At 39.1% G+C, this 60,948-nt stretch overlaps 3 protein-coding genes across 6 annotated transcripts; all 3 read right to left on the bottom strand.

Annotated features, from left to right (window-relative positions):
• Nucleotides 1-1,413: 1,413 nt before the first annotated feature.
• On the bottom strand, nucleotides 1,414-4,021 carry LOC110620624 (thioredoxin-like 1-1, chloroplastic). The gene is made up of 4 exons (XM_021764426.2): nucleotides 3,522-4,021; nucleotides 3,007-3,186; nucleotides 2,704-2,868; nucleotides 1,414-2,052 (listed from the first exon to the last, which is right to left on the bottom strand). The coding sequence occupies exons 1-4, from the start codon at nucleotides 3,768-3,770 to the stop codon at nucleotides 1,756-1,758; spliced, it is 891 nt and encodes a 296-aa protein (XP_021620118.1). The 5' UTR covers nucleotides 3,771-4,021; the 3' UTR covers nucleotides 1,414-1,755.
• Nucleotides 4,022-5,946: 1,925 nt separating this feature from the next.
• LOC110620623 (U11/U12 small nuclear ribonucleoprotein 65 kDa protein) lies at nucleotides 5,947-12,470 on the bottom strand. 4 transcript variants are annotated; one of them, XM_021764424.2, is made up of 12 exons: nucleotides 12,082-12,470; nucleotides 11,481-11,552; nucleotides 11,053-11,283; nucleotides 10,365-10,446; nucleotides 10,042-10,215; nucleotides 9,506-9,697; nucleotides 9,255-9,425; nucleotides 8,364-8,451; nucleotides 7,832-7,890; nucleotides 6,925-6,990; nucleotides 6,557-6,640; nucleotides 5,947-6,412 (listed from the first exon to the last, which is right to left on the bottom strand). In XM_021764424.2, the coding sequence occupies exons 1-11, from the start codon at nucleotides 12,225-12,227 to the stop codon at nucleotides 6,557-6,559; spliced, it is 1,365 nt and encodes a 454-aa protein (XP_021620116.1). In that variant the 5' UTR covers nucleotides 12,228-12,470; the 3' UTR covers nucleotides 5,947-6,412. The 4 variants fall into 4 exon arrangements, 3 of the variants coding, with proteins under 3 accessions (XP_021620116.1, XP_021620117.1, XP_043814972.1); XM_021764425.2 differs by lacking the exon at nucleotides 12,082-12,470 and adding an exon at nucleotides 11,766-12,052; XM_043959037.1 differs by lacking the exon at nucleotides 6,557-6,640.
• A 45,845-nt stretch (nucleotides 12,471-58,315) lies between these two features.
• LOC110621028 (NAC domain-containing protein 87) lies at nucleotides 58,316-60,181 on the bottom strand. Its single transcript, XM_021765037.2, has 3 exons — nucleotides 59,791-60,181; nucleotides 59,392-59,672; nucleotides 58,316-59,235 (listed from the first exon to the last, which is right to left on the bottom strand). The coding sequence occupies exons 1-3, from the start codon at nucleotides 59,975-59,977 to the stop codon at nucleotides 58,603-58,605; spliced, it is 1,101 nt and encodes a 366-aa protein (XP_021620729.1). The 5' UTR covers nucleotides 59,978-60,181; the 3' UTR covers nucleotides 58,316-58,602.
• Nucleotides 60,182-60,948: the final 767 nt, after the last annotated feature.

Below are 60,948 nucleotides of genomic sequence, written 5' to 3'. Positions count from 1 at the left end.
CATAATAAATGAATTTCTTAAAAAAAAAAAAAAATTTGGTGCTTTATGTTTTCAAAAGGTCATTCCAAGGAAAAAGAAAAAGGCTGGTCCAATATCGAGACAAAATGAGTTATGGTCCATAGGCTACCTTAATATTGGATTTTGGACTTGTGTGCCTGCAAGTTGATCATATTAAGCCCTATCTATCAACCTTCCATTAAATAATAGTATGGGCCCCATCTTGAGATTTTTTATTTTATTTTATTTTATTTTTATTTTACATAAAAAAAAAGAATTTATTTTTTCCCCTAACCATTATTTATTTATATCAAAAAGTAGAAAAAGGCATTGTTTAATTCTTTCTAAATTTCAATTAATTTATTATCAATGAATTAAAGAATCTAAAATATGTTATGGAAACTATTACTATTATTATTATTATTATTGAGTATAAAAATTTAGAATAAAAACTATTATTTAATTTCTTTATTATTTATATATTATAATTTAATAACAAATAGTAAAAAATAAAATGCTTCATGTAAATATTTTTATAATATAATAAATCAATATTTATTTGATATACTTGAAATAATCTCAACTTTCCAATCAAAACTTGTCAATAATTTTTTATCCGAAAAATAGTTTATACAATTTTTTTTCCATAATATATATATATATATATGAAGAAGATGACAGACAAGGACCTGTTTGGCAGCAGAAGAAGGAGAAGATGGATATTTCTTGGTGGAAAGGGACACGTGGGAAGATATGAGAGGGGATTTATGATTTTGAAATCCCAAAATGTGTGGTAATCTTGCCTCTAAAACATAAGCAAAGACACCTGGAAACACAAGAGAGGAGCCTTACAGGATTTTTGTATGCCTAAATCCAAACTGGTATCAATCATTGACACGGGAGTTTCAGGTTGCCCACCACAACAATCCTCCATTATTAGTTGCCTTAAACAGTGAAGAACAGATGTTGACATAAGAGAAAGAGCCAGGTTTTTGAAATCTTTCTCAGTTGTTGGATCAAATTGTGTCAATTTCGTTATAAGATTATACCCCACAAGTTTGAATTGTGTAAAGAAAGTAAGGCCATGTTCCTTCATCTTCAGACACACTCAACCTTATCCATGTTCTTTTCTCTTTAACAGATTCTTTCCTTCTAGTCTTAATTTTTTCAGGCATCTTCTTATTTGGTCCACCAGATTATGATTCCACTTTCAAATGCAAAATTTCTTTCCATCACTGGTTTTTGAATATTTGGTAATTTCTGTCTTCCAACACTGCTTTAGATAGCAATTTCCACATTTAACTGCATTGCATTTAGGCCAGATTTTTACTTGAATGAAGGCAAAACAATCAATAATCAGTATCCATCCATTGCACATTACTTTTTTTTTTCCCTAAAAGGATCAAGAGAGGAACATAATAATAATAGTAATAATATTATTATTATAAACAATATATTATTTCTACAGATCCGGTACAAAATACCCATGTTGTTTTACCAAATGGGGTAAAAAAAAAAAAAAAAAGTAGAAAGAGCAAGAATACAATAAAGATTTTAAGGTTTTTTACAGTATATACACACCCATCATACAAGCAGGTTAGGATCCCAAAAAAATACCCATGTGCCTGCAATTTAGTAACAACACACATATAGACTTTACCTCTACTAGTTTGATTACTTTGTAAACATGGATATTATATAACACAAACAAGAACTGTACAAGGAGGGTAGAGAGAAGAGTCGGTGAATGCTGACCGTTCATCTCCCTGATCCGACCAACGTTTTCTCCTCTGAGCCTTGTCCAGATTTTGGACTTGCTGTGGGAAGAGGAAGAGGTAGAGGTAGAGCTGGATTTGGATGAGATGGGGATACTACTGGCACTCTCTCTTCCTTGGCAGGAATTGGCGTTGGCAGATCTGGTTTCTGTGCATATTTGAAGTTGAGATCTTTGTTGGAAGCCAATGCAATAAGCTCTTTCTCCTCCAGCCCTTTTGTTGGCCCGAGACTGCACCGGTCTGGAGAGTGCTTGGCCAGTGCATCTCTGAATTTTTTTATCTGGAACTTATCCAACATTTAGTTAAAATGAACCATCTATTGTAAAAACTAACAAGACTAAGAAAATATGAGACATGTTGATTGAATTTTTACTCCCTCATACCAAAGAAATAAGCTTACTTTCCATTTTCATCCTTAGCAAATTATATGCCAATTTTTTTTAACTTCTAATACAGCAATATGAGCAGAGAATATATTAAGAAAGACAACAAAATTTATTACTCTCAACTAATATTGATTACACTTAAGCCATGTGAAAATAAAACTAGGTCTATTTTTATGGGACGAAGCGAGTATAACAGATCTATGAACAAAATTATTGCAGCAACTACGTTTAAGCAAACATCTTAGGTTCCAAGCAACAATTTGCCACTGAATAATAAGCTATACAACGGCATAAATGCAGTGATAGTTCTTGAATAATGAAAACAAACAAAAAGACCAAACACTCCAAGAGAAAACATTGTTAGATGAAGAGCCTAAAAGACTTGATAAAGAGGGAATTGAAAATCGATCAAGAAATTGATACAATCATACAAGGTGGTAATCAATGGAATTAAGCAACAAAACTAGGAGATTCAGTCAGCATATAGAAATAGCAACAGCAATAACTAAATCTGTGCAAGAACTAAAAGGAAAGGCAAAACTAACCGTAGCATTAGTGCAGCTAAAGCTGCATAACCGGCCTTGCGCCCCTCGATAAAACCTGAAGAAGGGAAGCACATGGATATTGAGGCTATAACACATGGATTTATGTTCCTCATAATTCACATGAAGGAACAGCACATCTGGGTTCATCTCTGCAAACTGACATATCTGCCAAAACACAACCACACGATCCACACTCAATCAGAAAAAAAAAAAAAAAAAAAAAAAAACTACACCATAACCATTTAAGTTTCATATATAATAAGCAATTAGCATATGTATGTTTCTATGTTTGCAAATTATTACCTTGGGATGGAGAGCCTTGCAGCCACCACAACCAGGGGAGAAGAAATCAACAATGACAAGTTTATCTCCAGCGTTCAAGAGGGAGTCCACAAAGTCTTGAGCAGAGGTCACCTCCCTCATGTTGGGTTGCAATCCTTTTTCCCACCATTTTGGAGCACTCTTGAGTCTAAGGCCAGTATGCTAATATCATAAAAAAGGGGAAAGCATCAGATAATTGGAATTACCCATATCAGAAAAATCACATAATTCTTTTCTTATGAACTAAAAGCCATAAATTTTACAGAAAAAGTAATACTGCAAATAAATAAAACTTGAAAAAGAAAACCCACAACAAAATTTTCTGTCAAAACCAAATCTTGAGATTGCTTAGCAATATCCCTAACAAATAGGGGAGAACTACAAATTCGGACTCCAAATAAAAATAAGAAAAAGTAATAAACGTCATTCAATTTTGGGGGAAAAAAAAGAACATTAATAAAAAGATACGAATAAATCCAAATCAGATCTTGACCAACCTGAGCCTTAATTGACATTTGAAGATAAATCCCTCTCTTGGGTTTGCCTTGATTGTCTTGAAGAACAACCCTCTTTCCATGAAAATCACTGCCAAGCGATGTCGCTTTCAATCTCAAAGTCTGACGATTCACTTTTCGGGGGAACCCTTTTAGCCTGCAAGAGCTATTTTTCTGCTCGTTTCGGTGACCAGTAAAAGATGAAGAGAAGGAAGAAGAAACCAGATTGGTATTGCTCAAAACATCAGCCATAATTACCCACAACAAAAAGAAACAGCAGAAGGAGAAAAAAAATTCCGGATACGAGAAAATGATAAGAGGTAGGGTTCAAAAGATAGAGGCTTTGATTTGCTTTTGCTTTTCCCTTTGAGAAAATTGAGTTTTCTTTCTCTCTAAGTTTCGCTGGTTCTGGACAATATTAAGAAAAAAATAACGCAGCTTTTCACAAAGGATATCTAAAAAAGCAAAAGCAAAAGCAAAGCCAAACGCTAAAAAACAAAACCAAGTCTCTTCTCTGGGTCGTTAACTGTTACTAATACGCAGCTCAATTGATCCTGAACCGTTGATATTATGACCGGATTTTGATCTAACGGTTAGCACTGTGTCTAGGACAATTACGTGGCCGGTAGAGGATAAGGTTTTTTGTCGTTTTAAGATTTTTTTTTCTCGTGGGCCGATTTTTTAGGGTTCATAGACAAGAGGCATGTGAGGTCAGAGATATAAGCCACGTGGCAACATACTGTTACCTTGATAGTTAGAAATGGATATGCTTCGGATAAAAAAAAAAAAGAAAAAAAAGGACATCTTTCTTTTTTTTTTAACTAAAAAGTATTTATAATTTTTGTGGCTATTTAATTCACCAACTCAACTCAAACGCATGGTTGGTAATTTTTAAAAAAAAATTCCGGTGGATGAGTTTTTTTTTTTTTTTTTCTGGTAATATATCTATTTCTTGATAACAATATAATCTTACTATAAAAAAAAACTAAAACTATAATTATGTAATCAATTATTTTTGTTTAAAGTTCAGAATTAGATTAGAGATTTTCTTAGTTGGATTTTAAATTCATTCGAATTCTAACTAAATTTAATGACAAAACTTATTTTTTATAAGTAAAATCTAAATTTTATCAAAATAAATAAGGTGGAAAATAAAAATAAAATTTTAATTGAAAAATAATTATAAAGCCTCTCTGAAAAAAAATTATAAAAATTTAATTAAATATTATTTTTTATTTAAAATTTTTTATTTTAAAATAAACAAAAATATTATATAATTTTACCAAAATTCATTTAAATTTTTTTAACATAAATCATGCCAAATAATGAGAAAAAAAAATAAATCTAGGGTTTACTATTGGGTTTTGGATTGCAAGATTTTTGAGGACCGGACCAAACCTTCAACTGAGATTATGGTATTGCTGAAGTTGGACGAGAAAGGCATTGTGTTGTTTGCCTTACCTCGTTGACAAAGTTATACCTCTTATCTGAAATCAAACATTTACAATAATTCAATTTATTTTATTTTATTTTTTATTAAATTTATATTTAAAGAGTAAAAATTCATTTTTTTTAACTTCAAAAATTTTTATTATTACAAAAAATAAAATCATACATAATTTAATTTGAATTTTTTTAAAATAAATATATCAAACCAGAAATATAGTGTTTTATTTTCATTTTTACCATTTGTTACTCACATTTGAAATTTGAAAAAAAAAAAAAAAACGCTAAAAACAAACCTGCAATTTATTAAGAAGAAAATCAAACTTTCTACTTAATTAAGTTATGATTTAAAATATAAGAGCAGTTGTCTAAATTCAGAGATACCAAATTTACTTGCCTGAAGAAGAACTTCAAAGTAGAACATCTCATTAAAGAAAAGAACAAAGTAGAATTTGAAGGTAAAGCCGTCGTCGTTTTCCCTTCTTCAATGCCTGCCATGAAACAAAATAGTACTTGTCAAGCAATAACAGCAAGATAAATTAATAAATATGATATTAATAATAAAAACCCAGAATCAGACTTTACGTAGAAAGAGCATGTTCGTTGTTAAAACAGGAAAAAAAAACAAAAAAGTAAAATCGTAGCCAAAATTCCAGTTCTTCCTTGCGAAGTTTAAAGATTTGAGGTTAATGAATTTTTATTTATTTATTTATTTTTGGTATAGAATAAAATTAAAGAAAGGGAGTTGTGCTAATATAAGCATCTCTAAAATCCGCCAATAGAGTTGCTCTTTTTAAGAGATTTCTAAATGTTATTAATTGCAAAGAATCTATTATTAAATCATTATTGAAACTAAAAATAAATATAATAATAAATTATGAATTACCAAATAAGAATGATAAAACCTAAATTATTTGCAAAATTACAAGTTCACAAAAAAAGAAAAAACAATTGAAACTCGAGAAACCCAACAACAAGGACCTCAAGAGAACTTCTGGGGTGCTGTTAGTTTTGATTATTGAAATTGCATTAACACATCTCTGTTTTTAAATTACAAGCTGAGAACTTCAACCAAAATCTTGCCAAAATGTACAAGAACATCCATAATACAATCTCTCAATAATCGAAATAGATTTCGCATCTAATGTATTTGTGTATCAGAGGAAAAATTTTTAAAAAGAAAAGGTTAGAGAAAGAAAAAGGTAAATGAGAGTATTGAACTGAGCATTGGACGATCCTTTTCTGGAACATAACATTATAACTTTCTATCATTCAATGGCGATGGGTTTGCCAATGAAATGTTATGCGTTACGCTCTCGGGCAGCATGCCTCGTCAGGCGAACACGAGTAATGCTCATGTCTTCCCCAGCCGATTAACGTTGTGTGCATTTTACTTGAGAGCAGGTTACAAGCCCCTTCACGTTCCCATGTTGCTGATGGTTGAGTATCTACAGAAAATAAGAAAAAGAAAGAGGTCAAGCTTTGGTTTTGTCAATTTGTTTTCAGCTTCCTTAAGAATGTAACACAGAACAAATCATTAAGGAAAAAATCATGAGATGAGGTGCCATCCCTCCATTCAAGGCAAATCTTACCTAATTCGCCTTGCCAGCTGAAGGATTCCGACCAAACTGTATGATCATTGGCTTACCTTTGAACACGTATCCATTCACTAGATTCTGCGACAATGAACCATAATTCCATTATGAAATACCAGTGCATCATTAACACATATAATTAGATGCAGAAATGGAGAGATGCCTCGCATCTAATTGTGATATAAATCATGGAAATCCAGATTCGAAATAGGACAATTGTAATTAATCCAGTCGTTTTATAACTGCACTACTTGTTTAAGAAAGCATTCAAGGAAAAACACATCAAAAGGGTTCAATCATTACAAATACCACTATATGCCAAAGTTTGCACGTGTAGGAAACATAGGATTCTATAAGATGCGTACCAAAGCTTGGTGGGCCAGTTCAACTGATGGAAATGTCACAAAAGCTTGGCCCCTCATTCTTCCCTCCTGAAAATTAAACACTTTGTTAGCCCCACGATAAAAGTTGGGAACTATAGAACTTTAATTTTGATGCAAATATGGAATGTTCAGGCTTAGGAGATCAAATTTCTTGCATAACGTGCCAAGCATGATATAAGAGATTCCTCAACAACAATTTTCCATTTCATCAATTGGATATGCTTGAAGAATGTAGGATAATTTCATTTTTAACATTACTTTTCTGTATAATGGACTACTAAGATTAAGCATACAAATCTGCAATTATGCCTAAATCCTTATCATTATCCCTCATGGACACTCGCACAACCAATCTAAATGGATGAATTCATTAGTTTGAATCATTGCATATTGATTCGTCTAAGTTCATGTAATTTCTTATTTAAAATTTTTTTTTGGTCAATCACTGAATTGAATAAAACCGACTGAAATGGAAATCGCTCTATAGACCCTCTTTTTTTAATCCCTAGAAAATTAAAGCATCCCTTGCAACTGTTTTCCAGAACCTCAAATCTAGTTTTCGGTTTTCCATAACAGGACAGCAATCCAAGCATCCACTCTGACACTACTGCTTTATATATCCTCAATTAAAGCCCAAATCCTCTCTCTTCTCCTCACACTCATTTGCCACATCCTTCCCATCAGTTGGAATGGACGAGAAGAATTTTATTTTCTGTGAATTTTATTGCTCATCTTCCATTGACAAGACCTCTTACTCATCACGAACATTAATGTGATCTTCTATTTTATCCATTTTTAGAGAACAAATCATCTCTATCCAAACACAAATATATACTAATGTCCAGTAGGAGTTTTAACCAAAAGTCAATAGTCTAAGAAATAACATTACCTGCATTAACTTCACACTAAGGCCAGTTTTAGCTGCATCAATGCCTCCAAACAATGATCCTACAGTATGTTTGAAGCAGGATGTAATAAACAAAAACTTTCTTTGTAATAACAAGAGATAGGTGTCTGTCTCAGTAATCTTGGATATGCAAAGAGCAAAAGAGACAAACTTCAGCATAAAGGATTTAGCACAATAATGAGCTTGAGGACTAACCATTTCTGGAAATATGAACACCTAACAACTTGTCAAAGTTGCAAGAAACATGATATTAATCATGGAAATGGTCCAGTTCAAAACTGGACCAAAGCTGGTCAAACCCAGATTGCCTAAAAACAAGAAAACTGACCAGAACTTGTCAGTCCAGCTCCAGGCCAAACCTTTTTATTTTCAATTAAAAAAAGGAAAGCCTTTAATGATTTCAACTGTTTCATTTAATCAAAACCAGACCAAACTGAAACAGGACCAAAGCAGACTGCTGGCCATGTCTACATGATATGAGAGTGAGATCAACTAAGTTTATGATTGGGCTCACCAAATATGAAGAAGAAATCATCAGGAACCATATCCTTGCTCAAGTTCTTTATGTACAACACAGATGTGGGATTCCCAACTGTATAATTCTGCATGATACATGTAAACTTAAAGTCTTAACGATTCATACGGACAACTCTGCATCAATGTTACTAATTGCACAATCAATAGGAACAACTGTTTTAATTTTCTTTTTTCTGAAAAAAGAATCATCCATGGAAAATAAAGAAAATAAAAATAAATTGCCAAAAAGCAATGCAATTGCATCCACAGTGAGTCAAAATTACAGATTTCAGTCCAGTACCATAAATTTCCTTTTTTTTTCTTCTTTTCATTATCATTGTACCCACATTTTCCCATTTAGTAATTATGTTTTCCAACTGCCAATAATCTGATTCAGACATAACCAAAGTCAACATTTAAACCCTTTCAAAAGCATGCACACTGTAATTCATTAGATTGTAAACTAGCAGGCATCTGCAAGAAAAGTATCATATTTTGTCCGATACTTCCATCAATTATGAAAATGAATTAAGATTATTGCCGCTTGGTACCTCTATGTTATTCTCATCTCAATCGGAAATATTATAAAAAGGTGAAAAGAATTCACATAAAAACAGTAAGCGGAGCATTTATAGCTCAATATTAATAACAAAATGAAATATATATAAAAAAAATCAAATAAATGCTACATTAAATAAATTGAAACTATATCAAATGTAAGGGTCATCAAACACATCAGCACAACTGTTTAATAGTCATGTTCTTTCAAGCCTTTTGTGTAAACATAAAACTTTTTTAGAACTAAGTCAACATCATTTTGATCACCAATAGATTAGTAAATTACATGCAATCCTTTGACCATAGATATTAAACTTTCTAATTTTGGTACCTTAAACTTTGGAAGTGAGAGAATTTCCTCTGGAGCCAGCTTGTTACTCTCTATTTCTTCTGGAGTTGCATAAGGTTTATGATCTAAACCTTCATCGAGCGGCTCTTCAAATTCTTTCATAATGCCGTCATCCTTTTGCTCGTTCGGAGTTACTTTGGGGGCAATTTTGATCTGTGACGAAACAGCAGGAGTACATGAATAATTCCAAAATTCATCAGAAAATCTAAGTTCTACTAGAAAGAATATGAAACCTGTAACACAGGGTTCTTCTTTTTTATAACAGGAATTTCTTTTGGGACCAGGGAGGAAGGTTTCAGTCCAACAGCCTCATGAGCTACATCTTTATCCACTGCAGGGCCTACAATTGATTCTCGTCTAGCACGCTTTCGTCTAGATTTAACTGCTCCTGAAGTTTCAACATGAGAGGCTTTGTCATCAACCTCCTGAAAGCATTTAGCAGCAAACTAATCACATTCTTTTGGAATCAGTAAAGGGGAACAGACAAAAACCTTGAGGACTTTCCTTCAAGGGGAATGTAATTTTGTAAATAATATGAAGCTACAAACTTCCGCGTCCAAAAAAGAAGCCTACATTCTGAGACACAAAGCGAAAACAGGGGTTCCTTATAGTTTTCAAACACTGAATAACAACGATCTAAAATGCTTCCAGTTAAGTGGCCCAAATTTTTTCATCCATTAAGCATGTATGGTTTTGTACATATATTAAAAATGCACATATATGTGTCTGTAACTTAGCATACGAAGAGATTTTAGCAGCACAAACATACCTCATCTGAGGACTCCATTTCTGACTCACTACTGGAATCTGCTAAATGAGGTTTTGCAGTTGCAATGGGGGGAGGTGGGGGTTCAGGTGGGGCCACTGAAGGTGGTAATGGTGGAGTGGGGAGCGCCATCCGAAATGGAGCTGGAATGTTCATTTTGTTCATCAAATGCAACACCTACAACAGAAAGGTCAAATCTTGAAGAGTATGACTCCAAGATACTCGCAGCTGAATACACTAAAACAAATTTAAAAAATTAACTACGAAGCTAAAAGATGAAATACGTGCAAACTTGTTCCAGGGTTTTATAAGAAATTGGATTTAACCTGTGTATAAAAGCGAGGAACAGCAATAAGAGCATTTACAATGTTGGTCAGGATATTTCCATCTGGAGGAGGATAAGCATACCTGTTGCAGAATAAAACTATGTTTAATCCAATCTAGATGGTTCTAGTGGCAGAATAAAACTATGTTTAATCCAATCTAGATGGTTCTAGCGGCAGACTAAAAGGTAAAGAGGACAAATTTGTTGCTCCAAGTATTCAACATTCAATTGATGATGTTGCAAAAACGTAAGTAAACTGCACTGGAGAGAAATTGCCAACCAATGGATGACTCCTCCACAGGTTTCCAACAAGAAATTCTGTGTGCTAGGAGCAAGAATCTGGACATTGTAATTAAGCAGGTAGACCCTGCATGATTTATTAAATCTGCCAACATTTCCCCCTGTGATAGGCAAAGCATTGTAGAACATTTACGATCCCTGACAAATTCCAACCACTTTCCCATCTAGTTCTATTCATTCGTATGAACAAAATGATTTTGGAAAATGGATCTGGAGTTTGCTATTTAGCATGTAGGCTCCTATAAACTACGATTCATACTTAAGCTAATGAGATATCAATGAACATCATCATAAAAAGGTTTTTCCATCAGTTTTGGAGGTATTTATTAGTGACTTTGCAATATGTGCAAAGAAAGAAACTTTAAAAAGAACAGACAGGAGAAACACACTCCAGGTGAGGAGGAAATGGATAATCTACACCAAGCCTTGGAGCAATAGCCTCACTAGCTGGAATTGACTTAGAATCATTGCCGATATCTCTTATTATAGAAGCCTTCTTTTCCACAGAAGTTGGTGCTGCATAATCCTTCCCCAATTGAGCTTCACTTTGCTTATGTTTATTATCCTCATTTGGCTTATTAGCTCTCTCCACTGCTAAGACCTTGCCAAGAAACCTCAACCTAATGAACCATAAAAGATAAAGTTCAGAGCTTATTTTCCTAAAATAAGCTTGCATGCATGTATGCTGGGAGCATATAAAGAAAGAGTGATTAAAAAGAGTAACAAAATGCTAGATGAAACAGAACTAAGCTCAAGGATATTTGATCAAGCAATTTATCAAGTAAACCAATGTCTGCAGGATAAGAGCGGAACATACCCATTCAACTGTCGCTGAGCTTGATGAGCCAATGCTTCATTCTTGAAATCCACAAATGCACAGTTTCTCAGTCTGCATTAACAAGCAACGAATGAAACGTAAAAATCATTGAACCACTATGTGTAAAAAAAATCCCATTGCACCCACAAGGAACACTCAATCAAGAGAAACAAACATTTCTCTTCCAGCAAATCACCTCAAAGGAACAAAAGTAGGCAATGTGAGAAGGAAATAACTTCATGAAACAATATACAGGACAAGATTGCTAGATTAGAAGCAGTATACCTTAGAGCATCTCCAGCACATTCGAAATATATCTGGGTTAAGGAGCATGTATAGCTCATATTCAACTACTAAATGGGTAAGCTTAAGCTCAAAAATTCATTGCAGCCTACCAGAAATTTTCCCCTTCCCAGTTGTAGAGTCAACATAATTTTCAAAAAACAAAAATGGAATAAAAGAAGTCTTATTACTACCCTAAATTCATGAACTAAAAACTTGAAATGGCCCAAAATAACAAATAGAAACCAACAAGAATAACAATAATTAAAAAAGAATCTAAGAATGCTAAATGACAAACAAAGTTTAACAGTTGAATGACCTTCCGGCGGGGCAAGGACGGAAAGAGCTAGCGTTATAGTGGGAGAAGAGTCGGGAGAGGGTTTCATGGGGAATAGCCTCAGGAAGGTGTCGTATCAAAAGGGTGACCACCGTTGCTTCTGGTTCTACTCCTGTTTTCACCTCCATAAAGCTATTTCATAAAACAATACACACACTTCAATGAGATTATGTATGATGTATCTGTGAACTGCAGGAACGAAAAAGAGTCTCCGAGACCCGATGCTGATTTCCGCCGGGAACAATTTCTTGGAGACTGGCGGTGATTTGGGTTTAGGTATGTGGGTTCACGGAGCGGCATTGTCTTTACTGTTCCTGTTCAATTCTTTTGGATCCCATATGTAGCTCCAACTCCGGCCCAACAACGATTGCCTCAAATCAAACGCAGGAGAATAATAAAAATAACATACATTTATAATTTAATTTCTAAATATTATTATTATTAATAAATCATTACGTATTATTTTTAAAATTTATTAAAATATTTTTATTTTTTTAATAACAAAATAATATTTATTTATTTTCATCACTAAAAACATAATAAAATATCAAATTATTCCTTTCTCCTCTCCTTTTTCTTCTCCTCCTTAGATTTTCCCTTTTCTTTTTCTTCTTCTTCTCATTCCTTTTTAGATTTTTCCTTTTCTTTTTTCTTCTTCTTCTCATTCCTTTTTTTTTTAAGGAGGAGAAGAAAACAATTTTTTTTTTAAGAGGAGAAACTATTTTATTAACGAATAAAAACGATAAGAACGTTTTAATAAATTTAAAAAAAATAAAAATATTTTAATAAATTTTATAAAATATATGAACTGATTTGTTAATAATGACAATATTTAGAAACTAAATAACATATTTTATTCGAGAGCAAAATTGAATTTTAAAAATTTTATCTCTTATTTTTTATTTATTTTTAACAGAAAAGAAGATGAAGAACTATTTTATTGATAAAAAGAAAATATAACAACGTTTCAATAAATTTCTAAAAATATAAAAATTAACTTATTAATAATGATAATATTTAGAAACTAAATCGTAAATCTATCTAAAAATAATATAGATTCTATAAATATAGATGTAATATATAATCTATTTAAATACGGAAAATTATAACAAACTACTCAAATTATATGTAAGATATTATATGAAATAGATATATTAATATACGTATAATCAACTGAATTGCATAATATAATTAACTTAATTATATATTTATAATTAAAAGTTATTTTGTTAATAACTATTTAATTATTTTATAACTATAAATATATGGTAATTTTATATAGTTAATATCTATTTAATAGTTATTATATATGTGATGCAAGTGGGGAAATGTAAGAAACAACAACAAATGACACAAAATCAAGATCAACAGTTTGGGCAATTTTTCTCGGAGGCGACCTCTTCTGTTTTTCTAGACTTGCTGATAAGTTGGAATCGCAGTAGACAACCCCGTGCAGTTCGTGCTCTGAAGGAGCTTGTTAGAGTTAAGAAGCTTGATGCTATTTTTCTTTGTGAGACTTTTGGTTAATTCTACCAAGATTAATGAAATAAAATTGTTTATTCATTATGAATATTATTTTGTTGTTAATTGTGTTGGGCATAGTGGGGGTATTGTTGTGCTATGAAAATATAGTTCTTTAGTTACAATTTATGCTTTTTCTTGGAACTTTATTAACATGGTGATTTAGAATCCTAACCTTGGAGGCTCACAGGTTTTTATGGATATTCTAATAGGGGGAGAAGGCGAGATTCTTAGGATCTGTTGTAAGTGTCAGTTAGGTCATCATCTCTCCATTGGGCCAATATGGGAGATTTTAATGACATTCTACACATTTTGATAAAAGAGTGGTGCTCCACACCCATAATATTTATTAAGGGGTTTTCGTAACGCGGTGAATTCATGCAATCTTATGGATTTATCTTTGTTAAGATACCCTATTATATGGCAGAAAGGAAAAGGAACTGATAGATGAGTAAATGAGCAATTGGATCGAGCTTTGGTGAATGCTCAATGGCTTGTTTTGTTTAATAATAGTAAATTGCGTAATCTTCAATGTTTTGTCTTTGATCATACACCAAATCTTACTTGATAACTGTCCTATATGGAAGGCAGGTAGATTTGAGAACTTTTGATTGCATCATGCAGGTGTGGATAATGTTGTTTGGGTTTCTTAGGCTGAATCAGATGGTAAGTCAATCTTGTAGTTAGGGGTGAGTAGAATTCGGTTCAAATTGAAAAAATTGACCGAACCGAATTAATTTAAAATTCGATTAAGTTTTTTATTCATTTCGATTCAGTCCGGTTTTTAATTTTAAAAATTTCAGTTATTTCGGTTCGATTTTGATAAAAAAAATTCAAACCAAACCGATTAGTGATAATAGTATATTATTTTCAATAATGTAGAGAGATTAGATCATATTAAGATTAAAATATTCCAATTAAATTTTAAAATACTAAAAATAAAGTGTAAAAAATAAAAAATATATTAAAATTTTAAACCGGTCAAACCGAACCGAACCGAATTTGATCGATTCGATTTGATTTAATTTCTTACCAAAATTAGCTTGGTTCGATTTTCATAAATACTACAATTTTAGTTTTTGATTTATTTGGTTCATTTTGATTTTAAACTGAATCGACCGAATGCTCACCCTTACTTGTAGTTGATTATATTATGTGGTCAAAGATTGTAGTGTTGGGGTAAAATAGTTCGTAGGAATTTCAAAAAGGATGTTCAAATGATTCAAAAGGAGCTGGTTGAAATTCAACATCAGGAGAATGAGGTTTCAGCTTACATAGAATAGTGTTTAAAGTAAGATTTGAATAGAGTCTTAGCTAAGAAGGAGGTATTCTAAGAACAACATGCAAAGAATTTTTAATTAAAGGACGGATATCAAAAACACCAATTCATATGGGGGCTAGCATCATGACCTGCATGAGATGGGCAGGGTCATTATTGATTATTTTACAATTTTATTCTCTAAATCAGTCAGCTCTTATGAATCGATTTTGGATGGTGTGGATGCTAGAGCGTCTTCGAAAGCTAATGCTAGATTGATTCCACCTTTTACGGCTAACAAGTTTAAACGGGCTATTTTTTAGATGCACCCTGATAAGGCTCTAAGACTTAATGGTATAAATCTTGCTTTTTTTTTTCAAAACTTATGGAGTGTGGTAAGTGATACAGTAGTCCATAACTATATGGAATGGCTCAATATTGGTTCATTTTCAGCAGGTCTTGATGATATGGTTGTAATACCCGGCTAGACTCCGGTATCGGAATTCCTACCGTCAGGTGGAATCTCGGATGTCGGAAGCCTCTAGTAGGGTAGAAACATGTTTTCATAAAATGTTTTAAAGTATTTCATGGTTTTAAGTATGAAAATTAAATGAGTTTTTGTATGAAAAGACTTTGGAGGAAAACCCAGGTTCGGCCGCCGAAAGGCAAGTTCGGCCGCCGAACATGCATGCGTTTTGGAGGCACGTTAGGCCCCCGAAAGCATGAGTGAGGGAAGTTCAGGTTCGGCCGCCGAAACCCAAGTTCGGCCGCCGAACATGGCATGCATGCGGAGGCACATTCGGCCCCCGAACGTGGCCTGGCCAGCCACTATAAAAGGGTCACTTAGCCGAAATGGGCGAGCTTTCTCCCATTTTCGGCCATAGCTAGCTTCCGACCTCCCTCTCCCCAGATCTAGTGTTTTTCCTTCAAATCCCCACCATTTTTCTTGAGTTTTAAGCTTGCATTGAAGATTTTGAACTTTTGAAACAAGTTTTGGAGCTTTGGGAACTCAGGAGCTCATTTTCGTGGATCTCCAAGTTTAGGTCGTCTTCCTCTCGATCTTCAAGAGGTAAGAGCCGATCTTAAGCCCCATGTATGTTTTAAATAAGTTTTATGAAGTTTTATGGGGTAGAAATGCATGTTTAAGTTAGTTGAGCTATGTTAGGTTTTATGAAATTTTTGAGCAATGTGGCATGTTTGAGTATGTTTGAAGTGTTGTAGTTGGGGTATATGCTTGTTTGAGGCCCCTAGGAGCTTGTATGCATGTTTTGGTTGAGTGGTATGCATGATTTGAGAGTTGGGAGGCAAATGTGCATAAAGGAGCCAAGTTTCTGCCCTTTGGCAGAAACCAGGTTCGGCAGCCGAAGGCACTTTCGGCCGCCGAACATGGCTGGGGAGGCAGGCCTTTCAGCTGCCGAAGTTGCCCCCGAAAGGAGACTTTCGTCTCTGTCTGGCACTTTCGGCCGCCGAAGGTGCCGCCGAACATGCATGAGTTTCGCCTCTGTCTGGGAGTTTCGGCCGCCGAAGGTGCCGCCGAACCTGCCTGACTTTCGGCTCTGGAGGGACTTTCGGCCGCCGAACCTGCCGCCGAAAGTGCCCTGTCCAGCCATTTCTTGCATGTTTTTATGTGATGTTTTCATGATGTTTTAGGGGGTTTTTGGGGGTTTTTGGGGAGTATGTTAGAGTTATATTTATGTATGTTTGGTCCCTCATTGGAGTCCACCTGTGTAGGTTCGGACCCGAGGAACCGAGGACCCCAGCAGTGAGCCAGCTGCTACAGAGTTTGTCAGAGCTAGCCAGAGGTGAGTGGAATAAACCTTAAGTTTTAAATAAATGAAATAGAAATTTTGAGCATGATCCATGCATCATGAATGCCATGAGATATAGTAGGTTGCTTGCATTAGTATTCACGAATATGTTGCATTGCATTTATGATGTTGATGTGGATTGGTTATTGGATGATCCTTTAGTCCTCATATGATATGATGATGTTATGGCATGATATGGTATGGAAGTTGATCAAGCATATTTTAGCCACATTTTTATTATATTTTCTACTGTTTATTTACACATTTTTTCTAGCTTAATTTGTGTTTTTGTTATGTTTTTACAGAAAAGGAAGAAATTGAAAAGTTGGAGAAAAAGTGAAGAAAAAGCTGGAAAAGTGATTGGGTCAAAGTGACTTGCCCAAGCCACTCGCAGGAACTGGCCAAGTCACTCGCAGAAACAAAGACAGAAACTGGACTAAACCCCAGGAAGCGATTGGGGCAAAATGAGCAAGTGATTTGCCCAAATCACTTGCAGAATCTGCCCAAATCACTTTGATAGCAGAAAATACAGCAGAGGCGGGAAAAGAGCAGAAAATCCAAATTCAAAGGAAAGAAGTCCAAGTCCACTTCAAACACCACAAGATCAGTCCCAAGAGCCACGCCCCTCATTTAGAGAGTTCCATTCTCAATCAAACACAAAATTCAAAGAGGAATCAAAGACTACAAAGAAGACCAAATCAAATTAAGATTACAAAACCCTAATCAAATTGGACTTGGGACTCTCCAGCTATAAAAGGGCAACATCAAAGGCATCTGATCATCATCTTTTAGCATCTGCCATCCTCGGAAATTCTCCAGCAACACAGCAGAAATTATCCTTCTTTCTTTCCTTCTTTATTTTTGTGTATTTTAGTCACCATGAGTGGCTAAATTCATTATTTTCTAGTTGAAGTTGAGAATATTCAGATTTGTGATGAATTGGGAGGTTTAATACTCCATTGTTGAACTCTTGTTTGTTTCAATATTTATGCAATCTGATCTTTTCTATAAATATTACTTGCTTTTAGAATCAATAAGGGCCCATTGCTTTTAAATTGCTTAAGTAATATTGTTTGAATGGTTTAGGTCCGTAATTGCTTAGGTTGTTCAAATACACTTTTAATCAGATTGCATAATCTAAACTTGACCACGCGGTTGGCAAGGATAGAATTGGGTTCCTCTAAGTCTTAATGCAATCAACAGTTGTTCGATGCTACAATGCCCCAAGGACGTTCCTTGGCAACTTGTTGATTAGTGTTTGATTAGCGAACGTTTCCTAATCAAACTAGAACTAAGGAGGAATTTGGATTGTGAGAAGCGTCTTCCACAACCAAAACTAATTTATTGAAATCAAATAAGAGTCTTTAATAATCAATGATCAATTCTGAACAAACTGAATTAGACTCACACTTCAGCTAGAATCTCTTTTTCATTGAAATTCTTATCTATTTAAATTATTGCTTTATCTTGCTATTTAGTTTTACTTCATTATCATCAAAACCCCCTCTTTTAATTACTTGTTATTTACTTGACCTAGTCATTATTAGGAAAATCATTGGTGTCAATTCCCTGTGGTTCGACCCTATTGCCACTATCTGCAAGTTTATTGTTGATTGTTTAATAGGTTTATTTTTGACGGCTTCGACAACCGCTTATCAAAAATTGGCGCCGTTGCCGGGGAATTGATTAAAACTAACGTATTTTCCCTTTATGACCAGGTCTGGCCGTAAAGACACACTTCTTTACGACCCTGAGATTGAAAAAACTACCAAGAGCTTAAGGAAGCAAGCAAATTTGAGGAACCAAGCCTCAAGACCATCTTCAACAACCACACCATCTCACAGACCACCTACTGCCCCTGCTAAAGAAATCTCTGCACCAGCAGAAACTTCCACCACCGCACCTGCTGATTTTGCACCAGAAACTGAATTTCTGGTCATGGCAGAAAATCCAGCAATGGCGGCACCACCAGCTGCACATGTAGAAGCTGAAAATCAAGCAAGAAACATGCCCATCCAAGCACCCCAGCCACGGGAAAGAACTCTCGGAGAGTTAGCTGAACCAACAGGAGATCAAGCACCCTTATGCATTGAATATCCCCTATTGACAGCACCATTCGAGCTAAGGACAGGGCTGATTCATCTCCTACCTAAATTCAGAGGCCTAGAAAATGAAGACCCTCACAAGCATTTAAAGGCATTCCATGTTGTGTGCTCAACCATGAGACCCCAAGGCATTCCAGAAGACGATATCAAGCTTAGAGCCTTCCCTTTTTCCCTTGAAGACTATGCCAAGGAGTGGCTATTCTACTTGCCACCCGGATCCATCACATCATGGGCTGATATGGTAAGAGCATTCTTGAGAAAATTCTTTCCAACCTCAAAAGCCATAGGCATCCGTAGAGAAATAAGTGGCATAAAGCAAAAGCACTCTGAAGGCTTGTATGAGTATTGGGAAAGGTTCAAAAAGTTGTGCACAAGCTGCCCTCGGCATGATATTTCTGACCAATCTCTCATTGAGTACTTCTATGGAGGATTGCTACCCTCAGAGAGAAAATTTATTGACGCAGCATGTGGAGGAACAATTGAAAAGAAATCACCTCGAGAGATGAGGGACTTAATTTCCTCCATGGCTGCAGCTTCTCAACAATTTGGAGACCAAGAGCTGCCAACAAGGAATGTAAATGAGGTGAGTAATTCCATTTTATCATCCCAACTTTCTGAACTCACCAATGCTGTCCGTAGCCTTGTTGTGAGTCAAACCCAACAAGTTCAGCAGATTCAGCAGCCCAAGCCATGTGGAATATGTGCCAACAACCACCCAACTGATCTATGTCCTTCTCTTCAAGAGGAGGACCAGCAAGTCAATGCTGTTGGAGGCTTCAATGGGCAAAGGAGGTATGATCCCTATGCAAATACTTATAATCCAGGTTGGAGGGACCATCCAAATTTTAGCTATGCAAGGGGAAATCAATATCCAAGCTATCAGCAAAGGAATCAAGCTCAAGCTGCACCTCAGAACTCCAAAGTACCTCTTGAAGAGATTGTGCAAAATTTAGCAAATACTGTGCAAAGCCTTGAGAAACAGGTGAGTCAAATGGCCTCCTCAATGAGCAAATATGAGTCTCAAGGGAAGCTACCCTCCCAAACTGAGATAAATCCAAGACAATATGTTAGTGCCATCACATTGAGGAGTGGAAAGGAGTTGCAAGACAATAGGTCTGAAAACTTGCAAAAACAGGCCATGAAGGAAAATCTGCCAGAAAGTGATCAGGGCAGTTTCTGCGATCGATCTGCCCAAGTCATCTGCGGTAATCTGCCCCAATCACCCGATCAGGGCAGTTTCTGCGATCGATCTGCCCAAGTCACCTGCGGTAATCTGCCCCAATCACTAGAGCAGGCAGAACTCGATCTGCCCAAATCAACAGATGAGGCAGAATCCAGTAAGAAGCAGAAACAGCCACCAGCAGAAAAATTTAAGGTACCTCCTCCCTTCCCCAAAAGATTTGCAAGGTCTCAGAAAGAAAAAGAGGAGAAAGAAATACTTGAGACATTTCGCAAGGTGCAAATCAACATTCCCCTACTTGATGCTGTAAAGCAAATTCCAAGGTATGCTAAGTTCCTCAAGGAGCTATGCACCAACCGAAGGAAACTTGCTGAATGTGAAAAGGTGAGTGTGGGGGAGTGTGTCTCAGCTGTTATTCAAAGAAAACTTCCAGTCAAATGCAAGGACAGAGGGATGTTCGCTGTTTCATGCAAGATAGGCAACGTGGGGATAAAGAAGGCCATGTGCGACCTTGGGGCATCAATCAATGTTATGCCACTTTCCATTTTTAACTTGTTGAATGCAAGTACACTCAAGGGCACCAGCATTGTGATCCAATTGGCTGACCGATCCATCGTCCATCCCAAGGGAGTGCTAGAAGATGTGTTGGTACAAGTTGACCAACTAGTCTTCCCAGCAGATTTTTATGTGATTGACATGGAGGAGGATAAGGGCAAAATCACCTCTGACATCCTACTTGGAAGGCCATTCTTGAGCACAGCAAGAACCAAAATTGATGTGCATGATGGCACATTAACCATGGAGTTTGAAGGGGAGATTATCAAATTCAATGTTTATGAAGCTATGAAATTCCCTAAAGATGTTTCTCCTGTTTATGGCCTTGATGTCATTGATGACTTGAGCCAAGAAATCTTTGATTTTGATTTAGAGGAAACACTCCATGCTGATTTGTGCATATATGAAGAGATGGACAGAAACTGCTCAGAGACAGACCAGATAGTGATGTGGGCAAATTCTGTGAGTGATTTGCCCAAATCACCCAGGCAATCTGCCCAAATCAACCAGCAGACAGAAATTACAGAAGGTGATTTGCCCAAATCACCCAGGCAATCTGCCCAAATCAACCAGCAGACAGAAATGACAGAAGGTGATTTGCCCAAATCACCCAGGCAATCTGCCCAAATCAGTGAGCAGACAAACATGACAGAAGGCGATCTGCCCAAATCATCAGTGCAAGCAGAATTCAATTTGCCCAAATCACCAATGCAGACAGGCACGATAGGCAGACGATTTGCCCAAATCATCAGCGATGATCTGCCCAAATCAATCAGCAGACAGCAGGCAGAGTCCCAGATAGCAGCTGCACCAGATCTGAAGCCCTTGCCCAGCCACCTCAAATATGCATACTTGGAGGCTGGAAATACACTTCCAGTAATTATTTCCAACCAGCTCAGCCAAGAAGAAGAAGAAAAGCTCCTTAATGTGTTAAGGAAGCACAAAAAAGCAATTGGGTGGACTTTGGAGGACATAAAAGGCACCTCAAGACCATTCGGTGGAGGCTCAAGACAGGATGCAGCACATGGAAAGCATGTTGCAGTTGCTGGTTCAACATTTTCTGCCCACAGACCATGACAGCCAGTGATTTGGCCGGGTGATTTGCCCAAATCACTGGGGCAATTTGCCCAAATCACCCACATCCCAGGCAGTACCTTTCCTTCTCTTTATTAATTTTCTTCATATTTATGTTTAAACATTGAGGACAATGTTTGGGATAGGTGTGGGGGTGTTTGGGGAACATTTCTTTTCTTCACCATGCTTACATGTTTAGTTTTCTTCTACATTCTTTTTGTTTATTTTTGCTTAGGTTTTACCTCTGTTACACACCAGAAATTTTTTTTTTTTTTTTCTTCCACACATATGCACACACACACAGAATTTTGTTTTTTTTTAGCCTATTGCTCTACTCAGCATAGATAACAAGGTTAAAAGAGCTTCCTATCTCATGACCCCATTGATTATCCAACCCTTTAAACCTAAATTGAACCATGCACAGTGTGTAGCCTTTACTTAGGAAGTTTTTCTTCTTGAATTGAGTTCTTGAAACTGCTGTGGCCAATAGGAAAGGAAAATAAAATACATGCAATAAAAGTTAGTGTAATTCTCTTTGAGTTGATTTGCCCAAATTGATATAAAAAGGAAAAAAGAAAAAGAGAAACTCAGCAAATCAAAAAGCACAACCTGTTCCTATGATCTAAGGCTATGAACTGAGCTAATAGTCACTTGGACAAGTGACCAACTGAGTAACCGGAGGTGTATTACCCATGTGCACCGTCGCGTAAAAAGGTTGGTGACTTTTTCAGGCATTAATTAAAGTTTCGATGGTCTAAGATTATGAACAGAGCTAGTAGCCACTTGGACAAGTGACCAACTGAGTAACCGGGGGTGTATCACCCATATGCACCATCGCGTAAAAAGGTTGGTGATTTTTTCAGGCAAGGATAAAAAGTGCTGGTAATTAAAAATGCTTAAAATAGGGCAAGTCACTCTTAAGGGATTGCATTAAACCTAATATAAATTAATAAGCATGATCAAATAAAAAACTTTCCCTTGGCCATGGTGAGTGATAGGAAACAAGGAAAGAAGGGGACAACCTTAGTACATGCATCCTATACTGTAGTGTTTCAAATTAGGAGTCTAGGGAGGGCTGATTAAGTGGTACTTAGAATCAAAAGAAAAAGGGGCTTGATTGACTAAGTTGTTTGTTGCTTGAGGACAAGCAAAAAGCTAGGTGTGGGGGTATTTGATCAAGCATATTTTAGCCACATTTTTATTATATTTTCTACTGTTTATTTACACATTTTTTCTAGCTTAATTTGTGTTTTTGTTATGTTTTTACAGAAAAGGAAGAAATTGAAAAGTTGGAGAAAAAGTGAAGAAAAAGCTGGAAAAGTGATTGGGTCAAAGTGACTTGCCCAAGCCACTCGCAGGAACTGGCCAAGTCACTCGCAGAAACAAAGACAGAAACTGGACTAAACCCCAGGAAGCGATTGGGGCAAAATGAGCAAGTGATTTGCCCAAATCACTTGCAGAATCTGCCCAAATCACTTTGATAGCAGAAAATACAGCAGAGGCGGGAAAAGAGCAGAAAATCCAAATTCAAAGGAAAGAAGTCCAAGTCCACTTCAAACACCACAAGATCAGTCCCAAGAGCCACGCCCCTCATTTAGAGAGTTCCATTCTCAATCAAACACAAAATTCAAAGAGGAATCAAAGACTACAAAGAAGACCAAATCAAATTAAGATTACAAAACCCTAATCAAATTGGACTTGGGACTCTCCAGCTATAAAAGGGCAACATCAAAGGCATCTGATCATCATCTTTTAGCATCTGCCATCCTCGGAAATTCTCCAGCAACACAGCAGAAATTATCCTTCTTTCTTTCCTTCTTTATTTTTGTGTATTTTAGTCACCATGAGTGGCTAAATTCATTATTTTCTAGTTGAAGTTGAGAATATTCAGATTTGTGATGAATTGGGAGGTTTAATACTCCATTGTTGAACTCTTGTTTGTTTCAATATTTATGCAATCTGATCTTTTCTATAAATATTACTTGCTTTTAGAATCAATAAGGGCCCATTGCTTTTAAATTGCTTAAGTAATATTGTTTGAATGGTTTAGGTCCGTAATTGCTTAGGTTGTTCAAATACACTTTTAATCAGATTGCATAATCTAAACTTGACCACGCGGTTGGCAAGGATAGAATTGGGTTCCTCTAAGTCTTAATGCAATCAACAGTTGTTCGATGCTACAATGCCCCAAGGACGTTCCTTGGCAACTTGTTGATTAGTGTTTGATTAGCGAACGTTTCCTAATCAAACTAGAACTAAGGAGGAATTTGGATTGTGAGAAGCGTCTTCCACAACCAAAACTAATTTATTGAAATCAAATAAGAGTCTTTAATAATCAATGATCAATTCTGAACAAACTGAATTAGACTCACACTTCAGCTAGAATCTCTTTTTCATTGAAATTCTTATCTATTTAAATTATTGCTTTATCTTGCTATTTAGTTTTACTTCATTATCATCAAAACCCCCTCTTTTAATTACTTGTTATTTACTTGACCTAGTCATTATTAGGAAAATCATTGGTGTCAATTCCCTGTGGTTCGACCCTATTGCCACTATCTGCAAGTTTATTGTTGATTGTTTAATAGGTTTATTTTTGACGGCTTCGACAACCGCTTATCAGAAGTCCAGGTTGTACCCATTCTACGTCCCTGGCACGATGTAAGAGGAAGTCCAGGTTGTACCCATTCTACGTCCCTGGCACAGTTGGACTGTATGATATGTTATGTAAGGGAAAGACCGGTTGTACCCATTCTACGTCCCGGCACAGTTGGACTATGTAGAGGACTATAGGTGATAATACCATCCGAGATGTGATTTGTTGTGATGTGTTGCATTTCATGAAAGCATGAAATTTTAATATATTGTTTTCTACTATTCTGCTCACTGGGCTTTGTAGCTCACCCCTCTCCCCTAACCCCAGATGTGCAGGTACAGGGTAGACCAGAAGGATAGCCAGAGTTTTGAAGTATGTTTATGTAATAGTTAGATTGTGGACATGACAATTGTACTATGATGTAATGTAAGAGATTACAGTATGTTATGTAATGAGGTATTATGAGGTTATAGATGTGCTTGACCCTATGAGTATTGTAATCCCTTTTGATACATGATCTATAGAAATGTTTTATAATGTTCATGAAAGCCAACTCATCTCATGTTGTATCGCCCGTTGGGGCATTGATGAGATCCCACAAAGGGATCATGATTATGATCAGGACTATGTACATGTATGTTCAGGTTGAGTTGGATGTTTAAAAGAAAAGTTTTAAATTTTTATGCATGTTGTTGATCATGTATGGGATTATACAGGTTTACAGGTTATATGTCAGGCTTGCTACGGGTCCCGGCGGCCTTAAGTCGACCCAGATCCTAGCGCCGGTAGCGGTCCGATTTTCGGGTCGTTACAGAATGGTATCAGAGCCCTAGGTTCATAGGATCGGACCTAGAGTGTCGGGCTCATAGATGTTATAGAAGGTCAAGCACAATAGGAAGGTCATGTCCACTAGGATAGGATGTGGAGTCCTGTCTTGTATGATGATGTGTAATGCCATGAATATATACATGTGCATTAATGCTATGATATGAATGATGTATATGTGATGAGGGTTCATGTGTGCCCACATGAACCATGTGATGCTAATGTTTGTATGATGTGTACTGTTTTTCAGAGAACAGGATGAGAGGAACTCGTCGATCTGCACGATTGACTGGAGTGCCACCTGAGGATGAGGGCACGAGCGCCCGTCCTCCTACATTGCCTAGGGCAATGTCTTGTAGAGCCAACAGAGAAAGAGTGTCAAGAGACCCTAGAAGGTCTTTTGATGTTAGCAGAAGGGGGACAGATAGAGGAGGAAGTCCTTCAGATGTGAGGGAGGTTACAGGAGAGGATCAGAGGAGGGATGGAAACCTGGATGTGAGCATGGAGGAAGAAGGGACAGGGGAGTCTCAGGGAGGCGTTCAGGCCTCGGGGTATGGTTTTCCACCCCATTATCCACCCTTCCCACAGGGTTCGGGGTATCCGATGGGAGGTACATCGGATTACTCCAGTTTTAACCCCTACCCTACCTACATGCCTTATCCACCTTTCTATCCACCTTACACACAGTACCCAATTTATCCACCCTCACCCTTCTATCCAAACCCGGCAAACCCCACCTCGGGGAATGCTGCACCTCCACCTCCACCAACTACAGAACCAGCAGCCCCAGTTACTCAACCTCCTAGACCTAGCTCAGCTGATGGGAGCAAGGTAAAGATGACAGATTACCTCAAGCTAGATGCTCCCAAATACAAGTCAGGGGATGACCCTTTTGAGTATCTGAGAGTGGTGAAGACAATAACTGATGAGCTAGGGGCAAGTGACAGCAGGGCCATTCAGATGGCAGGGTTCACTTTAAAGTGCAAGAAGGCACGGGAATGGTTCAAGTGTTATGTGGACCCGAGACTAGACGGTATGACATGGGAAGAATTTGCGAATGAGTTCGCTGGATGGGCTTTTCCAGACAGTTCCAGAGAACTGAAGATGATTGAGTTTGAGCAACTGAGGCAGTCAGAGCACATGGGTGTAGAGGAGTTCACGGATAAATTCTTGGAGCTATTGCCTTTTTCAGGGCAGGCTCTAGATACAGATACAAAGAAAGCCAAGAGGTATGTTATGAAGCTGCATTCCAGGTACTCCTCGTTGATTCAGTCAGCTGAGAGAGAAAGTTTCCACACTGTGGTGGATATGGCTCGAAGAATGGAAGCAAGTGCTATAGTTGAGGGGTCAGTGAAGCAGTCAATGACCCAGTCTTCAGGGGTTAAGACCCCAGGCAGAGGAGGACCAGGTTTCTCTTCTCAGAGCTCAGGTAAGAAGAGGTGGGATAACACCACCAGGAAGCCGAAGAAGAATAAGTTTTGGAACAAGTTGAAATCCGGTCTGAGATTTGGCGGTGGCTCGAGCTCAGGCTCAGATGGTACAGAATGCCAGAGATGTGGAAGACCGCACAGGGGAGTGTGTCGAGCTGGGACTAATACATGTTTCAGATGTGGACAGGAGGGACACATAGCTCGGGATTGTCCTAGAGCGCCTTTTATGGGCCAGCCCCAGCAGACAGCTTCTAGTAGTGTGGCAAAGCCAGCAGTTCCAGCCACAACTCAGGGCAGTGGCAGAGGTAGAGGGAGAGGGGCAGCCTCTTCTTCTGGTTCCCGAGGTGAAGGTCCATCAGCTCCAGCCAGGATCTTCACCATGACTCAGCAGGAGGCTAACACATCTAACACCGTGGTGTCAGGTAATCTCATCATTGGGTGTTCTGATGTGTATGCATTAATGGACCCGGGTGCATCTCATTCATTCATTGCTCCGAGAGCCATTGAGAGGTTGGGTCTGATAGTCTCTGGGTTAGAGTGTCCCCTATGGGTCAGTGGACCCAAGTGTGACCCGTCAGTGGCAGTGTCAGTCTGCCAGTACAGTCCAATTTTTGTTGAGGAAAGATGCCTCTCCGCCGACCTTGTGGTTCTAGATTTGACAGACTTTGACGTCATTCTAGGGAAGGATTGGCTATCTACCCATGGTGCTACCTTGGACTGCAGGGACAAGGTAGTCAGGTTCAGAGATCAGAACGGGTCAGAGGTCGTCTTTAGAGGAGACAAGAGGGGCACACCTAGAGGTCTGATATCAGCTCTTCAGGCTCGTAGGTTGCTTAGGAAGGGATGTCAGGGGTACTTAGCTCATGTGAGAGAGCTAGACAGTCAAGTCAGGGAGCCGGCCTCGGTGCCAGTTGTCAGAGAGTTTCAGGATGTTTTTCCTGATGAGCTTCCGGGTTTACCACCTGCTAGGGAGATAGAGTTCGAGATAGAGTTGGTGCCTGGAACTAGACCGATCTCTATCCCTCCCTACAGGATGGCCTCAGCAGAGTTAAAGGAGTTGAAAGAGCAGTTGCAAGAGCTGGTAGAAAAGGGTTTCATCCGACAGAGTACCTCACCTTGGGGTGCTCCGGTCTTGTTTGTGAGGAAGAAGGATGGATCCCTTAGACTTTGTATCGACTACAGGCAGTTGAACAAAGTCACTACCAAAAATAGGTACCCTCTGCCAAGGATCGATGATCTATTCGACCAGCTAGCAGGAGCGGGTTGTTTCTCCAAAATAGATCTGAGATCGGGGTACCATCAGCTAAGGATCAGAGAAGAAGACGTGCCGAAGACAGCTTTCAGGACCAGATATGGGCATTTTGAGTTCCTTGTAATGCCGTTCGGGTTGACCAACGCCCCTGCAGCATTCATGGATCTTATGAACAGAGTATTTAGCAAATACCTGGATCACTTCGTTATTGTCTTCATAGATGATATCTTAGTGTATTCCAGGAATGCAGAGGAGCATGCCCATCATCTGCGGTTGGTCTTGCAGACTTTGAGGGAACATGGCTTGTATGCCAAGTTCTCTAAATGTGAGTTCTGGCTGAGGAGCATTTCGTTCTTGGGGCATGTAGTGTCAGAGAATGGGATTGAGGTGGACCCCAAGAAGACAGAAACTGTGGCTAACTGGCCTAGACCCACTTCAGTGACAGAGATTAGAAGTTTCTTGGGTTTGGCAGGTTACTACAGGAGGTTCGTTCAGGACTTCTCGAAAATAGCAGCTCCTCTGACCAGACTAACCAGGAAGAATCAGAAGTTTCTATGGACTGACCAGTGCGAAGAGAGTTTTGAAGAGCTTAAGAAGAGGTTGACTTCAGCACCAGTTTTAGCTCTGCCATCTAGTGATGAGGACTTTACAGTCTTTTGTGATGCGTCCCGTGTGGGATTGGGTTGTGTACTAATGCAGAAGGAGAGGGTGATCGCTTATGCTTCTAGGCAGCTAAAGAAGCATGAGTTGAATTACCCCACACATGACCTGGAGATGGCAGCAGTAATCTTTGCACTCAAGATGTGGAGGCACTACCTCTACGGGGTAAAATGTGAGATCTTCACAGATCATAAAAGCCTGCAGTACATCCTGAGTCAAAGAGATTTGAACTTGAGACAGAGGAGATGGGTGGAGCTGCTGAGTGACTATGATTGCAAGATTCAGTATCATCCGGGTAAGGCGAATGTCGTGGCAGACGCCCTAAGCCGGAAGTCACTAGGCAGTTTATCCCACATATCGGCAGAGAGGAGGCCAGTGGTGAAGGAGTTCTACAAGCTTATTGAGGAAGGTCTACAGATGGAGTTATCTGGTACAGGTGCCTTGGTGGCCCAGATGAGAGTGGCACCCGTGTTTCTGGAGCAGGTGGCTCAGAAACAGCATGAGGACCCGGAATTAGTGAAGATTGCCAGGACTGTTCAGTCAGGCAATGATAGCGAGTTCAGATTCGACAGCAAGGGGATCCTCCGCTATGGGAGCAGACTATGTGTACCAGATGACATTGGGCTAAAAGGAGACATTATGAGAGAGGCTCATAATGCAAGATACAGCATTCACCTTGGGGCCACCAAGATGTATCAAGATCTAAAGAAGGTTTATTGGTGGCCAGCTATGAAGAAAGAAGTGGCACAGTTCGTGTCACCCTGCGAAGTGTGTCAGAGGGTGAAGCTGGAACATCAGAAGCCGGCTGGAATGCTTAACCCGCTACCTATTCCAGAATGGAAATGGGAGAATATAGCTATGGACTTCGTAGTTGGGTTACAGGCGGCGTCCAACAGAGTGGACTCCATATGGGTGATTGTGGACAGACTCACCAAATCTGCTCACTTCATTCCTGTCAGAAGTGGCTACTCTGTGGACAAGTTGGCGCAGGTGTATGTGGATGAGATCGTCAGGCTGCATGGGGTTCCTGTTTTGATAGTGTCAGATAGAGGGCCCTAGTTCACCTCCAGATTTTGGCAGAGTCTGCAGAATGCCATGGGTACTAGGTTGGATTTCAGTACTGCCTTCCACCCCCAGACGGACGGACAGTCCGAAAGGACCATCCAGACTATCGAGGATATGCTCAGAATGTGTGTGCTGGACTTTGGCGGTTCTTGGAGGCAGCATCTACCTTTGGTGGAGTTTGCCTACAACAACAGCCATCATGCTAGCATCGGGATGGCTCCATATGAAGCTTTATACGGAAGGAAGTGAAGATCACCTGTTTGCTGGGAGGAAGTTGGAGAAAAGGCCTTGGCAGGGCCTGAGCTAGTAGAGATCACCAGCAGGGTGGTACCCATAATTAGAGAGAGAATCAAGACTGCTGCCAGCAGACAGAAGAGCTATGCAGACGTCCGCAGGAGACAGTTAGAGTTTCAGGAGGGGGATCTGGTATTGCTCAAGGTGTCTCCAATGAAGGGAGTGGTTCGCTTCGGGAAGAAAGGTAAACTAGCCCCGCGATACATCGGACCCTTTGAAATCTTGCAAAAGATTGGGAATGTGTCGTACAAACTGGATTTACCTGCTTCAATGGAAAGAATCCATCCGGTTTTTCATGTTTCAATGTTGAGGAAGTTTGTGTCAGATCCGAGCAAGGTTCTTAGTGAGCCTGATGTGGAGGTCCAAGAGGATCTCACCTATGTTGAACAGCCAGTTCGGATCATAGACACCCAGATCAGAAAGTTAAGAAACAAGGAAATCCCGATGGTGAAAGTCCTATGGAACCACCACAACTTGGAAGAATGCACTTGGGAGACACGGGAGTCTATGCTCCAGCAATACCCTCATCTCTTTTAAGGTTAGATCCCTATGTGTTGATGTGCTTTGTATGTATGTTATGTTTTATGCCATGCTATGTGTGCTAGTTGAGGTACATTCGGGGACGAATGTTCTTAAGGGGGGGAGAATGTAATACCCGGCTAGACTCCGGTATCGGAATTCCTACCGTCCGGTGGAATCTCGGATGTCGGAAGCCTCTAGTAGGGTAGAAACATGTTTTCATAAAATGTTTTAAAGTATTTCATGGTTTTAAGTATGAAAATTAAATGAGTTTTTGCATGAAAAGACTTTGGAGGAAAACCCAGGTTCGGCCGCCGAAAGGCAAGTTCGGCCGCCGAACATGCATGCGTTTTGGAGGCACGTTAGGCCTCCGAAAGCATGAGTGAGGGAAGTTCAGGTTCGGCCGCCGAAACCCAAGTTCGGCCGCCGAACATGGCATGCATGCGGAGGCACATTCGGCCCCCGAACGTGGCCTGGCCAGCCACTATAAAAGGGTCACTTAGCCGAAATGGGCGAGCTTTCTCCCATTTTCGGCCATAGCTAGCTTCCGACCTCCCTCTCCCCAGATCTAGTGTTTTTCCTTCAAATCCCCACCATTTTTCTTGAGTTTTAAGCTTGCATTGAAGATTTTGAACTTTTGAAACAAGTTTTGGAGCTTTGGGAACTCAGGAGCTCATTTTCGTGGATCTCCAAGTTTAGGTCGTCTTCCTCTCGATCTTCAAGAGGTAAGAGCCGATCTTAAGCCCCATGTATGTTTTAAATAAGTTTTATGAAGTTTTATGGGGTAGAAATGCATGTTTAAGTTAGTTGAGCTATGTTAGGTTTTATGGAATTTTTGAGCAATGTGGCATGTTTGAGTATGTTTGAAGTGTTGTAGTTGGGGTATATGCTTGTTTGAGGCCCCTAGGAGCTTGTATGCATGTTTTGGTTGAGTGGTATGCATGATTTGAGAGTTGGGAGGCAAATGTGCATAAAGGAGCCAAGTTTCTGCCCTTTGGCAGAAACCAGGTTCGGCAGCCGAAGGCACTTTCGGCCGCCGAACATGGCTGGGGAGGCAGGCCTTTCGGCTGCCGAAGTTGCCCCCGAAAGGAGACTTTCGTCTCTGTCTGGCACTTTCGGCCGCCGAAGGTGCCGCCGAACATGCATGAGTTTCGCCTCTGTCTGGGAGTTTCGGCCGCCGAAGGTGCCGCCGAACCTGCCTTACTTTCGGCTCTGGAGGGACTTTCGGCCGCCGAACCTGCCGCCGAAAGTGCCCTGTCCAGCCATTTCTTGCATGTTTTTATGTGATGTTTTCATGATGTTTTAGGGGGTTTTTGGGGAGTATGTTAGAGTTATATTTATGTATGTTTGGTCCCTCATTGGAGTCCACCTGTGTAGGTTCGGACCCGAGGAACCGAGGACCCCAGCAGTGAGCCAGCTGCTACAAGTTTGTCAGAGCTAGCCAGAGGTGAGTGGAATAAACCTTAAGTTTTAAATAAATGAAATAGAAATTTTGAGCATGATCCATGCATCATGAATGCCATGAGATATAGTAGGTTGCTTGCATTAGTATTCACGAATATGTTGCATTGCATTTATGATGTTGATGTGGATTGGTTATTGGATGATCCTTTAGTCCTCATATGATATGATGATGTTATGGCATGATATGGTATGGAAGTCCAGGTTGTACCCATTCTACGTCCCTGGCACGATGTAAGAGGAAGTCCAGGTTGTACCCATTCTACGTCCCTGGCACAGTTGGACTGTATGATATGTTATGTAAGGGAAAGACCGGTTGTACCCATTCTACGTCCCGGCACAGTTGGACTATGTAGAGGACTATAGGTGACAATACCATCCGAGATGTGATTTGTTGTGATGTGTTGCATTTCATGAAAGCATGAAATTTTAATATATTATTTTCTACTATTCTGCTCACTGGGCTTTGTAGCTCACCCCTCTCCCCTAACCCCAGATGTGCAGGTACAGGGTAGACCAGAAGGATAGCCAGAGTTTTGAAGTATGTTTATGTAATAGTTAGATTGTGGACATGACAATTGTACTATGATGTAATGTAAGAGATTACAGTATGTTATGTAATGAGGTATTATGAGGTTATAGATGTGCTTGACCCTATGAGTATTGTAATCCCTTTTGATACATGATCTATAGAAATGTTTTATAATGTTCATGAAAGCCAACTCATCTCATGTTGTATCGCCCGTTGGGGCATTGATGAGATCCCACAGAGGGATCATGATTATGATCAGGACTATGTACATGTATGTTCAGGTTGAGTTGGATGTTTAAAAGAAAAGTTTTAAATTTTTATGCATGTTGTTGATCATGTATGGGATTATACAGGTTTACAGGTTATATGTCAGGCTTGCTACGGGTCCCGGCGGCCTTAAGTCGACCCGGATCCTAGCGCCGGTAGCGGTCCGATTTTCGGGTCGTTACAATGGTAGTTGTGCTAATCCCAAAAGTTGATAGTTCGGATTCTCTAAAGGATCTTCGGCCAATTTCTCTATGTAATGTTTTATATAAAATTATTGCTAAGGCCTTGGTTAATAAATTAAGAGTGTTTTGCTTGAGCTTATTGCACCAACCCCGTCTGTATTTATACCTGGATGGCATATAACTGAGATGTGATGTTAGCATTTGAGATAATTCATCATATAAAGCAAAAGACTAGGGGCAATAGAGGATAGGTGGCTTTAAAAGATGATATTAGTAAGGCATATGATCATATTGATTGGACTTATCTTAGAATTATAATGGTGAAGATGGGTTTTGAATCCAGTGGATTATGATGTGTGTCACTGCTATCTCTAATTCTTTGGCTCTTAATAGGGCTAAGTTTGGACTAATACAGCCTCATAGGGGGGATTCGCGAGATTCACTTTGCCCTTATGTCTTCATTCTCTATGCTGAAGGCCTTTCAGCCATGTTTCGAAGGGTTGAGATTCGGAGGGCTACTACTTGTCGAGTACTTAGTGTGTCTTAACTTCTTGATCATAGTCGATATCTGGGTCTTCTATCCTTGATTAGGAAGAATAAGAAACAAATTTTTACATACTTAAAGAATGGCTTTATAAATGGATTGGTAGCTGGAAGGACGGTCTCTTGTCTCAAGTTGGTAAGGAAATCTCACTTAAATCTATGGTACAAGCTATCCCCTCCTATTGCATGAGTGTCTTTGCTATTCCTGTTTTGATTTTGGAGGAGATCTAATGGATAATGAACTCTTTCTAGCGGAGTTCAGTGGAGGAGGGTCATAGGAAAATTCATTAGTTATCCTGAAAAAACATGTGTGCCAGAAAGAATATTGATGGTATAGGTTTTCGTAATCTATTTTGTTTTAACTTCAATGATATGCAAGCGGAGTTGGAGAATCTTTATGATCTAAGTACTTTTCTTAGTAGAGTTCTCAAAGCTAAATATTTCTCTAGAAAGGATATTCTTCATACAGAATTAGGGTCTAATCCCAACTTTATATAAAAAAGTCTATTGCAAGTCCAAGAGTTGTTACAATTAGGAGTTAGATAGTGAGTGGGTGATGGGTGGATATAAAGGTATGGGGAGATTCATGGTTAGGTTGTAACAGCCCGCTTACCGGACCATCACCGGCACTAGGATCCAGATCGGCTTAAGGCCGCCGGGACCCGTAGTAAGCCATACATGATCACACTTAAACTTAAAACTGTTACTTACTCTTCTCTCTCTTTTTTTTTTTTGTTTTCTTTCTTTCTTTGCTTGACTATCCTTTCTTTTCTTGAAACTTTTCTCATCAACTAAGCCTGGACTATGCATGCTCTGTCTGTATGCACTCGAAGAGTGATACCTGCTATGGTACCATACAGTAACTACAGAGATAGAAAGACTACCATGCACCAAGCCTAGCGCATCATAACAACATTATCTCAAACATACAATGATCATGTGCAAAGGGATAAACATACACTAGGGCCAAGCACAATTCTATAACTCAATACATAACTGGTTATTACATCCTTTCTATACATTACATAAACACTGTACTGTACATCATTATCATGTCCACTATTCTATACTAGTACATATGCGTTTACCCTTGCTTTCTCTTTCTCTTTCTCTTCTCTGAGGCCCTGAAAAATGGGGTTAGGGAGAGGGATGAGCTGCTAAAGCCCAGTGAGCGGAATCTATAAAAAATCACATTTAAAACATGCTATCATATGATGCATCACTGCACAAACATTTCACATCTCGGATTGGACATGATCCCAAAACTCCCTCTGTCAGTGCCCGGCTCCCAAAGGAGCTCACACAGGTCTTTCACTAACTACTCATGGTGCCCGACCCTATAAGGGCTCTCACAGGACTCATCCAAGGTAAATGCCCGGCCCCAAAGGAGCTCACACAGGACATACAATAATGACAGACTTATGGGCTATTGAGATCGCCTCGGTCCAATCCACATATACAAGTAATAATGCAATGCATCAACTTGATGAATACTAATGCAAAGCATCCTACATAAACATGGCATTCATGATGCATGAATCATGCTAAAACAGTTCTTAACTTTTAAAATAAAGTTCTGTTCCACTCACCTCTGTCAACTGCTGGGCAGTCTCTGTAACTCTAACTCTGTGGGCCTCCTTGGTCTCTCGGGTCCGTACCTACACAGGTGGACTCACATGAGGACCAAACTGACTTAAACAGAATTCTTAATATCTCCCCAAAACCCCTCTAAAACATCATAGGCATGCATGGAACAATGGGCAAAAGAAGGCTGGACAGAGCACCTTCGGCGGCACTTTCGGCGGCCGAAACCCCTCTCCAGAGACGAAACTCATGCATGTTCGGCGGCACCTTCGGCGGCCGAAAGCCTCGTCCAGAGACGAAACTCATGCACTTTCGGCGGCCGAACGCCCTCTTTCGGCGGCCGAAAGTCCCTTTCTCACCCAAAAGCCTAGCTTTCGGGGGCAAGGTTTGGCAGCCGAAACTGCCCCCACAAGGGGTTCGGCGGCCGAACCTTGCTTCGGCGGCCGAACCTGGATTCTCCAGAAAGGCAGAATCCGAGCACAACTCATGCTCTCAGCCTCCAAAATCCTATCAAACACCCATAACATGCATACCAACACTTCTCAACTAACACACAACATATCTCATGCATATAGGGGCCTAAAAACTAGCTCAAACCCCAAAAACAACAACAAAACTCATACGAACTCATATGATTAACATATGCTCAAACTCATGTTTATACCCCAAAACATGCCATAAACCTCTCCAAAACTTCTAAAACTTGCTTTAAACATAAGGGGAGGTGAGGATCCATGCTTACCTCTTGAAGAACTAGAGGATTGATGATCCAAGCTTGGAGATGGGGGAAAACTCACTCAAAATCTCCAAGTACTCAACTTTGCTTCCTTTTGCTCAAAACTCTAAAACATAGCGCAAATCAAGTTAAAACATGCAAGATTTGAGAAAAACATGAGAAATCACACCAAGGAGAGCTTGAACCTACCTTTGACCCAAAAACAGAGTGTTTCACACTCAAGTCTCGGGAAAAAGGGCTTTTGTAGTGGCCAACCGACTCTTCCTTCGGCGGCCTAACGTGCATGCGAAACCATGCAACTTTCGGCGGCCGAACTTCACCTTCGGCGGCCGAACCTGGCTTTTGTCCCCTTGGCCTTTTCATTTCAAAACTCAATGTTCTTAACTCAAAACATGCAAACATGATAAAAACACTTAAAAACATCTTAAAAACCTTTCTTATACCCTTAGGGCAAGCTCCGACATCCTCGAATCCCGACTTCCAACGGAAAATCCGCCGGAACGTAGGAATTCCGATACCGGGGTCTAGCCGGGTATTACATTCTCCCCCCCTTAAGAACATTCGTCCCCGAATGTTCCTCTCTAACGCAAAACAGAAGAAAAACATAACATAAAGCACATAAAGAACAAAAGAAGCTAACACTAACCTCAAAAGAGATGGGGGTACTGTTGGAGCATAGACTCCCGTGTCTCCCAGGTGCACTCTTCTATGTTATGGTGGTTCCAGAGGACTTTCACCATCAGGATCTCCTTGTTCCTTAGCTTTCTGATCTGGGTGTCAATGATCCGCACTGGTTGTTCTACATACGTGAGATCACCTAGGATCTCCACATCTGGTTCGCTGAGAACCTTATTCGGATCTGACACAAACTTCCTTAGCATCGAAACATGGAAGACTGGATGGATTCTTTCCATAGACATAGGCAAATCAAGCTTATACGACACATTTCCGACCTTCTGCAAAATCTCAAAAGGTCCAATGTACCGCGGAGCCAACTTACCTTTCCTCCCAAAACGAACCACCCCTTTCATTGGAGACACCTTCAACAAGACCAGATCCCCCTCCTCAAACTCTATGTGCTTTCTGCGAACGTCTGCATAGCTCTTCTGCCGACTAACAGCAGTCTTGAGCCTCTCTCTGATAATGGGCACCACCCTGTTCGTGATCTCTACTAACTCAGGCCCTGCTAGGGACCTTTCTCCAACCTCTTCCCAACAAACTGGTGACCTGCACTTCCTCCCATACAGAGCTTCATATGGGGCCATCCCTATGCTAGCATGATGACTATTGTTGTAGGCAAACTCCACTAAGGGTAGATGCTGCCTCCAAGATCCGCCAAAATCTAGCACACACATTCGAAGCATATCTTCTATGGTTTGGATGGTCCTCTCTGACTGTCCGTCAGTCTGTGGATGGAAAGCAGTGCTAAAGTCTAATCTTGTGCCCATAGCCTCTTGCAGACTTCGCCAAAACCTGGAGGTAAACTGGGGTCCTCTGTCAGACACTATAGAAATAGGCGCCCCATGCAACCTCACAACTTCCTCAAGATACACCTGCGCTAGCTTGTCCACAGAGTAGCCACTCCTGACAGGAATGAAGTGAGCAGATTTAGTCAGTCTATCCACAATCACCCATATGGAGTCTAGTCTGTTGGACGTCGCCGGTAACCCCACTACAAAATCCATCGCTATGTTCTCCCATTTCCATTCTGGAATCGGCAGTGGGTTAAGCATTCCAGCCGGCTTCTGGTGCTCTAGCTTCACCCTTTGACATATCTCGCAGGCTGACACAAACTGTGCCACTTCTCTCTTCATTGCTGGCCACCAATAAACTTTCTTCAGATCTTGATACATCTTGGTGGCTCCAGGGTGAATGCTATATCTCGCATTATGAGCTTCTCTCATAATGTCTCCTTTCAAACTGATGTCGTCTGGTACACATAGTCTATGCCCGTAGCGGAGAATCCCTTGGTCGTCGAATCTGAACTCTTCGCTCTTGCCTGACTGAACAGTCCTGGCAATCTTGACCAACACTGGATCCTCATGTTGTTTCTGAGCCACCTGCTCCAGAAACACGGGTGTAACTCTCATCTGTGCAATCAAAGCACCTGTACCAGTTACCTCTAACTGTAGCCCTTCCTCAACTAACCTGTAGAAGTCCTTCACCACCGGCCTCCTCTCTGCTGTAATGTGAGATAAACTACCTAGTGATTTCCGGCTTAAGGCATCGGCTACAACATTTGCCTTTCCCGGATGATACTGGATTCTGCAATCATAATCACTAAGCAATTCCACCCACCGTCTCTGCCTCAAATTTAACTCTCTCTGACTCAGGATGTGCTGTAGGCTCTTATGATCTGTAAAGATCTCACATTTCACCCCATAGAGGTAATGCCTCCACATCTTGAGTGCAAAGATAACAGCTGCCATCTCAAGATCGTGTGTTGGATAGTTCAGCTCGTGCTTCTTCAGCTGTCTAGAAGCATAAGCTATTACTCTGTCATTCTGCATTAACACACAACCTAATCCCACTCGGGACGCATCACAGAACACTGTGAAGTCTTCATCACTAGTAGGCAGAGCTAACACCGGGGCTGAAGTTAATCTTCTCTTTAACTCTTCGAAACTCTCTTCACATTGGTCAGACCATGTGAATCTCTGGTTCTTTCTGGTTAATCTGGTCATAGGAGCCGCTATCTTGGAGAAGTCCTGAACGAACCTCCTGTAGTAGCCTGCCAAACCCAAGAAACTTTTAACCTCTGTCACTGTGATGGGTCTAGGCCAGTTGGCTACAGCTTCTATCTTCTTGGGGTCCACTGCTATACCTTGATCTGACACTACATGCCCCAAGAATGAAATGCTCCTTAGCCAGAACTCACACTTGGAGAACTTGGCATATAAACCATGCTCTCTCAAGGTCTGCAGGACTATCCTCAGATGATGGGCATGCTCCTCTGCATTCCTGGAATACACCAAGATATCATCTATGAAGACAATAACAAAGTGATCCAGGTACTCTCTGAAAACTCGGTTCATGAGATCCATGAATGCTGCAGGGGCGTTAGTTAACCCGAACGGCATCACTAAGAACTCATAATGCCCATATCTGGTCCTGAAAGCTGTCTTAGGTACATCCTCTTCCCTGATTCTCAGCTGATGATAGCCCGATCTCAGATCTATCTTAGAAAAACAACCTGCTCCTGCTAGCTGGTCGAATAGATCATCGATCCTGGGTAGAGGATACTTATTCTTGGTAGTGACTTTGTTCAACTGCCTGTAGTCGATACAAAGTCTAAGGGATCCATCCTTCTTCTTGACAAACAACACTGGAGCACCCCAGGGTGAGGTACTTGGACGGATGAAACCCTTATCTACCAACTCCTGTAGCTGCTCTTTCAACTCTTTCAGCTCTGCTGGTGCCATCCTGTAGGGAGGAATAGAGATCGGTCTGGTACCAGGCACTAACTCTATCTCGAACTCTATTTCCCTCACAGGTGGTAGTCCTGGAAGCTCATCTGGAAACACATCTGGGAACTCTCTGACCACGGGCACTGAACTGGGGTCCCTAACCTGACTGTCTAGCTCTCTCACATGAGCTAGATACCCCTGACATCCCCTCCTGAGCAACCTACGAGCCTGTAGGGCTGATATCAGACCTCTAGGCGTGCCCCTCCTGTCTCCTCTGAAGACAAACTCAGATCCATCCTCATCCCTGAACTTAACTACCTTGTCTCTACAGTCCAAGGTAGCACCATATGCAGATAGCCAATCCATCCCTAGAATGACGTCAAAATCTGTCAACTCTAGAACCACAAGGTCAGCTGGAAGGCATCTACCATCTATAAACACTGGACTATGTCGACAGACTGTCTCTGCCAACGATGGATCACACTTAGGGCCACTGACCCATAGGGGACACTCTAACCCAGACGTCATCAAACCCACTCTCTCTATGGCTCTGGGAGCAACAAAGGAATGCGAAGCACCAGGGTCTAACAAAGCATACACCTCAGAACACCCAATGAGAAGGTTACCTGACACCACGGTGTTAGAAGTGTTTGCCTCCTGCTGTGTCATCGTGAAAATCCGCGCCGGAGCTGACGGACCTCCACCTCTGGGACCTGCAGATGAAGAGGCTGACCCTCTCCCTCTGCCTCTGCCCTGCGTCATAACTGAAACTGGTGGCTGTGGCATGCTAGCTGGAGCTGTCTGCTGGGATGGTGCCGTGAAAGCTGCCTGAGGGCACTCACGAGCCATGTGTCCCTCCTGGCCGCACCTGTAACATCCTGTAATCCCAAAGCGACAAACTCCTCTGTGCGCTTTACCGCACCTACTACACACTGGAACCTCTGAACCTGAACTCATGCCACTGCCCAATCCCAGACCTGCTTTAATCTTGTTCCAGAACTTATTCTTCCTCGACTTCTGCGTGGAAACACTCCACTTCTTACCACTGGAAGTTGCTGCACCCTGTGAAGAGGGATCTGACTTACCCCTACCTGGGGTCTTAGAACCTGAAGACTGTGCCGGCTGCTGTTTCACTGTACCCTGTATAATGGCACTAGCCTCCATCCTCCGTGCTAAATCCACCACGGTGTGGAAACTCTCCCTCTCGGCTGCATGGATCAAAGAGGAATACCTGGAATGCAATTTCATAGCATACCTCCTAGCCTTTTTCTGTTCCGTATCATAGGCCTGTCCTGCATACCGCAGCAACTCCAGAAACCTGTCAGTAAACTCATCAATACTCATATCCTCAGTCTGCTTGAGCTGCTCAAACTCTATCATCTTTAGCTCTTTCGAACTATCTGGGAATGCCCATCCGGCAAACTCATTAGCAAACTCCTCCCAAGACATGTTATCCAACCTAGGGTCCACATAGACGCCAAACCATTCCTTCGCCTTCTTACATTTTAAAGTGAACCCTGCCATCTGAATGGCTCTGGTATCATCTGCCCCTAGCTCATCTGCTATCATCTTGACTGCTTTAATGTACTCAAACGGATCATCTCCGGATTGATACTTAGGAGCATCTAACTTTAGGTAATCAGTCATCTTTACCTTGCTCCTCACAGATGGGCCAGGTTGAGGTGTTTGGATAACTGGGGCTTCTGGTTGTACCACTGGTGGTGGTGGGGGAGGTGCAGAACTTTCTGGTGTAGAGTATGCTGGACTGGGGTAAAAAGGTGAGGGTGGATACATGGGATATGGTGGATATGGGGGGTAATACGGTGGATAAGGCATATATGTGGGATATGGGTGAAAACTAGGATGATCCGATGTACCTCCCATCGAATATCCTGGGCCCTGTGGGTAGGGCTGATAATGGGGTGGATAACCATACCCCGAGGCCTGACCGCCTCCCTGTGATGATCCCACATCCTCCTCTGTAGTGCCAACACCTAACCCTCCATCCCTTCTTGGATCCACATCCATCTCTTCCCTTGTATCACTAGATCTTCTTCTCTGTTCTGTCTCCCTCCTGCTTTCATCAAAAGACCTTCTAGGGTCCCTTGATGATCTTTCTCTGCCTGCCCTTTGGGACATAGCTCTTGGCAAAGCAGGGGGACGCCCTTCCATACCCTCATTCTCGGGCGGAGCTCCAGTCAATCTAGCTGATCGACGGGTTCCTCTCATCTTAGCTTCTGAAAACATAACATAAACTTTAGCATCATATGATCCATGTAACAACATGAACCCTCAACTCATAGCATAACATATCATAGCATTTAAATGCACATGCATAACATCATGGCATTACACATCAAGACAGGACTCAACATCCTATCCTAGTGGACATGATCTTCCTATTGTGCTTGCCCTCTAACACAACCTCTTTCCGATGTGAGATATCTCTAATCCCTGAGCATCTTAGCTCAGCACACCGTACTCTAGAGGCCCTATGCTCTGATACCAATCTGTAACAGCCCGCTTACCGGACCATCACCGGCACTAGGATCCAGATCGGCTTAAGGCCGCCGGGACCCGTAGTAAGCCTACTGTCAACTCTGAGTACCTGATAAATCCCATACATGATCACACTTAAACTTAAAACTGTTACTTACTCTTCTCTCTCTTTTTTTTTTTGTTTTCTTTCTTTCTTTGCTTGACTATCCTTTCTTTTCTTGAAACTTTTCTCATCAACTAAGCCTGGACTATGCATGCTCTGTCTGTATGCACTCGAAGAGTGATACCTGCTATGGTACCATACAGTAACTACAGAGATAGAAAGACTACCATGCACCAAGCCTAGCGCATCATAACAACATTATCTCAAACATACAATGATCATGTGCAAAGGGATAAACATACACTAGGGCCAAGCACAATTCTATAACTCAATACATAACTGGTTATTACATCCTTTCTATACATTACATAAACACTGTACTGTACATCATTATCATGTCCACTATTCTATACTAGTACATATGCGTTTACCCTTGCTTTCTCTTTCTCTTTCTCTTCTCTGAGGCCCTGAAAAATGGGGTTAGGGAGAGGGATGAGCTGCTAAAGCCCAGTGAGCGGAATCTATAAAAAATCACATTTAAAACATGCTATCATATGATGCATCACTGCACAAACATTTCACATCTCGGATTGGACATGATCCCAAAACTCCCTCTGTCAGTGCCCGGCTCCCAAAGGAGCTCACACAGGTCTTTCACTAACTACTCATGGTGCCCGACCCTATAAGGGCTCTCACAGGACTCATCCAAGGTAAATGCCCGGCCCCAAAGGAGCTCACACAGGACATACAATAATGACAGACTTATGGGCTATTGAGATCGCCTCGGTCCAATCCACATATACAAGTAATAATGCAATGCATCAACTTGATGAATACTAATGCAAAGCATCCTACATAAACATGGCATTCATGATGCATGAATCATGCTAAAACAGTTCTTAACTTTTAAAATAAAGTTCTGTTCCACTCACCTCTGTCAACTGCTGGGCAGTCTCTGTAACTCTAACTCTGTGGGCCTCCTTGGTCTCTCGGGTCCGTACCTACACAGGTGGACTCAAATGAGGACCAAACTGACTTAAACAGAATTCTTAATATCTCCCCAAAACCCCTCTAAAACATCATAGGCATGCATGGAACAATGGGCAAAAGAAGGCTGGACAGAGCACCTTCGGCGGCACTTTCGGCGGCCGAAACCCCTCTCCAGAGACGAAACTCATGCATGTTCGGCGGCACCTTCGGCGGCCGAAAGCCTCGTCCAGAGACGAAACTCATGCACTTTCGGCGGCCGAACGCCCTCTTTCGGCGGCCGAAAGTCCCTTTCTCACCCAAAAGCCTAGCTTTCGGGGGCAAGGTTTGGCAGCCGAAACTGCCCCCACAAGGGGTTCGGCGGCCGAACCTTGCTTCGGCGGCCGAACCTGGATTCTCCAGAAAGGCAGAATCCGAGCACAACTCATGCTCTCAGCCTCCAAAATCCTATCAAACACCCATAACATGCATACCAACACTTCTCAACTAACACACAACATATCTCATGCATATAGGGGCCTAAAAACTAGCTCAAACCCCAAAAACAACAACAAAACTCATACGAACTCATATGATTAACATATGCTCAAACTCATGCTTATACCCCAAAACATGCCATAAACCTCTCCAAAACTTCTAAAACTTGCTTTAAACATAAGGGGAGGTGAGGATCCATGCTTACCTCTTGAAGAACTAGAGGATTGATGATCCAAGCTTGGAGATGGGGGAAAACTCACTCAAAATCTCCAAGTACTCAACTTTGCTTCCTTTTGCTCAAAACTCTAAAACATAGCTCAAATCAAGTTAAAACATGCAAGATTTGAGAAAAACATGAGAAATCACACCAAGGAGAGCTTGAACCTACCTTTGACCCAAAAACAGAGTGTTTCACACTCAAGTCTCGGGAAAAAGGGCTTTTGTAGTGGCCAACCGACTCTTCCTTCGGCGGCCTAACGTGCATGCAAAACCATGCAACTTTCGGCGGCCGAACTTCACCTTCGGCGGCCGAACCTGGCTTTTGTCCCCTTGGCCTTTTCATTTCAAAACTCAATGTTCTTAACTCAAAACATGCAAACATGATAAAAACACTTAAAAACATCTTAAAAACCTTTCTTATACCCTTAGGGCAAGCTCCGACATCCTCGAATCCCGACTTCCAACGGAAAATCCGCCGGAACGTAGGAATTCCGATACCGGGGTCTAGCCGGGTATTACATTCTCCCCCCCTTAAGAACATTCGTCCCCGAATGTTCCTCTCTAACGCAAAACAGAAGAAAAACATAACATAAAGCACATAAAGAACAAAAGAAGCTAACACTAACCTCAAAAGAGATGGGGGTACTGTTGGAGCATAGACTCCCGTGTCTCCCAGGTGCACTCTTCTATGTTATGGTGGTTCCAGAGGACTTTCACCATCGGGATCTCCTTGTTCCTTAGCTTTCTGATCTGGGTGTCAATGATCCGCACTGGTTGTTCTACATACGTGAGATCACCTGGGATCTCCACATCTGGTTCGCTGAGAACCTTATTCGGATCTGACACAAACTTCCTTAGCATCGAAACATGGAAGACTGGATGGATTCTTTCCATAGACATAGGCAAATCAAGCTTATACGACACATTTCCGACCTTCTGCAAAATCTCAAAAGGTCCAATGTACCGCGGAGCCAACTTACCTTTCCTCCCAAAACGAACCACCCCTTTCATTGGAGACACCTTCAACAAGACCAGATCCCCCTCCTCAAACTCTATGTGCTTTCTGCGAACGTCTGCATAGCTCTTCTGCCGACTAACAGCAGTCTTGAGCCTCTCTCTGATAATGGGCACCACCCTGTTCGTGATCTCTACTAACTCAGGCCCTGCTAGGGACCTTTCTCCAACCTCTTCCCAACAAACTGGTGACCTGCACTTCCTCCCATACAGAGCTTCATATGGGGCCATCCCTATGCTAGCATGATGACTATTGTTGTAGGCAAACTCCACTAAGGGTAGATGCTGCCTCCAAGATCCGCCAAAATCTAGCACACACATTCGAAGCATATCTTCTATGGTTTGGATGGTCCTCTCTGACTGTCCGTCAGTCTGTGGATGGAAAGCAGTGCTAAAGTCTAATCTTGTGCCCATAGCCTCTTGCAGACTTCGCCAAAACCTGGAGGTAAACTGGGGTCCTCTGTCAGACACTATAGAAATAGGCGCCCCATGCAACCTCACAACTTCCTCAAGATACACCTGCGCTAGCTTGTCCACAGAGTAGCCACTCCTGACAGGAATGAAGTGAGCAGATTTAGTCAGTCTATCCACAATCACCCATATGGAGTCTAGTCTGTTGGACGTCGCCGGTAACCCCACTACAAAATCCATCGCTATGTTCTCCCATTTCCATTCTGGAATCGGCAGTGGGTTAAGCATTCCAGCCGGCTTCTGGTGCTCTAGCTTCACCCTTTGACATATCTCGCAGGCTGACACAAACTGTGCCACTTCTCTCTTCATTGCTGGCCACCAATAAACTTTCTTCAGATCTTGATACATCTTGGTGGCTCCAGGGTGAATGCTATATCTCGCATTATGAGCTTCTCTCATAATGTCTCCTTTCAAACTGATGTCGTCTGGTACACATAGTCTATGCCCGTAGCGGAGAATCCCTTGGTCGTCGAATCTGAACTCTTCGCTCTTGCCTGACTGAACAGTCCTGGCAATCTTGACCAACACTGGATCCTCATGTTGTTTCTGAGCCACCTGCTCCAGAAACACGGGTGTAACTCTCATCTGTGCAATCAAAGCACCTGTACCAGTTACCTCTAACTGTAGCCCTTCCTCAACTAACCTGTAGAAGTCCTTCACCACCGGCCTCCTCTCTGCTGTAATGTGAGATAAACTACCTAGTGATTTCCGGCTTAAGGCATCGGCTACAACATTTGCCTTTCCCGGATGATACTGGATTCTGCAATCATAATCACTAAGCAATTCCACCCACCGTCTCTGCCTCAAATTTAACTCTCTCTGACTCAGGATGTGCTGTAGGCTCTTATGATCTGTAAAGATCTCACATTTCACCCCATAGAGGTAATGCCTCCACATCTTGAGTGCAAAGATAACAGCTGCCATCTCAAGATCGTGTGTTGGATAGTTCAGCTCGTGCTTCTTCAGCTGTCTAGAAGCATAAGCTATTACTCTGTCATTCTGCATTAACACACAACCTAATCCCACTCGGGACGCATCACAGAACACTGTGAAGTCTTCATCACTAGTAGGCAGAGCTAACACCGGGGCTGAAGTTAATCTTCTCTTTAACTCTTCGAAACTCTCTTCACATTGGTCAGACCATGTGAATCTCTGGTTCTTTCTGGTTAATCTGGTCATAGGAGCCGCTATCTTGGAGAAGTCCTGAACGAACCTCCTGTAGTAGCCTGCCAAACCCAAGAAACTTTTAACCTCTGTCACTGTGATGGGTCTAGGCCAGTTGGCTACAGCTTCTATCTTCTTGGGGTCCACTGCTATACCTTGATCTGACACTACATGCCCCAAGAATGAAATGCTCCTTAGCCAGAACTCACACTTGGAGAACTTGGCATATAAACCATGCTCTCTCAAGGTCTGCAGGACTATCCTCAGATGATGGGCATGCTCCTCTGCATTCCTGGAATACACCAAGATATCATCTATGAAGACAATAACAAAGTGATCCAGGTACTCTCTGAAAACTCGGTTCATGAGATCCATGAATGCTGCAGGGGCGTTAGTTAACCCGAACGGCATCACTAAGAACTCATAATGCCCATATCTGGTCCTGAAAGCTGTCTTAGGTACATCCTCTTCCCTGATTCTCAGCTGATGATAGCCCGATCTCAGATCTATCTTAGAAAAACAACCTGCTCCTGCTAGCTGGTCGAATAGATCATCGATCCTGGGTAGAGGATACTTATTCTTGGTAGTGACTTTGTTCAACTGCCTGTAGTCGATACAAAGTCTAAGGGATCCATCCTTCTTCTTGACAAACAACACTGGAGCACCCCAGGGTGAGGTACTTGGACGGATGAAACCCTTATCTACCAACTCCTGTAGCTGCTCTTTCAACTCTTTCAGCTCTGCTGGTGCCATCCTGTAGGGAGGAATAGAGATCGGTCTGGTACCAGGCACTAACTCTATCTCGAACTCTATTTCCCTCACAGGTGGTAGTCCTGGAAGCTCATCTGGAAACACATCTGGGAACTCTCTGACCACGGGCACTGAACTGGGGTCCCTAACCTGACTGTCTAGCTCTCTCACATGAGCTAGATACCCCTGACATCCCCTCCTGAGCAACCTACGAGCCTGTAGGGCTGATATCAGACCTCTAGGCGTGCCCCTCCTGTCTCCTCTGAAGACAAACTCAGATCCATCCTCATCCCTGAACTTAACTACCTTGTCTCTACAGTCCAAGGTAGCACCATATGCAGATAGCCAATCCATCCCTAGAATGACGTCAAAATCTGTCAACTCTAGAACCACAAGGTCAGCTGGAAGGCATCTACCATCTATAAACACTGGACTATGTCGACAGACTGTCTCTGCCAACGATGGATCACACTTAGGGCCACTGACCCATAGGGGACACTCTAACCCAGACGTCATCAAACCCACTCTCTCTATGGCTCTGGGAGCAACAAAGGAATGCGAAGCACCAGGGTCTAACAAAGCATACACCTCAGAACACCCAATGAGAAGGTTACCTGACACCACGGTGTTAGAAGTGTTTGCCTCCTGCTGTGTCATCGTGAAAATCCGCGCCGGAGCTGACGGACCTCCACCTCTGGGACCTGCAGATGAAGAGGCTGACCCTCTCCCTCTGCCTCTGCCCTGCGTCATAACTGAAACTGGTGGCTGTGGCATGCTAGCTGGAGCTGTCTGCTGGGATGGTGCCGAGAAAGCTGCCTGAGGGCACTCACGAGCCATGTGTCCCTCCTGGCCGCACCTGTAACATCCTGTAATCCCAAAGCGACAAACTCCTCTGTGCGCTTTACCGCACCTACTACACACTGGAACCTCTGAACCTGAACTCATGCCACTGCCCAATCCCAGACCTGCTTTAATCTTGTTCCAGAACTTATTCTTCCTCGACTTCTGCGTGGAAACACTCCACTTCTTACCACTGGAAGTTGCTGCACCCTGTGAAGAGGGATCTGACTTACCCCTACCTGGGGTCTTAGAACCTGAAGACTGTGCCGGCTGCTGTTTCACTGTACCCTGTATAATGGCACTAGCCTCCATCCTCCGTGCTAAATCCACCACGGTGTGGAAACTCTCCCTCTCGGCTGCATGGATCAAAGAGGAATACCTGGAATGCAATTTCATAGCATACCTCCTAGCCTTTTTCTGTTCCGTATCATAGGCCTGTCCTGCATACCGCAGCAACTCCAGAAACCTGTCAGTAAACTCATCAATACTCATATCCTCAGTCTGCTTGAGCTGCTCAAACTCTATCATCTTTAGCTCTTTCGAACTATCTGGGAATGCCCATCCGGCAAACTCATTAGCAAACTCCTCCCAAGACATGTTATCCAACCTAGGGTCCACATAGACGCCAAACCATTCCTTCGCCTTCTTACATTTTAAAGTGAACCCTGCCATCTGAATGGCTCTGGTATCATCTGCCCCTAGCTCATCTGCTATCATCTTGACTGCTTTAATGTACTCAAACGGATCATCTCCGGATTGATACTTAGGAGCATCTAACTTTAGGTAATCAGTCATCTTTACCTTGCTCCTCACAGATGGGCCAGGTTGAGGTGTTTGGATAACTGGGGCTTCTGGTTGTACCACTGGTGGTGGTGGGGGAGGTGCAGAACTTTCTGGTGTAGAGTATGCTGGACTGGGGTAAAAAGGTGAGGGTGGATACATGGGATATGGTGGATATGGGGGGTAATACGGTGGATAAGGCATATATGTGGGATATGGGTGAAAACTAGGATGATCCGATGTACCTCCCATCGAATATCCTGGGCCCTGTGGGTAGGGCTGATAATGGGGTGGATAACCATACCCCGAGGCCTGACCGCCTCCCTGTGATGATCCCACATCCTCCTCTGTAGTGCCAACACCTAACCCTCCATCCCTTCTTGGATCCACATCCATCTCTTCCCTTGTATCACTAGATCTTCTTCTCTGTTCTGTCTCCCTCCTGCTTTCATCAAAAGACCTTCTAGGGTCCCTTGATGATCTTTCTCTGCCTGCCCTTTGGGACATAGCTCTTGGCAAAGCAGGGGGACGCCCTTCCATACCCTCATTCTCGGGCGGAGCTCCAGTCAATCTAGCTGATCGACGGGTTCCTCTCATCTTAGCTTCTGAAAACATAACATAAACTTTAGCATCATCTGATCCATGTAACAACATGAACCCTCAACTCATAGCATAGCATATCATAGCATTTAAATGCACATGCATAACATCATGGCATTACACATCAAGACAGGACTCAACATCCTATCCTAGTGGACATGATCTTCCTATTGTGCTTGCCCTCTAACACAACCTCTTTCCGATGTGAGATATCTCTAATCCCTGAGCATCTTAGCTCAGCACACCGTACTCTAGAGGCCCTATGCTCTGATACCAATCTGTAACAGCCCGCTTACCGGACCATCACCGGCACTAGGATCCAGATCGGCTTAAGGCCGCCGGGACCCGTAGTAAGCCATACATGATCACACTTAAACTTAAAACTGTTACTTACTCTTCTCTCTCTTTTTTTTTTGTTTTCTTTCTTTCTTTGCTTGACTATCCTTTCTTTTCTTGAAACTTTTCTCATCAACTAAGCCTGGACTATGCATGCTCTGTCTGTATGCACTCGAAGAGTGATACCTGCTATGGTACCATACAGTAACTACAGAGATAGAAAGACTACCATGCACCAAGCCTAGCGCATCATAACAACATTATCTCAAACATACAATGATCATGTGCAAAGGGATAAACATACACTAGGGCCAAGCACAATTCTATAACTCAATACATAACTGGTTATTACATCCTTTCTATACATTACATAAACACTGTACTGTACATCATTATCATGTCCACTATTCTATACTAGTACATATGCGTTTACCCTTGCTTTCTCTTTCTCTTTCTCTTCTCTGAGGCCCTGAAAAATGGGGTTAGGGAGAGGGATGAGCTGCTAAAGCCCAGTGAGCGGAATCTATAAAAAATCACATTTAAAACATGCTATCATATGATGCATCACTGCACAAACATTTCACATCTCGGATTGGACATGATCCCAAAACTCCCTCTGTCAGTGCCCGGCTCCCAAAGGAGCTCACACAGGTCTTTCACTAACTACTCATGGTGCCCGACCCTATAAGGGCTCTCACAGGACTCATCCAAGGTAAATGCCCGGCCCCAAAGGAGCTCACACAGGACATACAATAATGACAGACTTATGGGCTATTGAGATCGCCTCGGTCCAATCCACATATACAAGTAATAATGCAATGCATCAACTTGATGAATACTAATGCAAAGCATCCTACATAAACATGGCATTCATGATGCATGAATCATGCTAAAACAGTTCTTAACTTTTAAAATAAAGTTCTGTTCCACTCACCTCTGTCAACTGCTGGGCAGTCTCTGTAACTCTAACTCTGTGGGCCTCCTTGGTCTCTCGGGTCCGTACCTACACAGGTGGACTCACATGAGGACCAAACTGACTTAAACAGAATTCTTAATATCTCCCCAAAACCCCTCTAAAACATCATAGGCATGCATGGAACAATGGGCAAAAGAAGGCTGGACAGAGCACCTTCGGCGGCACTTTCGGCGGCCGAAACCCCTCTCCAGAGACGAAACTCATGCATGTTCGGCGGCACCTTCGGCGGCCGAAAGCCTCGTCCAGAGACGAAACTCATGCACTTTCGGCGGCCGAACGCCCTCTTTCGGCGGCCGAAAGTCCCTTTCTCACCCAAAAGCCTAGCTTTCGGGGGCAAGGTTTGGCAGCCGAAACTGCCCCCACAAGGGGTTCGGCGGCCGAACCTTGCTTCGGCGGCCGAACCTGGATTCTCCAGAAAGGCAGAATCCGAGCACAACTCATGCTCTCAGCCTCCAAAATCCTATCAAACACCCATAACATGCATACCAACACTTCTCAACTAACACACAACATATCTCATGCATATAGGGGCCTAAAAACTAGCTCAAACCCCAAAAACAACAACAAAACTCATACGAACTCATATGATTAACATATGCTCAAACTCATGTTTATACCCCAAAACATGCCATAAACCTCTCCAAAACTTCTAAAACTTGCTTTAAACATAAGGGGAGGTGAGGATCCATGCTTACCTCTTGAAGAACTAGAGGATTGATGATCCAAGCTTGGAGATGGGGGAAAACTCACTCAAAATCTCCAAGTACTCAACTTTGCTTCCTTTTGCTCAAAACTCTAAAACATAGCGCAAATCAAGTTAAAACATGCAAGATTTGAGAAAAACATGAGAAATCACACCAAGGAGAGCTTGAACCTACCTTTGACCCAAAAACAGAGTGTTTCACACTCAAGTCTCGGGAAAAAGGGCTTTTGTAGTGGCCAACCGACTCTTCCTTCGGCGGCCTAACGTGCATGCGAAACCATGCAACTTTCGGCGGCCGAACTTCACCTTCGGCGGCCGAACCTGGCTTTTGTCCCCTTGGCCTTTTCATTTCAAAACTCAATGTTCTTAACTCAAAACATGCAAACATGATAAAAACACTTAAAAACATCTTAAAAACCTTTCTTATACCCTTAGGGCAAGCTCCGACATCCTCGAATCCCGACTTCCAACGGAAAATCCGCCGGAACGTAGGAATTCCGATACCGGGGTCTAGCCGGGTATTACATAGGTAGAGATGATAATTTTTTTGTGCAAACCTCTATTATTGATGGTTTACAGGAGTTGAGTGTTGCTGGCTTAAGTGATAGTAGTACTTGGAATGTGAGGCTTATTGATGAATTATTGCTTCCTGTTGATGCTGAGGTGGTTATTAGAACATCCCTTCCTGTGCTCCCTTGTGTAGATAAGCGAATTTAGCATTTTGATAGAAATGGAAAGTACATAGTGAAATTAAGGTATCATATTATTTTTCACCATCTTTGCACCTTTCAGTCTTATTTCTCCTGTATGGAAACGTATGTGGAAATTGTAAGTGTCTCTTAAAGTGAAGGCTTTTCTATGGCATTGCCTTCGATGTATTTTGCCTTCCAAGTTAAACCTAAAACGAAAGGGTGTTGTTATTGACGTGATATGTAATGTGTATGGTAGGGAGGAGAATGATTTTCATGCTTTATCCGGCGGCTCTTTCGCTTTAAAGTGTTGGTTGAATTTTGGGTTTGAGCATGGGTCTATTTTGTTTAGTAACTTATTTGAGTTTGTGATTGCATTCTTCAATTGTCGGATGATACGAAGAATCATGCTGTGTGTATTCTATAGTTGTTGTAGTATTATTGTAATCTTCAAATTTTCCAAACTTAGGATCATACGTCATTTGATGTTATTCAACATACTATTTCATTTTTAAGTAATTGAAAGTAAGTTCAAAAAGTTTTTTAAAAAATTATGACCCAACAGAATAGACAGTGGAGGAAATCAGAGAGTAGCCGCTTAAAGTATAATCCGAATGCTTCTATATTATATAATGTGGGTAAAACTTTACATGGAGTTATAGTTCAAGACTCTCAATGTATAATCTGAATGTTTTAGAAGATCTATTGGCTTGGAAAACAGTTGACTGATATGTTAAGTTTTCATGAATATATTAATAAAATATTATTAAAAAAAAGAGATTAATAATATAAATATATATTATAAAATTGAGATAGTATTTATTATATAATAATATTTTTTAATTATATTTAATTGAGAGTATTTATAACATTACTTTAATATTTAATATTTACTCTTTATTATTTATATTAAAACATATTTATCATCGAATATTTTAAATTTGTTGGCAATATAGTATTAGGACTAACTATTAAAAAGTTAAATTTAAATAATAAATAATTGAATTTATATTAATATATTTTTCTATAATAAATATAATATAATAAATAAATTAAGCGTCATTAAAATTTTAATAATTTATAAATAATTTGATTTATTTACTAAATTAATTTAAATTTAAAAATAATTATTTTTAAACTTTAAAATATAGTATAATTAATAAATTTATCTCTCTATTTTTAAAATTCAAACACTTTTATTTTTCAAATTTAATTTTGTCAAAATTTAAAATTTATCCATAAAAATTTCAGTTAAATTAATAATTTATTTCTAATCTTTTGATTATCAAAAGAAAGAGAATAGATATAATTTTAAAAATATGTTTATCGATAATAAATAAAAAAATTACTATTTAATCCTTATAATATATAAAAATTTACTAATTGATCTCTTGATTTTGAAAAATATTTGAAAATATTTTTGATATTTTAAAAAATTTACTAATTAATCTGTTTGTTAATTTTATTATTAAGTATTTTACTATTTAATTTCTATAATTTTATAAAATTTATTAGTTGGTCCCTAAATTATTAAAAAATTTACTAATTAGTCTCTTTATATCAAATGTATTTTAATTTTTTTAATAATATTTAAATACTAAAATTAATGGAATAACTAAATAGTAAACTTCTTAAAATGTTATAAATATTTTAATGTATTTTTCAAACGGCAAGTAGTGTTCGACAGCCAACGACATCGTATAAGTAATTTCTATTGAGTTTTAATTTTTTATTTTTAATAATTTAAATTTTATATATTTTAAGTTTTATTATGTTTGTTAAGTTTAAATCTTGAATTTATTGAAATTTTTATTTATATGTGCAGATTGAGTTTAAAATTTTCTTTTTTAAATTTTGACATAATTAAATTTTGAGAACTAAATTATTAAATTCGAATAATAAAAAAATAAATCTATTAATTATGTTTTATTTCAAAGACAAAAAAAAAATATTTTTTTTAATTTTTATTATATTTATTAAGTTTAAATTTTGAATTTATTAAATTTTTTATTTTTTTGTTGCTTTGATTTGTAAATAGAGTTTTGTTAATTCAATTTTTTAAGAAATCTATAAATTTGTAGAAATTAAACTTTAGAAATTAAAATATTAGATTTTAAAAAGGATAATTGGATAATTTTTTCTGTTACTAACATTAATTTTTACGAAATAATATTTAATTTTGATGAATCAAATTGTAGAGATTAAAAAAATCGAATCGAACTGATTAATGATAATAATATATTATTTTTAATAATATACACAGATTATATCATAATTAAAATTAAAATATTTTAATTAAATTTTAAAATATTAAAAATAAGTGTAAATAATAAGAAATTCATTAACAATCCAATATATCAAATTGAATCGAATCAAAATGAATCAAATCGATTCGATTCAATTTAAATTGATTTTTATTCAAAATTAATTCAGTTTAATTTTCATAAATATTAAAATTTCAATTTTCAATTTATCATTTATTTAATTCGTTTTGATTTTGAACGCTCATCCTAAATATAACTCCAATTATTATTTATAATTAGACTAATTCTATTGATTTTCATATCCCTTTAATTTCTCATTTGACATAAATTATTTTATAAAAAAAATCAAATAAATTTTTATAAAATTACATAAAATTTATATTTTTATTATAATAAAAAAATTAATATTTTTAAAAAATTCTATATTTTATTATATAACATATTAATTATATTCAGTATTTATAACATCTTTAAAAAAGAAGGATAGACTTGTTAAAAGAAAGCTAAAATTAGGCCATCAATCATTGTCAAAGAGAAGAAGATGGGTTTGAATGGAGCTTTTTATTATATAAATATAAATTAATTAAAAATTGGTGTATTGAAGAGTCTTGAAGAATGACTTTCAAGTACCTTTACAAGTAGTTTTCATACTTACTCTCTTCTTCATTTTCATCATAATCAATCTATGGTGCCTCGCTTTACACGTCTTTCAATCATTAATCTTGCTAATTAATTGATTATATTATAATTTTCTTTCTTTTTTTAAAAAAAATCTGAAATCTATTTAATCATAATTGCTAAAAAAAATATTTTAAAATTTTAAAATATTAAATTCATATATCTTAAAATAGACACTCAATGATTATGTTATTTTTTTTCGATAACATAACTTGTGTTAAAAATAAAAAATAAAATTTCATATTATAATTAATGTAATTTAACATTAGTCTAAAATAAATTATAAATTATCACTATAAAATGGAGTTATGTAATAAAATTTTAATAAATTGATATGCTATCGCATTTATAGAAAAAAGGCTCAAACACTGTAGTTCTAAATTTTTTACGGGATGAAATTTTAAAGAAAATTCCCGTTAAAGAATACAATCTGTGACCTTTATAATCGCGAGATCTCATATTCACCAATGAGAGCTAACCGAATTTTTACGAGATTTGATAACCAATTGCCAAATTAAAAAATATATTTTTACACGACTACTCTTAAATTCTAATTAATTAATAGTCACATCACATTCACTTTAGTGTATATTAAGTATAATTTCATTTTAACTATATTAAAAAAAATTATTTTTTTCATGTCAATAATTTTAATTTTTATGATATGTTTATATTAAATTATTTAAATTTAAGTGGAATTTTGATAGAATTTTTTTAAAAAAAGGATTTTATTTCCAAAATTAAAGGAACTTGTAATGGGAGATGCAAATTATGATTAGTTGATAGGTTTATTTGTAGGCTCAACATCACTTTCTTTGCAATATTTAATTAATAAATGGTTAGAAAATGTAACAATTAATATCATTTATAAAGCTTAATTTATAGTTGGAAAAGGGAGTTTTCTACTTATAATGCTTAATTAAAATAATTAATTAATACCCAATTTAGTAATAATAAAATTATTTTTAAACATTAACTGCAAATTAATTATATAATCATTATTAAGTTTTTTAATTTTTATAATTAATTGGGTGAAACAGAACGGGGGATGGAATCATAAGAAATGCATTAATTAGAGGCTTGAACACAATTAGGGTTCAAACGAGAAGTTGTATTCGGAAAATGTCTAATTTCGGAATAGGATTGGGAAGCAGACTGTGAGAATGAGACTACACTAAAACGTCGCCGTCACAACGGATGATCTGGTTTCCGCGTGGCTCAGTCATTATATGACGCCATCTTATCTACGAAGAACAGGCAAATTTGTTTTTTTCCGTTCTTTTACAGCTAAAATTCCAACCTTTTTTTTCAAAACACAGGAATAAATCTACTCCTTTTACAATTTATTTATTAAAATTATATTTATTATTTTTCTAAATTAAATATTTTTATATATAAATATTATTAATTATTATATGTAAATATTAAAGAAAAAAATTTGGTAGACTATATAAAAAATAATTTAGAATATTGTATGGACACGGTTATAGAATAATCGGCTGTAGGAGATTTCAAGGGAATATAAGACTAGGCAATTTCAACTTTTGATTTTTCTGGCGGTGCCATCCCAACCATGGAAAATTTTAATGGAAAAATTACTGCGCTTTCCTTTTGGAAACTTCTCACCTGTTTCATTCCTCTGCAAAATTAATCTTCAAACATTATTTTTCATAAAAAATATTTTTTAAAAAATAATTTAATTTTTTTATTTTTAATATAAAAATAACACATTTAAATCAAATAAAACCTTATTATTAATCGATGACATGTGAAATTTACCTAAACGATACTTACCTTGCAATTTTGCATATTGCTAACTAAAAACACAAATTGTCAAGGCAGGTGATATCTAGGATAGAAGATTAGGTTAAAAAGATTGATGAGATTAAAAATTAGTCAACTTGATGAGTAATTTCCTATGATTTCCTCAATTAAGATTGCTTCTTCTAGATACATATGGCCACAACAAGACAAGCCATAATATCTATGTTTACACCTTATGATTCATTTGAACAAACTTATTTTCATAATGACTATGAATATGTGTGTATAATCCAAAACACACCTGCCCTCAATAACTCTTTTCATTATTCTCTAATTTCTTCATTCCCATCATTCTTTATTTTATTGATTCAGCTTTTCATTATATTTGTGGTCTTTATGCATGAATCGATAGAATTATTTATGATTACGAATTTAAATTTATACTATATTATTAATAGGTCGTAACTCGTTAGTATTAAAATCGTTTCGTGAATTAGTAATGGTGATTGGATTCTTGGCTATCATTTTGTCTTGGGTACTTGTACAGCAATTGAAGCTGAGTTTTGGGGCATTCTTTTAGGCCTTCGGACAGCGTGAGATAGATGATGAAAATTTGTGTAGGTTCAAACTGATTCACAGGTGGCCATGCAATTAATTGAGAAAAGCTTAGATGGAGCAGGCCGGGTTAGGAATCTAGTTTATGAGATTACGACTTTGGTGGGTTATGCATGGAAAGTTTATTTCAAGCACATCTTTCGCGAGGCTAATTCTGTGGTGGATTGCTTAGCGAAATCGTCAATTGGAGGCCCTTTTGAGATGCAAATTTTGGAAACGCCTTTTATGGAGTTTCGTTACTGTTTGCAAGCTGATACTGTTGGAGTTATATGTCCTTGTGGCTTTGCTTAAGGGCTTAATACCCTCTTACTATGTAAAAAATCGTTTCGTGAATTTTCAAATTCGAAATGTCGAACGTATTTGTGATAAATTTGACATTTTACATTTTAAGTTGGTTCACACTCATTAAGATGTGAAAGAGATGACATTTAGATGAGCTAAGCTAAAGTGGAAGTTTAGCTTGAAGTTGCACTGAATGTTCACTTGAAAAATGCTAGGATCTAACGGTCTTTATTTTATTAGATAAAAAAATATTTATTATATTAATTAATTGTTAATAGTTATATTTTTTATTATCTGTAGAATAAAGAGTTTTAAATAAATATTTTGAGAAAATTACTGTCTATGATATGCATATATGAAGAAGGCGCTGTAGAATCTTGATTGGTTGGTGTCTCCATGTTTTCATGCAACAAATAAGGGCTTTTTCTACTTTTTTTTTCTTGATTGAAAGAATATTCTTTTTTTTTTTTTTTTTTCCTGTGGGATTGTGGGTTGCTTCCATAATAATTACTTAAAATTAAAAACTTGCTATTTACTAGAAAAACAGATGGATCAAGTAACCAAAAAGGGCGGTTAACTTCCCTGCAATTCTGTGGCCAAACCCAAAAAGACTTTGCTTTGAATAGAAAGTAAGATAATCCTTACACTTTAGCATTTTCCATATGACCTATCTTCTCTTACAATAACCGATTCCACTCTTTCCTTTAACTCTATCTTTCTCAACACTTTTTTTTTTTTAAAAAAAATTCTTTATTTGATCAACTGAGCAGAACAAGAGGATAAGCTTTAAGGGATCTTAAAAAGGGAATCTGGGTGGAACTCAGTTTCCTTGGACAATAATTTAAACATGTTTTATTAATTTTTTTTTCCATTAATTAAGTTCCCACAAATTATGTAAAAGCAAGCCGTGTGTCCTTGTAATACTATAGCTAATTATTTAGGACAGAAGATAAAGCTTATTGTTGAAGAAACCTAAGATGATTAATTTGTTAATAGCATATTCTGCGTGGATTAAGGGAATTATTCACGTGATTCATAGTATTCTTAATCTCAATTTTGGAAGCTACTGATTTCAGTGCAAAAATTGCATTAATCGAAATACCAACACTTTAAAATTCTAAAAAATAAAAAAAAAGAATAGAATTAAAGAGTTAAAACCCAAAAAATAAAATGCACTATTTAATATAAAAGAATAAATGTACATGAATTATATGTATATATTCATGGATATTTTTCCTTCTGTATCTGTCACTAAAAATGGAATCTGCAAGGTTTGAATATCATGAACTTAACCTATAATCTATACAAGAATATTCATGTGTGAATCCAATAACTTTTTAAAACTATAATCAAATTTACCTAGTGGAGAGAAGAAGATTGTTTCAAATCATCATCATCACATATATCTCTAAGAATTTTATAGAACAGACAGAACTGATCAGTAATCCCACAAGACCTCTAAATCTGCAATGGGGCTGACTGATGATGGGCCTTCGAGATTATCATACAATTTGTTGCTTCCGATTTCTTGCTTCGAGACCACCGATGATATCTCGGTGGTGGTGGTGTTGATGTCTGTGCTTAGTCCAGTGTCCTGTGAGAGGGTGGCCACAGATTGGTTAGATGAAAATTGCTCAACCTTGCAGTGTTTCTCCTGCACAGAAGTTTCAGTATTGGCAGCCAATGCTCGTAAAATGGTTTGTTCATTAGCACCAAAGCTAGAGCTTGGGAAGTAACCAGACATAGTTGGTGTGGTTTGGAAGGTGAAGAGAGGGCTTGAGGCTGGGATTTGAGAGTAGAAAGTGGAAGTTATTGGTGCTTCGTAGCTGGAATTTGGAAGCTGATGATGAAGATAGTTTTGATTATTGTTAATCATGGCTTTGAATTCATCGTCTTCATCGTTGAAACTGCTGGAGCCAGGCCTGTTATATTGAGGAGGATCCATGAGAGGTGGGAGTGATGAATAGTCCAAGAAATCATCACCAAAAGAGTTCACCCTTAAAAGATCCTGAATTGAAGTTTTCTTTATCCCTGTGCTCTTGTGGAAAACCCTACAGACAACCCATTCATCCTGTCCAAACAAAACCTTAAATTTAGTCTAATTTGAACCTTCATGTACACAAAAATCACCAAAAAAAAAAAATGCAAAAATGAAAGCGATACCCATGAAAGAAACTCTCCACCAACAGAAAATTAGCAAATGATTTAATTAAAGGAATTGGCATACCTTTGAAGCTTTAGGAAGATTGTAATAAGAGAATTTGCCTTCAAGTCTATATTCATGCATGACCCAATTAGTTTTCTCTCCTTTAGGAGCTCTCCCTCTGTAGAAAACAAGAGTCTTCTTCATCCCAACAAGGCAGTTTTTTCCCTTGTAAATCTCCTTGTCTTTTCCGGTGGCCTTCCAATATCCAGCCTCCGTAGCTCGGTTAGTTCTCATACCAGTTGGGTATTTTCTATCTCTCTGGCAAAAAAAGTACCATTCTTTTTCTCCCATCTTTGCTTTCTCTGTCAAAAAACAAGAATCCATCCATTTTTATCAGAATTCTGTCGAGAAACACAAATCAAGAAACCAAAGACATGGGACAAAAAAAAAAAATTCTATAAACAGACAAAGAAAGCTTACTAGGCAAATCCCATGGTTCGGATTTATTGAGATCAACTTCACCAATAGCACATGCACTGAAACAGCTGTTCATCACCTTCTCAGTAAGATAATGAGTTATGATTTCTTCATCAGTTGGATGGAAACGAAAACCAGGAGGCAGATCGATAAGATCTTCTCCTTTGTTGACCACAACAGCACCTTCCATTAATATCACAAACACCAAGCTTAAAATCCTCTACAAGAACCTAAAAATATATGCACAAAAGAAGCAAATTCAAGAAAAAAATTTATAGCAAGACAGCTGAGAGGAGGAGATTGTAAAACAGTTAAAAGAAAGTAGAGCAAAGGCAGAATATAGAGCTTAAATAGAGGAACTTGCTGAGGGAAGATCCGTGGACAACAAGTAACTCTTTTGTTGCAGTACAGAGGAAGGCTCTAATAGAGAAAGAGTTCAATAGTTGTTTTTTCTCTCTTTATTAATTATACAAATTTACTATTCAGTCCCCATAATATCTAAAAATTTATTAATTAATCATACAATTTTAAAAAATTACAAAATTTACTATTTTACTTTTATATTAATTTTAATCGTTAAATAATATACTGTTTGATTATTTTAATAAAAAAATCATTAACTGATTTCTCAATTTTATTATTTTTCATTATTTATTACATAGATATATGTTTTTTATTTGATTTTGAATTGTGGTACTTTGAGGTTGTTGTTTTCTTAGCCATATCTACCTGTTTGAAAATGAATGTGAAAAAAAAAAGAAGAAAAGAAATGGTAAATAATTGATGGTTTTCTATAGCTGTATGGTCCCCATGTGAATGTTTCCAGCCTTTCTCTCTCTCTCTTTCTCTTTCAAACACATCTATATTTTATAAATAAAGTCTTTATTATCTGCTTAAAAATACCTAATCTTTTCATAAATTGTATGCCATGTGTATATATTCCATGTTTTTAATCTATAACTTATAATATCTAACTAGTTTTCCCTGGAACCAAGTCTTAGTTCAAAGTATGCTCTTTAAAAGCTTTCAAAAGCTGCTGCCTTTTTTATTATCTTTTCTGCTGTATTTGCCTAAATTTGTCAACCGTTCTTGTTAATGGCTTGGCCTGCATGCTTCCGGGGAAGAGTCTCCCATCGAAATTACCAATTAAATTAGTAATAT

Source organism: Manihot esculenta, chromosome 8, assembly GCF_001659605.2.
Source record: "Manihot esculenta cultivar AM560-2 chromosome 8, M.esculenta_v8, whole genome shotgun sequence".
NCBI lineage: Eukaryota > Viridiplantae > Streptophyta > Magnoliopsida > Malpighiales > Euphorbiaceae > Manihot > Manihot esculenta.
This window is presented reverse-complemented; position numbering and strand designations above follow the sequence as displayed.

Bases quoted from the DNA above. Each gene is read 5' to 3' on its own strand.
- LOC110620624 (XM_021764426.2), bottom strand. From the start codon at position 3,770: ATGGCTGATGTTTTGAGCAATACCAATCTGGTTTCTTCTTCCTTCTCT. The intron at 3,187-3,521 runs GTTGGTCAAGAT...TTATGATATTAG, and splicing joins AAATGTCAATTAAGGCTCAG to CATACTGGCCTTAGACTCAA. The intron at 2,053-2,703 runs GTTAGTTTTGCC...GATAAGTTCCAG, and splicing joins TTAGCTGCACTAATGCTACG to ATAAAAAAATTCAGAGATGC.
- LOC110620623 (XM_021764424.2), bottom strand. From the start codon at position 12,227: ATGGAGGTGAAAACAGGAGTAGAACCAGAAGCAACGGTGGTCACCCTT. The intron at 9,426-9,505 runs GTTTCATATTCT...GTTTCGTCACAG, and splicing joins AGAAGAACCCTGTGTTACAG to ATCAAAATTGCCCCCAAAGT. The intron at 7,891-8,363 runs GTGAGCCCAATC...AACATACTGTAG, and splicing joins TGATTTCTTCTTCATATTTG to GATCATTGTTTGGAGGCATT.
- LOC110621028 (XM_021765037.2), bottom strand. From the start codon at position 59,977: ATGGAAGGTGCTGTTGTGGTCAACAAAGGAGAAGATCTTATCGATCTG. The intron at 59,673-59,790 runs GTAAGCTTTCTT...GTTTTTTGACAG, and splicing joins CGAACCATGGGATTTGCCTA to AGAAAGCAAAGATGGGAGAA. The intron at 59,236-59,391 runs GTATGCCAATTC...TTGTTTGGACAG, and splicing joins ATCTTCCTAAAGCTTCAAAG to GATGAATGGGTTGTCTGTAG.